At 34.3% G+C, this 64,832-nt stretch overlaps 1 protein-coding gene across 1 annotated transcript; it reads right to left on the bottom strand.

The window, feature by feature from the left end:
* Positions 1 to 8,324: 8,324 nt before the first annotated feature.
* On the bottom strand, positions 8,325 to 9,554 carry LOC145054389 (glyoxylase I 4-like). Its single transcript, XM_079002558.1, has 3 exons — positions 9,284 to 9,554; positions 9,069 to 9,174; positions 8,325 to 8,815 (listed from the first exon to the last, which is right to left on the bottom strand). The coding sequence occupies exons 1-3, from the start codon at positions 9,430 to 9,432 to the stop codon at positions 8,552 to 8,554; spliced, it is 519 nt and encodes a 172-aa protein (XP_078858684.1). The 5' UTR covers positions 9,433 to 9,554; the 3' UTR covers positions 8,325 to 8,551.
* Positions 9,555 to 64,832: the final 55,278 nt, after the last annotated feature.

Genomic DNA, 64,832 nt, shown 5'->3' with positions numbered 1-64,832 from the left:
ACTACTAAACCTTTAAATCTTTCAGAATTTTATAAATATAAAAAGCAATATATATAGCTTAATCTAAAAAGGTAATTCAAATAGAATTGACAAATTTTCGAGATCAAAATACTTTTTGAGATTGACTTTATGTATATTCTAAGTGAGTTGTCAACTAACATATTTAATAAAAACGTAAACAATATATTACAAAGAATGCATCCAAAAATCTAAATACAATCAACCATGTTAAATTATTATCTAAAATATAATTCCAAAAGAACCCTGACAAGATGATTCTTATATGATTTTGTTAGAATATAACACTCTGTACAGATTATTATAATAAAAGTATACAATTGTTGTAGAATATTCTTAAAGAATAAAACATGTTTCTTCACTAAGAACACCATTTTGACATCTTGTGAATACAAATCAAATCATGATTGAACAACAAATGCAACTAAAAAGTAAAAACCGATAATCATGGAACCAAAAAGTAAATCCAATTCGAGTAGACCTTAACCTAAAAAAATACCTCATTTCTGAAAGATTGAACAATTTGAGCAGCATCAAAAGGTAGCTTGCTACCATTGTAATAATATAAGTCTTTGACGTTATGCCTTGTGCTGTTTTAGGACGTATGTACTTGAATCATATAAAATGAAATGAGTAAAACCTGGAAGAATGTAAAACCATAATCATTGCAATTATGAAGTAAAATAATATGAAAATAGTCGATTAATATAAGATATAATACTGACACAGGGCTCACATCAGCAGGACCAATTGAGGTCTGAAACATGAGATTGAAAGGATAAGGATCTGAGAGAGGGTTCTTAGTGTCAGGTGCAACTGTGCAACAATGTCATATTTTATCATCCAAAACAGCAAGAACGTGTTTGAGTTCATCAACCTTCTATGCTAAAATAGGTAACGATGGAGAGCCAATGGAGGGAAGGATGTTCGCTGGAGGAAGAGGCGATGTTCAATGCAGACGAAAAAGAGGGTGATATATAGGGTTTTAAACTGATTTCCATTATTTAAAGGAGACATTAAATGATTTATTATTTTTTACCATAATTAGATATACTAAGTTTACCATTATACCATTTTTTAATTTATTTAATGATTTATTATTTCCTGAATTCTCATTGGTGAATACAAGCACACAATAGTTGCTAGAAACATTTGAACCTAGCTATCTCTCTCTCTTTCTCTCTCTCTCTCTGTATATATATATATATATATATATATATATATATATATATATATATATATATCAAATGAAAACATCTAAAAGGTTGAGAACGCAAGAACAGTTATAGACCAACCAATTTATAAGGTTAACTTACTAATTGTCACAACTAGCATTTTAGCTAGGAAATTTTATTCTTGTGTAACCGTTCATCTATTGTAAAACATGTACTCTAAGTAAATTTCACTCAATGCTCATTTAGATTCATCAATTATGTTCAACAAAGAGTCTAAAACCCTAAGAATCCCAGTATGAGTCCATATTGGACTAGAATTTCCTTATTAGGCCTAATGGACCAATAAGCACCCAATTCAACTTTATTGAACTTAGAAGCCATAATTGGATCCTAATTGGACCCAATTCATAAATTTAAAACATTTTGGACCATTTGGGTCTAGAATGATTCATTCTAACCCTAATGGGCCTTATTGGGCCATAATTAATCCAATTAACCTTAGTGAGCCATAAGCCCATTCTTTTATTCTATTTAGGCCATGAATGCTTCCAAGGGATCAATGGGCCAAAAAAAATTATGTTTAGGATCCAAAGGTCCTAACTAAAGTTAATGGGCCCAAACTACTCCACCCCCTTTCTTCTTGGCCTAAAATCTCGGCCCATAGACAAAAAAAAAAAAAGTGAAATGGGGGGGTTGACTTTGGAAGTGTCACCTCCATATTGTTCAATATGTAACAATGTTAGATCCCCCACTTCCATGATAGTCACCTCATTACTCTCTCCTCTCTCTTCTTCTTCTATTCTCGGCCAAGAGCCAAAACACACACACACACACTGAAAAATTCTCTCCAAACTTCTCTAAAATCATCATCCTCCTTCCACCAAGATTTTCGAGATTTTGCATGTGTTCGAAGAAGATTCTTCACTAATCTCATCAATCTTTGGAAAGATCTTGTACACTTAAGTTTTATTACTTCATTATTTAGCTAAATCACTCCATATCAACATCTATTTTGTGATTTTACTTCCTAGAACTCTTTAAGTTCGAAATCTACTCAAGAAGTTTGCTAAGACCAAAAATCTCTCAATTTCTTCTTCAAAACCGAGAACAACAAGCAAAGGTGAGTTCTCACCCCCTTGTTTTCGGTTTTCATATGATTTTTGGGGGAGAATGCAAGTAAAATGTGTAGATCTATGTGTTATATGCATGTTTTGTGTAAATTCTTAGTTTATTTGGTAAACATGTGTTATATCTTAGCATTTCTCGAAATTTTAAGTATTATTTAACAAAGATCTATGAACTATGTCATTATATACATCACATTAACAAGCCACAAGGGATTACATGTTTGAGAAACAAAAGATTGCAACAAAAACCTTGTTAAAGGCCAAAAATTGTCAAGAAAACAAAAGATAAGGACAAAAAGTGACATTTATGTTTTTATAGGGATCAAACAGGTCCTACATGTATAAAAAGGTCTTTTTATGTTAAGCATACTTTAAAAAGGGCCAAAAATGCAAATTTGGGCTTAATGGGCCAAAACTTTTGGGCCGCACGGTTTGGGCCCAAACTTGCAAAAAAATGAAGTTTTTGGGATTAGAAATGTTATTTGAGTAAAATTTGGGTCATAAATGTAAATAAACCAAATTTAGTGGTGAAAATAACATTTTATTTTCAAATTGGACCAAAAATGTAAATTTTTATAAACAAAGGGATGAAAATGCAATTTTCTGCAAAACTAGGTCTTAAATGTCAAAATATAAAATTTTGGATTAAATTTGTGAATTTCTAAAACATTTGGGACAAAAATTGCAAATTTTATAAATTATGGACTAAAATGTCATTTGTATAAAAACTTTGGACCTTAATTGAAAATTTATAAGATTATTGGCCAAAAATGTCATTTTACAAAAAGAAAGCTTCTTATCATCAATCAAGTAAACCTCGAGCTAAAACAAACAACGAAATAAAACAAATGATCAAAATACGTCGATAACTATTTATTGGACCTAATATTCACGTTACTTGGCCATTGGGCCCTAAGGGCCCATTTAAGTGTATATTGAGCCCAATATTTTCCATGACGTGTTTATTGGGCCTTGAGACCCACTTACATGTTAATTTGGGCCTAAGTTATGAATTACATGTTTATTGGGCTTTTATGGCCCATTTACATGCCTATTGGGCCTAAATTACCCTCTTACATGTTATTGGGCCTTTGTGGTCTAATTACATGCTAATAGGGCTTGGAATGGAAATTTCACGTACTAGTAGACTGTAACTATACCTTTGCGTAATCATTAAACTTCGTATACTTATATATGTACCTTTCGAATACAAAAACATACCACATATACGTAAACATTAAACATAGTACAAAAGGGGTTGAGAATCTAGTGAGACATGTCGGTTGGCACCTCTAAGTGTACAATCGTAACCTGTAATTATAATCATAGTTTCCTGGTAGGAAAGCGGGAGTTTGTGTATAGATCTATATGGGGTGACCCCCTACGCCTTAGCTGTTCGCTAGAGCTACACTAGGCCAGTCTATGGTGACAAAATCTTGAGCAATACCGGCATTTGGAAAAATGCCAAGAAAGGCAACCTAGTCATTATCATGCATGGTTATAACGGCTCATATAGGGATTCAATACCAAAAATTTAACCTTTCGAAGATAAACTCTGCGACTGTGTCAATGCAAAACGACTTATTTAACGAAACAAGAATCTAGGCGTTGTTATAAAACAGAAAATATCAGATTTTATGGGGAAATTATTCATATACATTTATCATTTATTCACAATACAATGAATCTAAACTACATTCATATAAGTTATAACAATTGAATTCATACATGCATTTATACTTGATTTTTACATCATTTTCAGACATTTTACAGAAAATATCGGATTTTCTGGGTTTTTATGAAAGATACAAAGACTTTTACTCAAACATATTTATGAACTCACCAACATTATATATGTTGACCGTTTTCAAAATAACTTGTATTCTCAAGTAATCGTCAAGCTGGAAGATTTCCAAGTGTGTATGGTTTTGTTTTATGTAACAACATTTATCGTACTTTTAACAATATGAACTTATGTATTTTAACAATGTACTTGATGTGAACAATGATTGTTGTATTATGTAATGTTGGTGACGAATGTGTTATGTTTCATGTATATTCATTGTGATGATTATTCAATTGTTAATCACACGAGCCCACGGACGTTTCCGCCGTCTAGTTCGAGGGTGACACTAGTTTAATATTTAAATTAAATTGCAACTCTTAAATCTAGGGATAACGATTTTAGTTACTTAAAAAATTAATAATATTTTTAGTTTATAAAACAAAAAATATTTTTTTATCACTTTTCACCAAAATTAATAACCTACGTTTTTTTTTTCTTTTCAAAAAGAAGTGAATACAACTTCAAACACAAATAAATACAGTTGTATTTACAAATAAAACTTTTGTTCAAAAACTAATATAGCAAATAGATTCGTGCTCCATCACAAATGATTAAACTTTTATTCACAATCACAAATGAATATATATTTCTGTTCACAAATAGTATGCATCAAACATGAATCCAGTGTTTTTTTCATCAATTTAAAATAAAAAATTTCTAAAATTTTATCATTTTTTCACAAACGAATAAATGTAATCATAAATGAATATTCATTAAATCACTATTTTTTGACGAATGCAGGGTTGCTTGATCGGTGAAGAAGACGTATGAATTAGGGTTCTCTTCAAAAAGACATGAGCGTAGGTATAGAGACGTGAGAGATGATGGTGGCTGATTTTAAGGATCAAGCTGATAAAATTACCTAAATATCTTTTTGGTATATTTTAAAATACCGAAAACATTTAAATTAAATGAAAGTTTTAAGTAACTAAAATCATTATCCCTGCATTTTAGGACTTGCAATTTAATTTAAATATTAAATTAGTAACTTAATATTATAAATTGGTTGGTTCAGAACTGTTCTCGCGTTTTCAACATTTTTGGTGTTCACGTTTGATCATACTCATATATATATATATATATATATATATATATATATATATATATATATATATATATATATATATATAGAGAGAGAGAGAGAGAGAGAGAAAGAATTGATTTCAATATAAAATGACAAGGGTTTTAGGAAAGTAGGCTTTGATACAATTAGTTATAATATGATAAACACGATACACAAAATAAACACAACAAGAACACAAGTATAGATAAAACTCTTTGTGGGAAAAAAAATCCACAAGTAAAAGAAACTTGTAGTAATATAGTTGACGAAGGTGAAGGCTTTTACATTGTATAAAATCGACAATATGGAGAGAGTAGGATAAAATGAAATAAATAAATAAAACCATCACTTAAAAATGCTTTATTTGTAGCCATAATACAAAGAATTATAAAAAGTTATAAAATTCCTAAATAAATAAAATAATGTCATATACCCCCGATTCACTCTCCCTCATACAACACACACCAAATGTCTAAAACAACATTGTTACAAAAAAATCATCTAAAATATAATTTGACACATAAAACAACAATATTTTCAAGACTATTTTCATATCACGAAAAAACTCCATAACAATGAATTTAAATATGTCTAACAATATCAAGAAGCTGAAAAAGGACTTATCTAGACTTGACGATTCGATACACAACAAGAGTTTTTGTGTATGAGTTTTAAAAAATCATGTTTTGTATCTATTTGTGTTGATACGAATTTTAAATTCGTACTTTGTATCTTATACATGTCAAACATAAATTTATTCGTTTTAACACGTATAATACACATTAAATTTGTGTGACATGTGGCACATATAAACATGTATACACACCTATAGATCTTTTATATTTAAGTGTTAAATTTTATATTTACTGAAAGTCTAGGGACCAATTTAAAACTATTTAGAAATTAAAAATATTGTTTCGTGATTTACATGTGTTAATCCATGTTTCATATCTTACATGTGTAAATCTTTACTTTCATGTAACATAGTTATCAACGTGTAATATTTGGTCACATGTTACACAATCTTTGGCTTAGCGGTAAGGAGTGACTCTCTCAGTTGGGAGATCATAAGTTTGTGTCTCGTTAGAGACACAAGTAGTAATTTAGGAGTAGTTTAGTTTGTCGTCCTAACCAAAACATGACACATGGATTAATTACATGTTGTGTTCGTGTTTGATACCCAAAACACGTTTTATAATTCTTGTTATATTCGTGTTTTACAAATTCGTGTCATGTGAAGTCGTGTCTGACATGTATATACTACACGAGGACACAAATACCTAGGTCTAGACTCATCTCAACAAGCTTTACATCCCAACAAGTAAAATAAACTAAAAGTACATTAGTTCAAGTCAGTGTAAGATTCAATTTAGAAGTTTATGCATTGTTTTAAAAACCAGTTTTTAAGTTGAACCGGTATGGTGACCTGTTCCCGGTTTAATCGGTTCGACCGTCGGTTCAACCGGTTCTATCATTTTTATATTTTTTCCTATTTTCTACACACATATAGATATCTACAAGTTTAAACATTAAAAATATACATAAATACAAGTTGAAGATCAATCCAAATACATTAAAAACACATAACTGTAAGTTCCACATAAATCCACATACATTATAAATAAAATAAAATATAATACATAAAAAAAGTAGTTTTAGATGAATACAAACGCATCAAAAAACTTTATGACATTTATCATGTGTTTTTATTTAAAGAAATCTAAATATATGGAAAAAAAAACTGATAATTTGTTATAAAAAATTCATTTCTATGTGTTTTTATTTAATTTAACCAGTTCAACCGGATTTTTGTAAAAAACGGCTAGTTCATTCCGGATCAGAAATTGACATAAAATCGGATCTAGTTGAACCGTTATTTTCTCCGGTTAACCGGCTTGACCGGCCGGTTCAAACCGGTTTTTAAAACATTGAGTTTATGGGGTGTTTCATTGTGTATCTTTTACAAAATTATTACAATTTTAAATTGCAGATAATTAAATTTTATAAGTTAGGCCTAATCCATTTGGCTAACATGATTTCTAACAAGATATTTTTAATAATGAGGTTTTAGGTTCAATCGTAGGCATATACTAACTCATCATTTTTATAAGATAAATTAAATTAAATTTTACAAGTTTGAGTAAATGAATGTGACAGTAAATACACAATCGTTTATAGTTAAATCATATCTTTAGCTTATCTCCTTGAAAAAAAATACTATCCAAACGTTTTTATAACCTAATTTGTGGACTAAAAAAAAACTAACATGATTGATTATTTCTACTATGAATAGATTTAATTGCTTGAATTATGTGCGGTTATTTTTATGTTATTAATGAATTAATAACTATGTGTGTGAACCGTGTATCACACGAGTTTATTAAAAATAAAAGTCTAATATAAATTTATAAGTATTACATATTTTTTAAAATACTATTTTTATATAAATATAAAAATATAATGAATAAAATAAGCAATTCAGTATATACTAATAAAAAAAATAATATCATATTTTAAATAACTTTATATATATATATATATATATATATATATATATATATATATATATATATATATATATATATATATATATATATATATATATATATATATATATATATATATATATATATATATAACCCCTCACAAAAGAAACGGAGGCAAAAATTTTATTCTAAAATTTAATAAAATTGTTTACTTCATATATATATCATATATATAATTTTATAGAAAAATGTGGATTTTAAATTTAAAAAAATAAAAAACAAAAAAAAACAAATGAAAAAGGAAAAATTCTAAAAATATCATAAAAATAAAATATGTCAAAATCAATAAGAACATGATATTTTGTAAAAATGATTTTAATTTATTAGGTTAGATGTTTAAAACATTAATTTTTTTTCCATATTTTACATATAAATAGATCACATTATATAAAAATATCGTTCTACACTTCTAGTTCAATTTATCAGTTAATAAATTTTTATTAACAAACAAAATAATTAAACTTATTCAACACCTGATTATATAATTATCACAAATTTCAAAGCACATATAATTATATAAACACATTTTTCCAAAAATAATAATAATAATAATAATAATAATAATAATAATAATAATAATAATAATAATGATACAAACACAATATTTTACATAGCCCGTTTGTTATAGTTGATTATGATTATTTTATTTCAAATTATCACTTTCAGAAACAAACCCTTATTCCGAGCAAGCAACCCAACTGAAAACACCACCGGAGGCTGGAGCAAGAAGCTCCGATCACAACTTGACAGCCACAACCACCAAATTTTGAATTCTCCTATCTTTTCACAGCAGAACAAACCGTCGTATTTGTTACTGCTGCTTGTAGCGGCAGAGCACAAATCCGGGAGCTCCATAGACCCATCTCTCCGGTGATGGGAATCACCGGAAGAATATCGCAGTTGCAGATCTCAATCATGAACCCATCAGGATCATGGAAAAATAACTGATCGACATGGATTCCATATTCTTCCACCCTCTGTCTCCTGTACTCTATCCCCATTTCTTTCAGTTTCTTCTCCACAGCTCCCATGTTCTCACACTGTACACACATTTTCACACATCGTATGTTTATCATCCTTTGTAAAATTACCATGTTTACAACTCACAAATGACAAAAAAAAAACCTTCAAATTTGAACTTCTGAATTTTGATTAAACATCCAAAAAGTCGGAAAAAAATTGTATGCTGATTCTTGGGGTTTTCAATTATCTTTACTTGATATATAGCAGAGTATGACGAACTTGGAGAACAGAGATGAATTATGAAAGAAAACTGGGGAAAGTTTTGCCCACCTGGAAGGAAATATGGTGATCTTTTGGATTTATTTCAGTTTTCTTGAGAATTTTATCTGGGTTTGCTGATTGAATCAAATGTATCCCAATTCCATAGTTATAAAGCCTAGATAACATCGAGCAACAAAAAACAGAGCATTACTAATGGAAAAACAAAAGCAACAAAAACAGAGTGACCTCGTTTTCAACATGGTCTACTGAATTGATTGGATTACCATGCACCATCAAAATCAAAATCTTGAGGTCTCTTAATTGGGACAAATCCAAGAATTTTGGTGTAGAAGTCAACTGATTCTTGTAGTGATCGGCATAGGAAGGAGACGTGATTCAGAGACGTGAGATTTAGAGGATTTCCGGCTTTCATTTTATCAAGTATTTTTCAGAGGAAAAGTACGAAATTACAGTGAGTTTTGATCAAATATGATCCTCAATTAAGTTTTATATGAAGAAATTGATGTAGAAGAACAGAAAGGTTGATTCTAATTGGGTTTTAAGGGGATGTGAATGAAAAAAGGGGATGAGTCGCGCATTGGTGGGAAGAAATTGAATATTATATTTTATTGGATTCTAGAAACTAGAAGTATAAGATCACAACATGTTTTTTATGTTATTTTCTAGATGAAAAACTACAAAATACCCAATGATTTGCACTTTTTTTTATTAAGGTCCAGTTTTTATATTAATGTCCAAAAAAACTGAGAATAAAATTGAAAATGAGATTGTAGAGAACTTTATTTTTATCACTTGTGTAAAAGCAATTGTTCTATATAAAACTAAGTAAAAAAAACAAAGTAGAAAATAAGATTGTAAAGAACTTTATTTTACCACAAACAATTGAACTTTATAGTACATAATATTCAATATGGATTGACATCTATTGTGTGGACGTGTGGATAATGCTATTCTGTGAGAATTACAAAGAAAAAATATGTTGTTTAATAATATGAATACGTTCAATCTTATATAATTATTTTAATTATTAAGCATTTTTACTAATTAAATCGTCTATAAGGTTATTATACATTTTTTTAAATTATTCTCATTTTGTCAGAATTTTATCAGGATATTTATTGAGTCGTACTCTGTAAGAATTAAAATAAATAAAAAACGATGAATGAGAACAAAAATGAATTAAAATTGGTGAGAATCCATTAAAATAACAATAGTTCTGTGAGATTGAACGTATTCATATTACTAAACAACATATTCTCTTAGTAATTTTCATAAAATAGCATTATCCACACGTCCACACAATAGTTGTCCATCCACATTATAACCTAATATATATATATATAATATACTCCCTCCGTCCCAATATTATTGTCCACAGATAAAATCACACAGACTAAGAAAAATATTAATTACCACTAACTTTATATAATAAAATGACAGTTTTGTCCTTACTTTGTATTTAATATTTCATTAAATGTTTAGTTGGTTAAGTAATAATGAGTGGGTATTTTGGTAAAAATGTTATTTATTTTTAGAAATGGACTATAATTTTGGGACAAACCAAAAAGGAAAGATGGACTATAATTTTGGGACGGAGGGAGTATCATACATACTTATAAAGCTAGCATTTTTCCTTGAACCTCATGCATTTGAAACCCCCATAAAAATTTGCAAACACCTCATGCATTTGAAACCTCTTATTTTAATGAATACCACTCAAAAGTCTCTTAATAATGATTAACAATTCAAAGGTTTTATAACTTATATAATATATTTAATAAACACTTAATGGATACTCTACTATAAAAATGTCAATCTTTTTTAGTAGACACACAAATACAAATCACATACAAAATTCACAAAGAAAACAAGTTTAAAGTTTTTCGTGTTGGTTTGAGGGCTTTGAACAATTTGTCGAGCCATGTTATTATGTTGATGTTCTTAATTTGTAAGTTTGTTATATACTAATTCTTTTTTGTATTTTCTTGATTCAAGTATTCTTTTAAGAATATCATTGTATGTTGTGGCTAAAATTTTAATGTAAAGTAAATTAGATTCATGTTATCGATCATATGTTATGGAAGGTGATATATATATATATATATATATATATATATATATATATATATATATAATATTTAATTAACTATTTAACTATTGTATACATGTTTGTATATTCATGTTGCTTCAAACAATAATTAATTAAAAATCATGGATATGTCATATTATCCATATTATCCATGTAAGCCTTTTTTAAAATGCAAATTGTCTATCTTATCACTTTATATTTTAGTATATATTTCACATTTTAATTATAATAATAATTGTTTTTTAAAAGTTTCTTTCGCTTCTTAATAATAACAAGTGGTTTTAAAATTAATAAGCAATAATTATATATAATAAAATCAAATTACATGGATATGTCATATTATCCATGCAAGTCTCTTTTGAAATGCAAATTGTCTATCTTATCACTTTATTATTTAGTGTATGTTTTACATTTTAATAATAATATTCAGTGTTTCTTAAAAGTCTTTTTTAACTTATTATTAATAATAAGTTGTTTAAAATTAATAAATAACAATTTTAAATGATAATAACATCAAATTATAAATTACATTTAGCTATAAATAAATTGTATTTTAAATGAACATTATTATTGAAATTAGAAAATGATCGCATAAATAAAAATATAATTAATCAATAATAATAATTGTTAAAAATAATACTAAATAGATAACTATATTAATGAAGAATATGGGTCGATGTCAATGAATATTATTGTTCAAAATAATAGAGATTATATATATATATATATATATATATATATATATATATATATATATATATATTAGTGTAAAAATATTATCTCAAAGTTAATGTCAATAAAATAACCATTTTAAATATATATTTTTCAATATTCTAACAGTATATTTTTAACCTTCGGTGCACAACGCACGGGAATTCGTCTAGTATACTTATAAAAGAGACATTTTTACTTGCACCACATGTATTTTAAACATCTATAACTTTTTAATTTTTTTCTAATAATTATTGTAAATCGGTAAATAATGTTAAATTAATGTAAAACCTAAATTCTAATCATAAATTAACTAAACTATAATATTAAAATATCATATTTTACTTCTATTTATAAAATTATGACTTTAACTTTTTAAAATATTATAGTTAACTTATTAGTTTAAATATGTTGTCGTATGTGAGCAATTGCCATTTTTAAAGTAACAAAATTTGTTTAATTTATGATTTTATGCAAAATAGTTAAATAATTAATTTCAATATAATGTTGAACAGTTAACTTAAATCAAAATTTCAGTTAAACTTAAAAAATAATCCAGTCTCTTATTTTAAATAGTAAAAGTTATAAATTATAGTGTTAAACCTAAATTGTAATCCTAAATTAACAAAAAAAACGATGAAACTATTTTTTTATAATATTTAAGAATTTTCAAATAAGTAGCTTAAAAATAACTTACAATAAGAATAGTTAAAATAATATTATATAAAAAAATTATAATGTTATATTTATAAAAAAAAATTGTTGTTTTAAATAACTAGAATCAAAGAAACTAATAATATTCATCAAATAAATATTAAAAATGTTAAATTTCTGAAACCAAATTAAAATAATTAAGAGTTTCCAAATACGGTATTTTTAATAATTTACAACAACAATAGCTAAGAGTAACATTATATACAAAAAATATATTATTACCTTTAAAAACAAAAATAATGTTTGATATTTTAAATAATTGCAACGACAGAAATTAAAATTTTAAGCAAATAAACTTTTTAAAATTAATTAATCATAACAAAGACTATAAATATCATTAAATCATATATTATATTTAATTTATTCATGAGTAACCTAGTGTAGAGACTATTGAGATAATTAGAATTATATAATTTTAAAACATGTCTAAATTATCATATAATTCAAAACAAACAATGTTTATATCAATGTATTATAATATTTATTATATAATAACTAACAACAATGTCATTGATATGTTTAAAAAACATATATTTTGTAAAAATTTCAAATATAGTGTTATATTCTGCACAACACGCAGGTATTCGACTAGTTTATACTAGACAAAGAAGATGAAATTGAGTAACTATCCCCTTAAAACTCATAATAATGCTCATTATAGTGGTGCATAATTATCCCCTTAAAACTCATAATAATGTTTGATGAAATGTGAGATATGTTATGAATGTTCATTATAGTGGTGCATAACTACCCCATAAAACTCATAATAATATTTGTTATAATGCTCATTAATTATGGAGTGATGGAGGAATATGGTGTAACGTTCGCGTTTATCGCTAGGCATAGTTATGAATTTATATGTATGTCATTCAACGATTAAAATCTTCTATAAATAAATAAAAATTAAATTACTTAAATTATATATATATATATATATATATATATATATATATATATATATGTGTGTGTGTGTGTGTGTGTGTTTATGTGAATTTTATAAATATTAGGTGTATATGATATTTGTGTAAGTAATATCCCAAAAATCATAGTAAAAATTGTCATTTTTAAAACCATTTTAATAATCCACAAATCATTCGAAACATTGTTTCAAAATCCATAATCGTTAATCGGAGTGTCTCAAAATCATTTATCAATAAATATCTAATAACGATGTGCTCAATCATGCCTTCGCCTTGCTCCGATCATCTGATATACGTGAAACCATGAAATCAAACTGTAAGCCAAAGCTTAGTGAGTTTCCCCAAAGTACCACACACAACAAAACAAAGGCGAGGGAGAGGGAGATCGATATAGAGCACCTTCGGAAGAGGAAGGCGGAGACTGAGCAGGGTACTGGGGTTTCAGGGAAGAAAACCAAGGGATTCGACTCTAAGTCGATGGGCCATCAGGGCCGGAGCCGCTGCGGGAAGTGCGACAAGCCACATGAGGGGGCATGTAGACTAGGGACATCAGGCTGCTATAAGTGCGGCAAGACGGGTCACATAGGAAAGGATTGTACAACCCTTACCCCATCATTCCGACATCAGATTTGCTGTGTTTTCACTGCAACCAGCGAGGCCATAAAAATGCCAACTGCCCGAGATTGACAGCAGCAGCAGCGCCAATGGCGGCGCTAGCTCCAGCGACCCTACGGATCACTGATGGCCGGCAGGGCAAGACATGGATGATGGGTTTTGAGCATTCTAACACTCCTAAGTGTACATGCAACCCTAAATACCTTGGATCTATGTTTTCTCTATTATACATACAAAAATGAACTTTCCTAGGTATTCATCCTAACTAGCATAATAACATTGATTCATATGAATATATCAAGTTAGAATTACATACCTCTTTGATGTAGAATGTCTTCATGAAGCTTGAGTGCCTAGTGCCCCATGTGTGACACCTCAAATGGTTCACACAACACCAAATACACATGGAATGACTTGAGAGAAAATCACACTTCATGAAAATCGGCTAGCCCTTTCTCTCACACATAGTGCCCAATTTTGTTAACAATAAGATGCTTATATGGTTAGTGACAATTAGGGTAAACCCTAATTGTCATGGCTTTCCATTTCCTTGGATCCATGGGTTCAAATACACCATGGAGCATCCATGGAGCATCTTATGGGTTTTAGACCAACTTGACAATCCATGGAGCATTAGCCCACTATATAAGTATGGATGATTTACATAATCAACCCATATATTTAATTAGTCTTCTTTTGATCACTTAATTAATCCTAGATTAATTCTTGATCGATACTAATTAAATAATCTTATTAATATATTAGAACTTGTAATATATTAACGAACCTTAAGTGTTATTTCTCTCATTATAGTCTATCCAAATGCATGATGTCATGCAACCCAAATGGACCATGTCGGGTCGGCTCAAGTCTTACCAATTATAGTTATGGACTTGGGCATTAATCCAACAGTCTCCCACTTGGATAAGTCTAAAACTATTATTGTGTATGACTTCAGGAACCGATCAGCAATCGTAGCTCTCAAAAGCTTATGTCGAACTCTGAACTTTGTCAATGACTTGTCCATTAGATAAAGGATCATATATTCCTCTATTCTAGATATCATATGGACCGAGACATGGATTATAATCATTCTCTCTGTCCATTTGTTGTTTCCCGATTTCCGATTTTTGACGACTGACTAATTGAACAAATCAAATCAGTCATGGCCCGGCCGAGCACTTACATTTGTCATCACCAAATCATCGAGGGGCCCACAGCTATCGCTTTTATCCCGAATATAAAAGGAATGGATAAACTTCGACTCATATGGCTTGTTCTACTACTTTTTGAATCATACACAAAGGCACGTTTTATAACATCGAGTTACCAATGCGTTTCGTGCAATCAATGTATAACCAACTCATAGTAAAAACTCATATCTCTAGGTTTGAAGAATATAAGATATTATCGTCTCATGATCACTCGTGATAAAATCCATGAAGTGATTCCAATGAGCGTGGTTTGGATCCAATACTCAGAACTTATGAGCACTCATGAGTGTTGTAGCACCACCTTGTCCAACATCTTAGACCTCTACAAGCCCAACCCATGACAGTCTTGATTCATATTTACTTCCAACATATGACCGACTGTGGATGGTTTGAATAACTTAGTCAATCAGGAAGAACGACCTAGTTATTCTGGAAGTCAAAACATGTAAAATTAAACACAAGAAAAACTGAATCCAATATGGTCTCAGAACTTATGAATATAAATAAAACACCTTTTATTTATCACCATATGATTACACATTATTCATTGCATACTGTTTCAGCTATCAACTTTATTCTTGAATTTAAAACACTAGTTGTCCCATGCTCCAAGCATGTACACTATGTTTTCTAAACACTAGTCATGCCATACACCAAGTATGTATACTATGTTTGTCTATGATCTTTACTTTGTGAAAGAGATCAATTGAACATAACTTCAATGATTCTCATTCCACAGTCCCAAATCCTTACTGCAAATGCAAGAATTCCATATTCATGTCATTAACTGAAATTTGTTAGATTCTAAACTTATATGCATTGATCCTCTTGTAATGATTATGCACAAAGTCACAAAGACTTGACAACAAACATTACACAGTATTCCAGTGGAGATCAAATCCATGGAAACATCCTTCTTGCATTAAGTTTTTCTAATCTTACACAGGTTGAATAATTTCTAACTTTGAAACATTTCCATATTTCATTTTGACTATCACTTCTGAACAAGAGTTGCCTCCTTACAGATTATGTCAAAATGGTCCTTCCAGCATTAACACTATACTTCCAACTGTCCTTGAGCAACCAATCTTTGGTAAACCTTATATTGTCCTCAACAATTGTTTAATCCTTTTAGTCATATCCAGTTCTAGACCTTTTCCCTTCTTAATGCCCCATGCATTTGGAAAATTTTAGAAAGGATGAATATAGCACATGTAATCGATCCTATATCTGAAGCATATGGGACACGATTCATGATGTCTCACATAAAGACTAAACCAGTCTTTTGCTATAATATTTCCATTTCAATTTGCCAAGTTCTCATAATTCAGATTATGAAAAGGGATGCCCTAATCATAATCGAATTTTAGAACGCAAATAATAGATCCATATATAGAATATCCTTATGTTGAGCCATTCCAACATGAAATTCATATATATATATATATATATATATATATATATATATATATATATATATACTTGACTAAATACGATTAAAACCTCAATCTAAGCTTTTAGATTTGAGATGAAGTATAATTTCATCTCCCTTAATTATAGCAAAACAACTTTTTCCCAATTGAAACCTTTTGTTTTCTATAATTAACATTGCTAACTTGCATTATCATAGTTATCATGCTCCCACTAACATGATGATTATTAACATAATACTTATGCTCCCACTAGCTTTGACATGTACTCAGAAATCATCTGAACTTCTAGAAATCAATACTTTATTGACTTTCTTACCAAAGTTCAGATTTCTGATACTAGATTGCTTTGATAAAACTTTATCAATATCATACACCTTATCTTAGATAGCTCACAGGTGTGTCTAAACAATTTTAAGAACTATGAAAAAGGATGTCGTAATCATAGTCTCGATTGTTTAGACCTTTGCCACTTCTCACAAGTCCATGTTAGTGTGTCGGTTAACCACACACGCTCCACTAACGACTTTGAGAATGCAAATATCACAATTGCCATCTAGCTAAAACCTACTTAGTGAAAGTGTTTCCTCACCATCATTTTCATGAATCGGATAGAAACCTTATGACACTTAGATTTAACAGTGTATGTGCTCTTATCCATGTGAATTGTCAAAACCATAGTCACAAGACAAGGATAATGACAAATCCAAACTCATATGGACTAAACTCAATCTTAATTTCTTGGCATCTGGCAGCTCAAGGGTCTGTCATTGCTTCCAAGTTGTTATGCAACCAATTGAGAACTCTAAGAACTCATATGCAAAGCCAAATTTAACTGGAATGGACACAAAATATGTCAACACAATAGGTTATAAACCTTAAGTCGTGTGTTAGTGAAGAACTTCTGGTTTTATTCTTGATTAGTTCTTGAGACTTTCAAGACCTTTAAGACTCCCACTGTCCTCTTGACATATAAGACTTTCTTTTCAGATATTCAAGAGATAGTGTGGATTCTAATCAAGACAAACACTTCACACAATTGGCCTTAGTTGGTCTTTGTTTTATCCAAAACATCACAACTTACCAATTTCAAATGTACAAGAGTAGAAAACTTTTACTCTTACATTTGACAAGTGTTTTAAACCTTCTTTAAGAAATGTCACACGGGTTACAATCTTAGAGTATAACTCTAAGAATTGTTTTGGAATGTAATATGACTCATCTTCTTGATTTAACCACTTCAACAATTCATGACTCCTCTTCTTAGCCATAAGAATGCACTAAGATGTCCTTAGAAGACCAATTGTGATATGGTTTCTTAATCATCAAGATGATCACAAAACTGATACTAAAGTACTCTCCCATCTTTTTAGATTTGAGAAACTTTTATCCTTCTGCCTAATTTGATTCTTCTTATTCGCTCTGCCATTGGATCTTTTCCAATGTTTCAGAACTTATACTTAAGCTTGTAAGTATAACCATATTTACTAAACTTTAGTAGTCTTATCAATCTTTTGTGGTGGACTTAATCAGTGCACAAGAATGTGTACTCGATCCCTTAGTCCTTTACTTGACTCACACATGCATGTGAACAAGTAATTAATCTTAATTTTTCCAATGTTTGAAAGTTCTCATTCATCATGCTATACAACTTCCATGATTCCAAGTTTCTATCCAACTGAAACTTGGGTGATGAGAATCTTTCCTTGTTTGGTAAATTAAGATACTACCACAAATGAAAGAATCAAATTCATATTTCCACTCTTGCTCTTAATGGAATCTTATAAGCAACAAAAATTTTCACAAATGCCATTGTAAGGATATTTTTAAAATAAATAAAGTCAATTTTTTTCCTTTTATTTTAAAAGCTTTGCGGAAAAACTATCCTTATAGTGCAAAAGCACATGAAAACTTTGTTGTTATCTGTTCCTAAGCAATATATCATAACTCCTAAGAAGTAGCTCAAGAACCCGATCTTCAAACTATACAATAGAAATCCATCTACGCGTTCAGATTCAACATATTCTTTCTTTAAGTTTCTTTACTTTTTCTTTGATTCTTAAAACATAAACATGTGACCCAGTCACATCATGTATCAAGAATCTCATAATAGAAACTTAACAGAGTTAGATATTGGACTTTACCTGAAGTAGAGTCAAACTTATTAACTTTAACATCCTTAGGTAAATTTGGCAGCTTCGCAACCAATGCCACTTTCTTTTGCAATGGACCCTTGATAATGGGACTATCTCAGACTTAGCCTCTCTCTTTACCATTTGGTCAACCAAGTTGACTATGGCCGATCCCTTTCCATTGGGAAGAGAGAGATTTTTCTGGATTTCCAGCGTCTTCATTTTCAATGTCCATAAAGTTTTAGGAAGTTGATCTTAGCAAATAGATAATATCATTAAGGGTCTTGTCATAGTCTGTTTCATATGAGTCCCAAAGGAACTCACTATGTGACTTAGAAAGTAGTTGAGCCACCAACTTTCTCAAGACTTTGACACCCAACTCTCTCGGCTTGTCAATATGTGACTACATCTCCAAGATGTGCACATAGACCTTTGCTTGCCAATAGGGCTTGAGTGACCTTATACTTTTCAAGAACTTGTGGGTTAGGGAGAATAATTTAAGGAGGTGAAAGAAGTATGATTTCCATGAGACATCATCTTCATTTTAGGAAAACTTGTTTCAAGAGATTTGGGAAGATCATCTTTTGGGAGATATTCAAGATAATTGATTTAAAGTCCTTAATATAACACCCAATATGAAATATTAAGGCTAGGACCCAACACAATACTTTTATAACTTGGAAGAGGGATGTCGTAATCCAAGCTATTAAATATTTGAAGGTAGGTGAATGACGATTCACCAATTTCCACCAAGATAAATGAAATGTATTATTAGGTTTTAATTGGTTTTGAAACTCCTAGATTCTTTTGAGACTCATTGAACTTTTCAATGGCATGTTTCAAAATCGAGTGTGCTCTTTAGGTTTTGTGACTGGGATGTCGAGGATCACAAAACAAGGTGTGAATAATCATGAAAATATACTTGGTACCCTTCATATTTACCCCATAATCGATGTGCCAGTTAATCACACACACTCCATCGATACTATCATAAACATTAAGTTACCCTTTATCTACCTTGTTAAGTCCAGGTTAGTGTTTCGGTCAACCACAAACACTCCACTAACGGCTTAAACAAAGTGCAAAGTGTAATTTCATGGATTAACACCTTATTCACATTTTCCTAAGTAACTAAGATTGGGTATTTATAAAAGGTTTAGTTACTTAGTATTTATCATTAATACTTTTAATGAAGGGGGAATTCTATTCCTTGTCCTACCCGTTCGGCTAACGACCCTCCACCAGTCAAGGAAGCGGTGGGTGAAAGTGGACACCCATTAAACTGTCATTTTATAGGCAGTAAACTTATACCCCCCTTATAGACGGGCTTCGTAAATGAGGCCTACTAACGGTAAGACTGACTTTACTCTTATACATATATATATATATATATATATATATATAAATATTATTAACTTATAATATTATAAAGTATAAGGGTTGAATTTTAACTTTTAAAATTCTAAGGGCTAACTTGGAATTAAAGTATTCATAAGTGAAAACTTTTCAAATTCCAAAACTTGAGGGCAAGTTTTGAAAGTCTTCAAAACTAATTAATTCCATAACTTATGAGTTTAAAGTAGTTTTAATTAAAAAAAAACTCTTCAAGTTCCAAAACTTGAGGACAAGTTATGGAAGACTTTAAATTATTAAAGAATGTAACTTTTCTTTATTTTGAAACTTATGGAATTAATTAAGGTTACACATTTTATTACTTAATGAAGTGACTCTTGAACCTCCATAACTTGAGGACAATACTCTTCATTTTTTGTAGCCATTGCCAACTTTTATGAGTTTTATGAAACTTAAATGTGACTTTTCATATAACTTGAGGACAAGTTACAAAAACACATTTTAGAATCAACTCTTAGATTAAAATGGATTGAAAACACATAATCAATTAACTTTTCTATTAATCTAAGCAACTCATAAGAACAAGATAATTCAAATCAAATTTTTTCATGTAATTAGTCTAAACCTTAAACTAATACAAAACATGAATCTATTGACAATTATCTTTGAAATTGGATTAGCATGAACATTACCACATCAAAAACAAGTTTATAAGTCCAAAAACATCTAGGGTAATGTTCCTAGTCCAATTCCAGCCAAAACAATCGAATATATGTTGTCTGGGGGTCCAACTCGGCGAGTTGGATGCTTTTTGCCTTGGACTCGGCGAGTCTGCAGAGCAGACAGCATCAAAATTCGATTTTTAAGCCAATTTTGCAAGTATAACAAGAAAACAAGCCTAGGCTCTGATACCACTGATGGGTTTTGAGCATTCTAACACTCCTAAGTGTACATGCAACCCTAAATACCTTGAATCTATGTTTTCTCTATTATACATGCAAAAATGAACTTTCCAAGGTATTCATCCTAACTAGCATAATAACATTGATTCATATGAATATATCAAGTTAGAATTACATACCTCTTTGATGTAGAATGTCTTCATGAAGCTTGAGTGCCTAGTGCCCCAAGTGTGACACCTCAAATGGTTCACATAACACCAAATACACATGGAATGACTTGAGAGAAAATCACACTTCATGAAAATCGGCTAGCCCTTTCTCTCACACATAATGCCTGATTTTGTCAACAATAAGATGCTTATATAGTTAGTGACAATTAGGGTAAACCCTAATTGTCATGGTTTTCCATTTCCTTGGATCCATGGGTTCAAATACACCATGGAGCATCTTATGGGTTTTAGCCCAACTTGACAATCCATGGAGCATTAGCCCACTATATAAGTAAGGATGATTTACACAATCAACCCATATATTTAACTAGTCTTATTTTGATCACTTAATTAATCCTAGATTAATTTTTGCTCAATACTAATTAAATAATCTTATTAATATATTAAAACTTATAATATATTAACAAACCTTAAGTGTTATTTCTCTCATTATAGTCTATCCAAATGCATGATGCCATGCAACCCAAATGGACCATGTCGGGTCGGCTCAAGTCTTACGAATTATAGTTATGGACTTAGACATTAATCCAACAAGGGACTCCAGTGGTGAGGAGCTGAGCCTTCCATTTGACTGCTGAGGAGGCACACGCCGCACCCAATGTGGTGACGAGTATCATTTCTTCTCCCTAACTTTTATTATATGTTGTTTATGCTATTTATGTGCTATTGTATGTGTTTTGTTTAGCATCGTTCCATGTGAATGGTATTCCAGTTTAGGTGTTGTTCGATTCACGTGCTACCCGATCATTTGTCTCTCTTGCACTTAGCAAGAAGTTCCATGAGTCTTCAGGCATGTTGGATTGCCTACTAGAGGTTGAGATTGCTGACGACCGATCAGTTCGAGCATCAGAGGTTTTCAGAGATTGTGTTTGGAGGCTATTCGAGGAGCGCTACCTGGAAGACTTGGTTCCCATACCATTACGTGGGAACAAGGTTTTCATCGGTATGGACTGTTTGAGCCCTAATGGGGTTGTGATTGATTGCGCACAGCAGTTGGTACGTGCCAGGACCCCAAGTGGGGAAGAGTTAGTGATTCAGGGCGAGAGGCCACAATGCAAACCAACTTTATGCTCAGCAGCGAGGGCGAGACGTTACCTTCAGCAAGGTTGCGTCAGATATGTCGCCTAAGTCATGGATACCCGAGAGGAGGGAAATGCGACTGTGAGCGATGTGCCAGTGGTGTAAGAGTACCCGAATGTATTTCCAAAGGATTTGCCTGGGATACCTCCGGAGCAGAAGGTGGAGTTTAAGATCGACCTGGTCCCTGGTGCGGCCCCGATAGCCAAGGCACCTGTCACACCCCCAAACCAGAACAACGGAAACGTTCGGGGGTGGAGGACATCATGTCAAGTATCACAACACATGCATTATAGTAATCAAAGTACAAACAGCCACTGCATTAATAAGTATAAGTTTTACATAAGTGTTTAAACATTACATATTCAAACATCAAAATAGATATGGTAAAAGACAAAAGACGCAGCACGGTACTAGGTTGTCTTCTCAAAAGCTTCGGGAGTGTACTTGTCTACTGGATTCCTGAGAACACAACTTATTTTGAAAAAGTAGACCAACATTTAAGATGGTGAGTTCATAAGTATCTTAGTTATATAAAGTATTCTCTAAGTTCTTGGAAAAGTTCGCCGGTTTCTCCAGAAAATCCTATATTTTATGATGTGATAAAATGATATCACAATAGTTCATTCTGTAATCACTTAGTTTATACTAGTTATATATAACCTAATATCGAACTGACAGTTAAATGTGTGAATCTGCCTTAAGCCCACAACCAAACAAGGAACAGGAAGTAAGGCGGAAGTCACACATTCCACTGCCAGTCGGATATTAATTATATATTACTCTGGTGCATAAACTAAAGAATTATAGAATTTACCATTTAAGGTCCTTTATGTTAGACTAGTTTTAAGAAAATGATTGATGACGTTCCATAAAATCCTATATTTTCTGCTTTATAACTGATAAGTAGTTTTAATTCCATAAAATCGTTCCATTTAAGTATTATTGTACTTATAATAAGGTTTAACATAATTTTAAATATCCATAAAATTATGGGAAGAATGTTTTCCGTTTTGATGGTGAAAAGTGGTTTTAAACCCCCATAAAACCGTTATGTAAAGTAGTTTTAAATCCCCATAAAACTGTTATGTAAAGTAGTTTTAAATCCCCATAAAACTGTTCCATTTTGTTTGTGGAAAGTGATTAATACAGTAGTATTTCTTAAAAATAAACTACTGAAGAATAACTACCCAAATATTAACCTGGTTAATTAGGGTTTAAAATGTGATAAAGTTGTAACCATGCTGGACTAGAATGAACACGACGACCTACTGGTGTCGAAATTGAATATGTGACATTTGTCACCCCATGGCTGGTCTGGCGGACTGTAGCTAGCAGTTGGGATGTGGGATTGTCGGTCCCGTATAGATCTATACACACAATGCCCGCTCTCTCTCCAGGAGACTCTGGTTACAAGAATGTAACATAACAATTATTGTTATGTCCTGAATACGTACCATCACATTTTAGTTTGAGTAAAGATCGAATTATACCCTTTTCTTGACAAAGTAATTTAGACCTCGTATACTTATCTAGAAAATAGATTTCTCGTTTGTCTCATAAATTATACCTATTATAATTTATACGTTCTATCTTATTAGCATGATCTTCTCATGAGTGTACCCCTTTGCTCAGCATGATACAAAGGTAATGATACCGATTGAAGTAACCTTTTATATCCATATATGTATAATATACATAATTAAGAAGGAAACGAACTTCGGACAAATAACGCCACCTTAGGTCCACATCCAGACAAGGAAAAAGGAAATAAGGGAATTCATTAGTTCTAAGCCCTTTAAGTCTTATTTATATATCTATACATATATAAACATGATTTTGACAATTATAAGTTTAAATAGTTATAAAAACATTTAAAAGAGTTTAACGGTATTCTAAAAAGAGTTTATGTGACTTTTAAAAGAATTAACATGACTTTAAGTCATTATGGAAGTATTTGGTAATCCTTAAAAGCATATGAAAATCCTTTATGTGATTGATATCACATGTTTTTACTAACACAATTAGTGTGACATCCCCAAAATCACGGCGAGAAAAGACCGGTTTCATTTATGCTTTTAAAATAATTTCAGAGTAAATCCTTTAGATTTAAAAGAGTTGCGGAATTTGTTCCCAAAAAAAAATATGATAAAATAAAGTTTATCAAAGCATTTCATCAAGAGATGCATTTTCATTATATAACAATATTCGGGATGTCATGTTTCGATAAACAGACCAAAAGCATAAACAACAAAAGATAGACCATACAACAGTTATATATAACAACTGGTCTAATATCAAAAGATCTTGATAAGTTATCCAACTTATGCTCTCGCACCGCTACCTGTAATACAACAAAACTGAGTGGGTCAGGCTTCGGAGCCTGGTGAGCATATAGGGTTTTCAACCCACAGTAAATAGTTATATTTAATTTCACCAACCAACAATAACCTGATTACCCATTCCCGTTATCCTCATTTTGCGTCCCTAAAACAACATCTATCTCAAGGGACCTAATCTAGGATTTTCATCGGGACGGACATTACTGCAAAGGGGTTTCCTCAACAGTAGATGTCCTAAAGGCAACCATGAGGGGGATAGAGTACACCGGTGAACACATCGTTCACAAAACCTACAGGTTATGAACCTGCTAGCGTTCCACAGGACTGTCTAGAAAGAGTCTGTGGTCGTTATCCATATCCGCTGAATAACTAGATCAACAACAACAACATCGAGACCTCTCATTTGTTTATCACACATCAACTATCTACCCATGTTCTACCCAACATATTAGTAGATTAAAATATATTTTTTTATACATAGTTTAAAACCTGTATAGCATTCTCATTCAATACATATTCCAAACAACATATGAGACACATACACATAACACGTATTTCATAGAGAATAAATCATATCTATGAGATAGAAGAAAGTGAATATACATTCACACATATAACAACAAAATATACACATAACACGTATTTTATATAAAATACTTCATAATTATGCATTAGAAGAAAGTAACTACACACTCACTTGATCAGAAGATGATCGGACAGCACTACGACTTGTAGAAGTAGTATTCTTCGGTAGATTTGGAAGATCTTTACAAAAATCGGGCTTCTCGCGGGCAGAGCTTCAGATCGGGAATTGCACTTCTTGGGATCTTCGGGGCTTTGGGACTTGTTTCGGGGCTCGGGAATGATATCGGGGCTTCGGGGTATAAGTTGCACGCAAAACGAGGTAAAAACGCGAGAGAAAGAAAGAAATGAGCAATAGAACTCGGCTGCACTCGACTTCCTTTTATAGGGGGCTGGAAACCCGAATTACGTTGGGCGTAAATTAAGTTACGCTGGGCGTAATGTGGATAAGGTCGCTGACTCCCCCCCTTTGGATAATATCAGGTATTTATAATTAAATTTAATATTTTAATTATTTAATAAACTTCAAAATTCATATCTTCCTCATACGAACTCCGTTTTCGACGTTCTTTATATCCACACGTAGGTGAGACTACGCTCTACAACTTTCATTTAGACTCCGTCGGCTAATTTTGAATTTATTTTTATTATTTATTTTTGGTAGGCCGGGACACGAAAACTCTGTTATAATTTCATAACTTCTTCATCCGACGTCCGTTTTCGCCTGTCTTTTTATCGTTTCACTACAATTAACGAGATCTTCGATTCTTGTTTAGATTGTTTCGGCTAAAAACCGCTCGATCCCAAATCGAGTATTCGGGCTGCATACCGCTAAGTCGAAACTTCGAAAAATCATAACTTCCTCATACGAAGTCAGATTTGGGCGTTCTTTTTAAGTACGCTCTCGGTTTAACGAACTCTACAACATTTGTTTAGATCACTAGGGCTAAATATCGCTCTAACGTAAATTCACTTTTTACGTCATTCAGCGTCGTGTCGGTTTTGCCGCGAAACTTCGACAGATCATAACTTCTTCGTTATAACTCAGATTTCGACATTCTTTATATATTCGGAAACCTCATTTCAACTAATACAACATTATACATAGATATCGAGCTTATCTAACATTTCATTTTGACGCTTATTTTTATTCTTAATTCAAATAAGATACACACTTAAGCACAAAACACAAAATACTCAAATAATACACTTCTATTATTTCAAAATAAGTTACAAAGGTTAATCTAGACTATTACATCAACATTAATGACAAGCCCAGAAACACAGGCGTTACAATTAGATTGTGTTCAACTTGTATTCCCCTCCTAAAAAACATTTAAAATCATTTAAAAGGTAGATTATAGGGGTATGAACTCACTTGATAAAGTGGTGATTCGGGCAACGTTTCGTTTCTATAATTGATTTTTCTTGATGAAACCGCGAGTTTTTGATGAAAAAACGGGCTCTACGCGGGCAGAGTTTCGACAGGAAAAGATTATTTTCTCGAGGACTTCGGGGCTATGGGCTTTCTTCAGGACGTGGATATGATACCGGGGTGTCGGGGTAGTGTAGAGGGGCTTATAATTAAGTTTAGAATGAAAGAGAGTTGAGTTCTGTAACACAAATCGGGAGACCTCACATCTTATTTATAGGGGTGGGCTGGTCCTCAATATGTTGGGCGTTCCTGTGAGGAGCGCTGAGCGTTCGGTTATATGGGGCGTTCCCTTCGTACGCGGGGCGTAAATGGCACGCGTCAGGTTCTCGAATATGTGGCTCGGACATGTCGTGGTGCGATAAAACCTGTCAATTGTGCGAAGAAGAGGGTGAAGTGGCCGTATGTTGACCTTGTCTCCGAGTACGCTGGGCGTACTCCTTCGGACCAGCCTCGTAGTTTGTGCCTTGAACTTCTAAAATTCATAACTTCTACATACGAGCTCCGTTTTCGACGATCTTTATATCCACGCGTAGGTGAAATCAAGCTCTACAACTTTCATTTGGACCCTGTCGGCAAATTTTGATTAATTTTTAAAGTTATATTTTTAGCAGTCCGGGACAGGAAAAGTCCGTTAAAACTTCATAACTTCTTCATCTAACATCCGTTTTGTCTGTCTTTTTACCGTTGAACTAAAAATGACAAGATCTTCGATTTTTGTTTAGCTTATTTCAGCTAAAAATTACTCGATCTGTATTTTGAGTTTTGGGCTGTGTACTGCTATGCCGATTCTTAGAAAAATCATAACTTCCTCATACGAAGTCAAATTTAGATGTTCTTTTTTTGTAAACTCTTGGTTTAACGTATTCTACGACTTTCATTTTGATTGTTAAGGCTAAAAAGCATTTGATTGTAAACTCACTTTTTACGTCACACAACATTGTACCGATTCTGTCGCGGATCTTCGATTGGTCATAACTTCTTCGTTATAACTCGGATTTCGGCGTTCTTTATATGTACGGAAACCTTGTAACATATAATACAACTTAGATAAGGTTATTTATTCTACATAATTCTTGATCAAAAATTCATATTTGACGTGAAATAATGGGTTGTCACAGCACCGTATCGGTTGGCTCCTCCCGAGATGTAGGAGTTGTCTACACAACTGCAGGAGCTGTTAGACAAAAGATTAATCAGACCGAGCAGTTCACCCTGGGGAGCCCCGATTATGTTCGTGAAGAAGAAGGACGGGTAGCATCGGATGTGTATAGATTATCGGGAGCTGAAGAAGGTAACGGTGAAAAACCGTTACCAACTCTCGAGGATTGATGATCTTTTCGACCAGCTACATGCGGCATCTTGGTTTTCCAAGATTGATTTACGTTCAGACTACCATCAGATGAGGGTCAGAGATGAGGATGTATAGAAGACTGCATTCCGGAGTTGCTATGGCCACTATGACTTCGTGGTGATGCCCTTCAAGCTCACCAATGCTTCTGCCGCGTTCATGGACCTCATGAACCATGTATGCAGACCGATGCTAGATCGGTATGTGATAGTCTTCATCGATGACATCCTGGTTTACTCTAAGTTGCAGGAGCAGCACGAGGAGTACTTGCGAGGGGTGCTAGATACCTTAAGGAGGGAGAGCTTGTATGCCAAGTTCTCCAAGTGTGAGTTCTGGTAGCGCGAGGTGCAGATTCTTGGGCACCTTGTAAACCAGAACAATATTTTGGCTGACTCGGCCAAAGTGGAGGTCGTGATGTGATGGGAGGTTCCGAAGTCTCCATCTGAGATTCAAAGTTTCCCGGGATTGGTGGGCTATTACCGGAGATTCATTCAGGATTTCTCCAAGATAGTCATACCCCTGACCCGGCTGACGAAGAAAGTCGTTGTCTTTCGTTGGGGGCCTAAGCAGCAGGCAGCGTTTGAGACATTAAGACAGAGACTATGTGAGGCGCCGATCCTCGCCCTACCAGAGGGTGTGGAGGATTTTGTAGTGTACTGAGATGCGTCCATTTTGGGTCTAGGCACATTATTGATGCAGAGAGGGCATGTCATCGCCTATGCCTCGAGGCAGCTGAAGCCTCACGAGGCGAACTACCCGACGCATGATTTGGAGTTGGGGGCGGTCGTCTTTGCCCTCAAGATTTGGCGACATTACCTCTACGGGGTCCGTTGTACCACGTACACAGATCACAAGAGTCTGAGGTACCTCATGGATCAGCCAAATCTCAACATGAGGCAACGTTGGTGGCTAGACATGGTGAAAGATTACGATTGTGAGATCCTCTACCACCCGGGGAAGGCCAATGTTGTGGTCGATGCTCTTAGCCGCAAGGTATCCCCAATCAGAGATGTTTGCTTGCGGATGACATTGGAGCAGATCTGAGAGGCCCAACGTGAGGCTATGAAGAAGGAACATCGGAAGAGAGAGCGTATTGTAGGACATGTTTCCTCCTTCGACTATGATAGTCATGGGTTGTTGACACTACATCGTAGGGTGTGTGGTTCCCTATCATGGAGGTGTGCGCCAGGTTATGATGGAGGAGGCACACAAATCCAGGTTTTCTATTCATCCCGAGGCGACGAAGATGTACAGAGATCTTCGCACTGATTACTGGTGACCCTGCATAAGGCGGGATGTAGCATGGTATGTAGAGCGGTGCTTGACCTGTAGGGAGGTCAAGGCTGAGCACCAGAGGCCACACAACAAGATGCAGCCGCTAGATATTCCCATGTGGAAATGGGAAGATATTACCATGAATTTCATCACCAAACTTCACAGGACCGCACAGGGAGTGGATTCCATATGGGTCATCGTGGATCAGTTAACCAAGAGTGCCCATTTCATACCGAGACAGAAGAGGATTTCGGCCGAGAAGTTGGTCGACATTTATATTCAAGTGTAACGACCCAAATTTCACGCCCAAATATTTCGTTTTTAAAATCAATACTTTGGAAAACACTTGTAAATAAAACATTGTCTAATCAAGCCATTTCATAACATACATCGTGTCTGAAAACCAAAGTATGAAAACAACCCAATATCAGAGTACAAATCCCAGAACAAGCTCGTAAAGCGGAAAACAGTGTGTGTGTATGATGTGCCGCTACCGCGCCGGCTCCTTCCCCTTCAAAGAAGAGGTACCTGAAACCAAAACTAAAAACTGTAAGCACGAAGCTTAGTGAGTTCCCCCATCGTACCACATAACATACATATATTGTCAGACATATTTGGGTGCCCGACCTACCCCTTCGGTCCTCTCGACCGAATATTGGCTAGCATATCTGGGTGCTGGCCTCCCTTTCGGTCCTCTCGACCGGATGCTGGCTAGCATATATGGGTGCTGGTCTCCCCTTCGGTCCTCTCGACCGGATAGTGGGGACTATTTCACCCCCTACTACTACTACCACATAACACATATCACATACTCTATCTAGCATGGCTGGGCATAACTACCCCTTCGGCCCTATCGACCGGTACTCTGGGGACTATCTCCCCTACTGTCACTAGCACATAGCATCATATCATACTAGCACATAAACATATCAGGTAGTAGCGAACCCAGATGAATATCACATAGAAAATCATCTAATCATACAACTCCTACTGATGGGTCGGCATTGTGGCCGTAGACCCACCGCTACTGGAAGGTAACTCACCTCGAAGTAGCTACTGATCTGTGCGGGAACTATCTATCTGTTGTTGCTGCTCCGAAAATCCTCCAGCTATAATTCCCACAAAAGAGTCCATCAAACACTGCTAACTGTCCTTAGGGTAAAATGACTACTTTACCCCCGACCAAGTCAAAGTCAAAGTCAACTACCCGTTGACCTGACTCGCCGAGTTGGCTTGCCAACTCGCCGAGTCCCTATCCTTCCATTTGATCTTACACTCGTCTCTACTCGTCGAGTTATGCGATGACTCGACGAGTTTTCCTTCTAAATGGACATCGAATGAATCTTCATCCGACTCGCCGAGTTGTATGAACAACTCGTCGTGCTCATCTTCAACTGATAAACATGTCCTGTCCTTGACTCGCCGAGTTGTATGAACTACTCGTCGAGTTCATCTTCCTCCACAAGAAGATTGCCTTGGACTTGCCGAGTTTACTCATGCACTCGCCGAGTCCAATCTTGACCAATTCCATACAGTCGATTTAAATGAGATCTAACACACCAAAACCATAGTTCTGACCTCGTAATGTTCACTTTATACGTAAAGTTCCAAACTTGATGCACATGCATGGGTTTTTTAGCTCAAAAACCCATATAAAGTGTCCTACAATGTGCATGGGGTTCTCATGGCCCTAAAGTTGGCACCTTTATGCCATGATACCCCTCTTAAGGTCCAGATCTGAAGTCAAAACCCACTCAACACTTCCAAATCCGAAATATGACTTAGAAATCCAAAGAGATCCCAAGTTAAAGATGAATAAACACATGGATGAGTCAAGACAGGGGCATTATACCTTGAAGCTGCTAAAAATGAAATAAAATCCCTGGATCTGCTGGTCCCAACTCAAGTTCCAAGCTCCTTCCTTCCTTCCAAGCTTAACAACCACACAAGAAAACCAAAAATGGCCTCAACAAAGCACAAACGGATAGGGTTTCAATGAGAAGTGTTTTGGGGAGCATAAGGGACAATATGGTCGTCATAACATTGCTTAAATAGGGTGAAAACCCTCGGATTAGGGTTTTTGTCCGAACAGTACCTACTCGCCGAGTCCAGGACCCAAATTGCCGAGTCCATCACTTAAGTCTCGCGTCTTATCCCGCTTTTACTCGGCGAGTTGGTCCTTCAACACGCTGATTCCAAGGCCAAAAATGTGAATATTTAAAGAGTTAATTACAAAGAATACGTACCAAGAACCAGATTCTAGAAGAAATTCCACGACGAGTTGGGTACTCGTCTGCACTTTAGCACCGCTTTTCACCCGCAGATGGATGGTCAGAGCGAGCAGACCATGTAGACTTTGGAGGATATGTTGTGGGCATGTATCTTAGACTTTGGTGGTAGTTGGGATACCTATATTCCATTAGTTGAGTTCTCCTACAACAACAGCTATCTTGCGAGTATCGATCGTCCTCCCTTCGAGATGTTATACGGGAGGAAGTGCATGTTGGATTAGATGTCTAAGCCCATAAATATTATTGGTATGTACTTGACCCGAGAGTAGCATGGTCCATTTGGGTTGCATGTCATCAGGACAATTTGTTAGGATGGACTTTTGAGAGAAGATGTTATATATGATTTATTAATATATTATAAGTTATAATATATTAATATGAAATCATATGAGTTAATTAGTAATGATCAAAAATTAATTTAGAATTAATTTGGTTATCAAAAGAGACTAATTAAATATATGGGGACTAATTATGTTAATTAGTTATATCTATATGTGTTGGGCTTATGATCCATGTTGGACCAAGTTTATGTATGGATACATAAAGAGTTGGGCCACATGAACCATGGATCATAAAACTCATGGGTATGGATTTGGGTTATACCCATGACTCTTGAGATACCATACATATAAATACATGCATCATGACCTAAAAACGCCACTTGTGGTTACACATGAAGTTCTTGGAGTTCATGGGTGTTTTTGGGTGCATGGAGATTCTCTCTCAAGGTTATTCCAAGTGTTCATGGTGTCGTGTGAACCATTTGAGGTGTCACACTTGGGGCACTAGGCACTCAAGCTTCATGAAGACAAGTTACAAAAAAAGGTATGTATTCTATCTATTTTATTACCCAAGTATATGGTATATGTATGCTAGTGTGACATCCCCAATATCTCGGCCAGAAAAGACCGATTTTCATTTATGCTTTTAAAATAATTTCAGAGTAAATCCTTTTTATTTGAAAGAGTTGCGGAATTTGTTCCCAAAAACAAAACATGATAAAACAATGTTTACCAAAACATTTCATAAAAGAAATGTATTTTCATTATATAATCAAAACTCGGGGTGTCATGTTCCGATACAGACCAATAAGCATAAATGATAACATTACAAGTCATTCAACAAATATATACATATACAGACTTGTAAACAAAACAACTGATGGTTCATCCATCTCATGCCCTCGCGCCACTTCCTGTAATACAAATAAAACTGAGTGGGCCAGGCTTGGGAGCCTGGTGAGCATATAGGGTTTTCAACCCACAATAAATAATCATATTTAATTTTCACCAACCAACAATAACCCAATTACCCATTCTCGTTATTCTCACTTTATGTCCCTAAAACAACTAACATAAGGGACCTAGTCTAAGAATATTTCATCGGGGCGACAACACATGCTTCGGGGGTACCTCAGCAATATAAGTCAAATAAGGCAACCATAAGGGGGATGGAGTACAACGAATGAACACCCAAGTTCATTAACACCTACAAGTGGCGAACCTGCTAATGTTTCCACAAGACTGTCTACAATAGCCCGTGGTCGTCATCTAAACTCCGCTAGATGACTAAATCAAACAACAACGAGGCCTCTCATCTGTTTATTACACACCAACTATCTACCCATGTTCTACCCAACATATTAGTAGATAAAAATATACATTTTTATACATAGATAAAAAAAAAAAAACCTGTATCGCATGCTTTAATCAACACATATTTCACATAACAGATGAGGCACACACACACATAACACATATCTCATAGAGAATAAATCATATCTATGAGTTAGAAGAAAGTGAATACACATTCACACATATAAACAACAATATAGTTAATACACTCAAACCTTACTTGTATTATTATCGTGTTTATGAAAGGTAGTATACACTCACACATATAAACAACTTTATATTATACACATATCACGTATTTTATAGAAAATACTTAATATTTATGTGTTAGAAGAAGGTAACTACACACTCACTTGATCAGAAGATGACCGGACAGCACTACGACTTGCAGAAGTAGTAATCCTCAGCAGATCTAGAAGATCTTCACAAAAATCGAACTTTTCGCGGGCAGAGCTTCGGCTCGGGAACCGCACTTCTCGGGATCTTCGGGATTTCGGGACTTGCCTCGGGGCTCGAGAATAATACCGGGGCTTCGGGGTATTTCTGGCACGCAAAACGATGCAAAACGGGAGAGAGAAGAGAGAAAATGAACAAAAGAATCGGCTGCCTTCGGATCCTATTTATAGGAGGCTGGAGCCTCGGAGTACGCGGGGCGTACGCCAGTACGCGGGGCGTACTGGTCCGAAAAACGTCACTGCTTACGTATCCGAAGCCACTTGCTGCGAGTGTCGACATCTTCGGTGTACGCGGGGGGTACACGAGTACGCGGGGCGTACTTCGGATCGGATTGCTGACTCCTCTTCGGATAATGCCGGATTTAAAGATTTAATTTAAATATAAAATATTTAATAAACTTCGGAAATTCATATCTTCTTCATACGAACTCCGTTTTCAACGTTCTTTATATCCACGCGAAGGTGAGACTACGCTCTACAACTTTCGTTTAGACTCCGTTGGCTAATTTTGACTTTATTTTTATTATTTATTTTTAATAGGCCGCGACCGAAAAACTTCGTTATAAATTCATAACTTCTTCGTTTGACGTCCGTTCTCGCCTAACTTTTTATCGCTTTGATACCAACAACGAGACCTTCGATCCTCGTTTAGATTGTTTCGACTAAAAACCGATCGATCTCAAATCGAGTATTTCGGGCTGCACACCGCTAAGTCGAAACTTCAATAAATCATAACTTCCTCATACGAAGTCAGATTTGGGCGTTCTATATATATTCGGAAACCTCGTTTCAACTACTACAACATTATTCAAAGATATTAAGTTTATTTTACACTTAAATTTTGACGCTTATTTTTATTCTTAATTAATCAAACCACATAATTAAGCAATTAAGCACAAAACACATAATACTCAAATAATACAATCTTATTATTTCAAAACGGGTTACAAAGGTTAACCTAGACTATTACATTGTTAAAAAAAATGGCAAGCCCGGAAACACAGGAGTTATAGCTAGTATAGGGTAATATCTTGGAAACTTCATATTTGCATGTATAATAGAGAAAACATAGATCCAAGGTATTTAGGGTTGTATGTGCACCATAGGATGTTGTAGTATACTAAAACCCAACAATGTAGGACCCCGATTTGCTAGGGTAAGGTTAGGGAGAGAGTCATGGGGAGTACCGATGTGGTACTTAAGATGACATAGAGGATCCAGCAGGTCCGAAGCAGGCTTCAAACTGCTCAGAGTCGGCAGAAATTTTATGCCGAAAAAGTGTCGTTCGGACCTGGATTTCCAGGCTGGGGATATGGTCCTCCTGAAGGTGTCACCTTGGAAATGTGTCATCTGGTTCAGGAAGCGGGGCAAGTTGGACCCCAGGTACATCAGTCCTTTTAGGGTTGTTGCCCGGGTGGGCAAGATGGCGTATAGCTTGTTTCTACCAGCCGAGCTTAGTCAGATTCATAGCACCTTTCACGTCTCCCAGCTGCGGAAATGCTTGGTAGACGACTCTGTAGTGGTACCTCTCGAGGATATTCAGGTGGACGACAGTATGAACTACATTGAGCGACTAGTAGCTATCCTCGACCGAAAGTCGAAGGATCTGAGGAACAAGAAATTTGAGTTGGTGAAGGTGCAATGGCAGCACCGTAAGGGCTCGGAATGGACTTGGGAACCGGAGGAAGAGATGAGGGAGCACTACCCCGAGCTTTTCCCAGATGCAGCATCAAACTTCGAGGACGAAGTCTAAAATAAGCGGGGGAGAGTTGTAACACCCGATTCCCAGTATGTATTCTGAATTTAAAAGTTATATGTTTTTACAATGGGACTCGGTGAGTTGGAGGCCCAACTCGTTGAGTAAACTAGAATTTGGGGGCGGTTTTAAAGTGACCTATTCGACGAGTTGGGTGCCCGAATCGACAAGTAGGACTGACTGGTTGAAACCCTAATATTTAGGGTTTGCACCCTATTTAAACACCTTATCTTGTCCCAACCCAGCCTTCATCGTCCATCCCAGTCCAGAAAAGCCCTAACTCGAAACGCTAATCATTTATTGAGTGTTTTTGAGCTTTTTGGTGCCATTTGTGTGTATTTGAAGTTTAAGAAGGAGAAGGAAGCTTGAGAGACCAAGAGGAAGCAAGAAGATCCAGAGGTTTTGGAAGATTTCAAGCTCATTTGAAGTATAAAGATGAAACCTTGACCATTTATCTCTTAGATCTCTAGTTAGGGTTCATTTCTACCTTTTCTAAGCCTTAGAAGGGCCATATTCGAGATTTTGTGATTATAAAGGGGTATGACTTTAGATCTGGAACCATTACGGGTTCCTATGGCATAAATGTGCCAACTTTATTTGCCATAAGATCCCCATTCATCTTGTAGACTCCATTTTAGGGCCATTTGAGCCAAATACCCAATGCATGAACGTCAAGTTTGTAACTTTACGTGTATTATGGACCCTAGGAGGCCAGATCTATGTTTTGGATGTGTTAAACCCGACTGAATCAACTGTATGGACATGAAATTTGGGGGACTCGGCGAGTTGTTCTTGGGACTCGACGAGTCGGGGTATGGTTCCTCAACCCTTTTTTGCTTGGATCGAACTGGTTGAGTCTAGAAGAGGACTCAACGAGATTGATGTGAAACTAGGCCTGGAAATCATGGAACTCGGCGAGTTCAAGAATAGAACTCGAAAAGTTCAAGGTAAGTCCCAACTGCATGAAGACGTACTCGACGGGTTCATAAGGAACTCGGAGAGTCTTTGGCTAAATATGCCTTCTTGCATGAGGAAGGACTCGACGAGTTCAAGGATGAACTCGACGAGTTAGTTGTTGAAGGTCTCGACTTTGCATGAAGTAGAACTCAATGAGTGCGTGCAAGACTCGGCGACTAGGATCGAGGTCTTAGTGTTTTGAGGATTTGGGGACTCGGCGAGTTTGTGGGTCAACTCGGAGAGTCGAGTCAACCAGACGTTGACTTTGACCTAGAGTTGATTTTGATCAAGGTGTTGACCTTGACTTTGGCTTTGAACTGAGTAACCCTTGTAGGGGTTGAGCGTATGTAATGGTTAATTAAGGAAGGTTGTTACGTGTAGGAATTGAGAGGAGTTGATCCCAACAGCAAGGACAGTTCAGACACTTCACGACATTGATGTGAGTTACCTTCTAGTAGAAGTGGGTCTAAGGCCACAATGCCGACCCACTGGTAGGAGTTTTTGTTAGATAATCGTCTTTGTGATAATTGTCTAGGTTTGCTACTGTCTGATATGTTTTACATGCTAGTATAATATGTCCTTATATGATAGTATTAGTAAGGGGAATAGTCCCCGGTTATTGGTCGATAAGGCCGAAGGGGTAGTTTAGTACCCAACCATGCTAGACAGTATGATTATGTTTGATATCATGTGGTAGTAGTAGGGGTGAAATAGTCCCCATAACCGGTTGAGATAAACCGGAGGGGTAGGTCGGACACCCCAGTATGTTTGAAAGGGGTAGGTTAGGCACCCCGGTATGCCTAACAGGGTAGGTCGGGCACCCAAATATGCCTGACACTATGTTTATTGTATGGTATGTGGTATGATGGGGGAACTCACTAAGCTTTGTGATTACAGTTTTTAGTTTTGTTTCATGTACCTCTTCAGCAAAGGGGAAGGAACCGGCACGGTAGTAGCGCATCGCACACATTTGATTTCCGCATTTTGACATCCATGGGATTGTACTATGACATTATTACTATTTTATGTTATGGTTTTTGAGACATGTGATTGAGGTTTTATGGAATGATACGAATCGTTGATGTTTTTCAGTAAACTGTTTTATAAGTTACTTAATTAAAAACAAAATTTTTGGTCTTGAAAATTGGGATGTTACACCTAAAATGAAATGAATTTATGGAATCAGGGGCTAAAGGGTAAATGTTGGATTAAAGTTGAAGAAGATCTGGTGAGGAGGTACTGATCTTGTAAAAACGCTCAAATGTTTGAATGAAGGCACGTGATTTAGACCCGAAACTCATCCCTCTCGTGTAGCTGGTATCAACTCTAAACCTAATGTAATGCAGCAGCCGCCACCACCATGTGAAACCTCTTCAGCCGCCACCACCCAGCCGAGATCGACCGCCACAACTGTTTCCGGTGACACCCACTACCACGAAGCCGGAAGCCCCGGAGCCAAACCTTGCACGTTGTCATCGCCGGTGACTGCAAGGATCGACGAGTCCGTGGTCACCGCTGCTTCTCCCTTCCCTCGGTGACGTGCTCCTTCGATTTTCTACCATTTCCCGAGTCTCGTCGTCATTGCCGCCATGCGGCTGTTCTAAATTTCTAGTGATTTCCAGTCACCGCCTGCCACCATGAGGGTGGTCGTGTTGCGTACGTGTTCAATGGGAATTCACACGGGTATGTGTGTTGTTGTTGCTATTCGAAGGTATGGGTGGGCGTCCCATTGGCCGGAGAACGTAGAAAACCACCATGGCGGCTGTCATCTTGCTACCACCACCAGCCACCACCTTGGGTGGCTACAAGTATATATATATATATATATATATATATATATATATATATATATATATATGATTGTGTGAATGTGTTGTGTGTTTCGGGTTGATTTGATGAAGTTTGGGTTAAAATTATAAGCCACCGCCATTGGAAATGGTGTTTGTCGCCGTGAGCCGCCACCGACCACCACTGCCCAAGGTTGCAGTGGGTGGTGCCCGTCCTAGTGGAACGCTTATGGACCTAAAAACTTAATCTTGGACTTGGTTGGATTGTTTTTGGGTTTAAAACCCTAATTAGGGTTTAGAAAACCCTAATTTTGGAAGATGTTAATTTTGGATTGCCGGGACCCGCGTTTGGACCAATGGATTGATGTATTTATGCCCAATTACACTATATGATTGGCCTAGTAGGTTGTTGGACTTAAGGGATTAAGTCCTTAATGGGTTAAGTGTTTCTAATTAACCCTAATCGTCATTTCATGTGAAAACCCTAATTGTGTTGGGTTTTGAGTTGGGCCTAGATGTTTGGACTATTATTGGAACATCCAAGAACATGTATATGGAGTAGAATATTGAATTGGGCTTAGGATAAGGCCCACTGGAAAGGCTTGGGCCCAATTTAGAAAATCGGGCCATAGATGGGCCATAACTGGGCCTTGATGATTATGAGGTATTGGACAATTGGATTGCCAAGTGTTTGGACCAGAATAAATGGTTGGGCCTTAAGGTAAGACCATGTAGAAGTTTGGGCTCAATTTGGAAAATTGGGCCAGAGTTGGGCCTTGGTTGATTATTTGAATTTTGGGCCTTTAGAGTATGAGTTGGGCCTTGGTCTTTGACTAAGCTAGGTTAGGGGTAAAATGGTATTTTTACCCCGAGTATGGATTTATGGTTATACATTGGAACCCGATTGTTAATTGGGTGTTATTTTGATGTTGACAGTTCGGGAATCTGTCAGCCAACAGCCATGGATTTATTCGCGAGACTTCAACAGTGCGAGGTGAGTTTCCTTCAGTAGGAATGGGTCTACGACACCAAGGTCGGCCTGTATATGTGATACGTTAGTAGCTGAGTGTGGGCGGGGCCCAAATTTCATAGTAGCGAAGTGTAGGCGAGGCCCGAATCTCGTAGTATTATTTGAGTATGGATATGTGACTGCTTGATAGAAATATATATACTTGTTGTCCGTGTGATACCTGTATGCATGTTACTAGCGGAGTGTGGGTGGGGCCCGAATCTTTTAGACAACAGAGTGTGGTAGGGGACCGTATCTCCTAATTGCATGTTACGTGTATGGTATGTGGTAGTTTGGGGAGACTCACTAAGCTTCGTACTTACAGTTTTCAGTTTTGGTTTCTGGCACTTTTGGTAGCAAGGGAAAGAGCTCAGGATGATTGCATTGCACACACCATTTGTTCATCATGGGATGTTTATACTCTGATATATTTGACAGATGTTATGATATTTTTGAGATACACGACTTATGATTTTTATATGTTGATGATAATCATGGTTTTATTAATGATTTAAAATGAAATTTTTAGACTGTATTTTTGGGATGTTTCAGCTAAAGAAGAATACTTAAGTTCAGATAGTCTTTGTCATTCATATTTTGTTCACGGTGGCTTTGAAGAAAGTTTATATGCGCTTGATGTTCTAAATGGTCTTAAACTGTCAGGTTTGCCAATTCATAAGTCAATATTAAAATTCGGTGTGCTAGTTTCGGTACTAAGGAATATTAATCAGAAAAGCGAATTTTGTTATGGAATTGGGTAAGTGTGTTATAAAAGCAGAGATAATATATGAAAGTAATTTAGGAAACCGTATGTTTATTCCAAGAATATCTTTGACACATTCGGATAAAATGATTCATTTAACATTTCAATGAAGACAAACCCACTATTCCCAGTAGTAAGTCGTCGACATATCGCGCATAACAAATCCTAATTAAGTAATGGCTTTTTAGTTTCCATTGACAATTTGTTTTGCAATGACAATAAACAATAATCAATGGCAGTCACTATTAAATGTGAGGTTGTTTTTTAAATAACCAATATTCACTCATGGTCAGTTGTATATTGTATTATCGAGAGTTATAGCAAAGATGGATTTAAAATATTAATTTTAGACAAATATGATAAACTTAGCAATACAACATCTAATATTGTATTCAAATAAGTCTTTGAATATTTGTGATTCATAACAATTATTTATAATTTGTCAATAATTTTTTATTATTACGCATTCAATTATCTACTTATTCATCATTTCGTTTATATTTATTTCGAAAGTTTACTTTAAAAAAAGCTTAATATTTACACCTTAATTTTCAATACCATTTTTAAAATATGTCAATATTTTTGTATTAGTATATATTAAATTACGTTCTCTATTAATTTTATCATTTATATTTATATAAAAGTATTATTTAAAAAAATATGTAATGGTTATAATTTTATATTATTTTTTTTTAATAAACTCGTGTAATATACGGGTCTCACACCTAATCTATTTTAATAAATCAATTTATGTTGTTTTTTAATTTTTGTAAATTAAAGTGTCACATATCACTTTCTCATGTATGTTGATACATGTTATTTTGTGTTATTTTTGAAATAAATAATATTAATATGTCAAGTTATATTGTTTTTTAATTTTTATAAATTAAAGTGCCACAGAATATAAATATTTATATGTAAAAAATCTTAATTATAATTAACGTAATAATAAATGGCAAATGTTTCTCAACTCCTAAAACGTAAGGCCAAAATTACTACATTTGCCAATTATATTAATACATTATTGAGGAAAGTTCCGGCATATTTAAAAGTTTAAATGAGTTATATGTTAAATATTCACTACTATATGAATTAATCAAAATATTATAACGATAGTATATAGAACTTCATCAATCTCATGACTTAAATAAGAATAATGATATAAGCCATATCCTTCATCATGATTCCATACATGTCAATTTACCAATTACATCTTATAATTTATATGTTTCAATTAAATGTTAATTTTACTAAAATGAATAGAGCAATTTATTAAAAATATATAAAACAAGTTTCCATTTTTAATATATGCGTAATGACAGTTACAATGAAAGGATTTTGATTCATTATGTACTAGTTATGAGACTCATGTATTATATGAGTTAATTTAAAAAAAAGTTAAATATAAAGTTCAAAATATTTGAGAACTTTGAATTTATAATAAATTAAAAAAATAATGAATTATTATATTGAAAATATTTTTTATCTTTTAAATTTAAATAAATAAAAATTTTAATGAGCTTTAATTTTGGGAATTTGAAATTAAAAGGTAAGTTTATTAATAAAATTGATATCCATGTGTTACTATATTTATTGCAATTATTATATTAAAATATTGTGTGAAATTTAATAAAATAAAAAAAAACTCATAAAATGAATGTGGAAAAAGAATTAATTCAAAATCCTTCTCCCTAATAAATAAAGATATTTTTGTCACATGTCATATTCTCATTTATTTTGTCACATTTAATCTTATGGTTATTTTAAATTAATTTTTATTTCACAAGTCATTTTATTGTTTTTTCATTTTATTAAATTCTAGATAGTATTTAAATGCAATAATAAATACATATCAATCTCATTAATGAACTTTCCTTTTAATTTCAAAATTACTAAATTAAAGATTCATTAATTTTCTCTATTTATTTATCTAAATTATTTGTTTAAATTTAAAAGAGAAAACAAAACACTTTAATATTTTATAATTCAATATTTTCTCACTTTTCTTATAAATTCAAACTTCTCAAATGTTTAGAATTTTGTATTTAGTTTTTTCTTTTAAATAAACTCATATAATACATGGGTCTTAGTAACTACAAAATAACATTTGACAAAATAAATGAGAGTGTGACAAGTGGTAAAAAAAAAATTCATTTATTAGAAAGGATTTGCATAAACGGCAAAATAACCATGCCAAAAAAAAGTACATCTAACATAAATATGACTACTTGCAAGAAATGAACTTAATTTTTTGTTGGGCTAATGTCATAAAAACCCTCAAGTTTTCAAGGTTTTGTTGGGCTTGCAAAGTTATTCATTCATGACTTTGTAAATGTTTGACTTTTGTAAAACCCACTTGCATGTGGTACATTGGCCTTTAGATCCATTTGTTAGAGAGTGAGAGAGAGAGACATGTAAACACCTCTATAAATAGTGGGTTCATACCACATGTAGAGGTGTGCTTGAGAGATGTAAAAGTGAGTGTGTAAGTGTGTGTTAATTATGTAGTCTAGATCTAGATCCTTTTTGTGTAACACCATATACATTCAATATATCTCTTAAACACCCAAATCACCATGTTCAATTGTGCAAGCTTTAATTCCGCATGCCAAACCATGTTCTTTGACACTACAATTGGTATCAGAGCTTGGTTTTCACGATCAACGTGACTTTTGAAGAACGATTCTCGGTTTGGCAATCTTTGTCACAATTTGATCAATTTTGGCGAGTCTCTCTCTATGATCTCTCTTAATTTCGTTGAAATCGTGCGTAACGTTTTTTATTTTTGATCGTTTTGATTCATTGGATCTAATTCGTTTCAAACCTCATTGTCGATCCAATCAATTTTTGTTTAGATCAAGTCCAAACCAAAAATAAAATCAAAATTTGTTTACTATTCATTGTTCAAATGTCCAAGCCCAATCAAAATGTCGAAGTATACTGTTCGTATCTTGATTTAGCCCAAAAAGTGGATCTTACTGTTCATGATTTTTATTTGAGCCCAAATCTTAAATCGGATGAGATAATATTGAGTCCATAAACAAATCTGATTGATCCGATGCCTGTATCAATCTGACTTGTACACAAGCTTTACAAGTTGTACCATTGGATGTCCTGTTCTTCATCGTTCCTTCATAAATTCATCGGATTAACATCAATTTCTTTCATTCTATCGATTTAAATGAGTCACTGTAATTCAGTCGAAATTTATTCACTGATTGAGTAATTTTGTCATATGCTTAAAGCGGTTGTAAGACTCAATGTTCTTGACTACCGATTTCTTTCAAGTCGTTCTTTTTGCGCTTCAAATGGTTGAACAATTCGTCTGATCGTAAATCGTATTTTGTTTCCAAGTTCTTGATTCTTATTTTCTTCTCATGATTCTTAACGATCGATGAATATTGATTGATGAGATGTACTTGTGAATCGATGTATGATTTCTTCTATTGCAAGCCGATGATGATCAAGTGTATCAGTTGTGTATGGTGGATTTTGATAAAATTGTTCAAAATCTTTGCAATTTTTGTGAAGAAGAGTTCGTTAATCATAGTTTTGATCTGAAATCGAGCAATAGAATCATGAATTTGGTGTTTGTTGATCTTTGACTCCGAAAAGTCAAAACTGTGAAAAAGTCAAAATCGATGTTCATTGTCGATGATTTCTATGTATGGAGACTGTTTGGATTTGATGTTCGATGAGTTGGAGTCGATCGATCGAAGCTTTTTGTGTGATGATCAATAATTTTGATTTTGGGAAGAAATCGTTGATGTACGAAAGCTTTCAGTGTGCTCGATGATTGATAAAGAACAGATGTAGAAATTTGATTTTTGATTTCGAAAAGTGTTAGAGTCGATAACTGGATTCTTTTGGTTTCGTCAATCGAACGTGTTTGGGGAGCTGAGTTGGTTATTCGATTGATGATAATTTGGTTTGGGTATGATAATGAACTGGAATGAAGATTCGCATAGTTTGGATGAATGTCAAGAATGAACAGTTGAAGCCATTCGCATCTGATAAATTGATGATGATGAAATCGTTTTTTTTTGTTCATTTGCTGGGTTCGCATTTCTGTGATTGGAGTCGATGATTCGCTATTGAATAGATGGTTGAGGAATGATTCGTGAAGAAAAATGCGAAGTAAAGATGAATCTGTGATAGTTTTGGAATGAACTTGGAAGTAAGACAAGATGATTCGTATTTTGTTATAAAATGGTGAATTCGCATTTGTGATCAAAGACAGTTCGCATTTGGTTACAGAGAACAAAATTTTGATTCGCATTTTGGAATCAAATTCGCATTTGTGTAACTGCACTGTGCAAGGAGTGTTTAATTCGCATTTGGAATTTTGTTTTGGAATCAAAATGCGAATTTATCTCATTATGATTCGCATTTTGGTGATTGAAAATGCGAAGTAAAGAATGTGCGAAGTCTGTGATTTGGGAAAGCTCTTACAGTAAAATGCGAATTAGGGAAGAAACACAAGAGTTTCGCATTTGGTCCCTGCTCTTTTCAAGAAATAACAAAAGCTGACCAACTTCGCAAATTTGAAGATCATGCAGAAATTGTCAAAACGAATACCTGTAGTTTCGCATTTTTGACAGTTTATACCCAACTTCGCAAATGGGGTCATAATGCTGAAATTGCAGAATTTTCAAATCTGGTCCCTACAGTTTGTGCGAATTTACGCTTTATGCCCAGTTTCGCAAATGGGCTAGAGTTTCGCATATTTGGCTGTTTTTGGCGCAACGGGTCACTGCAGAATTTTGAAATTGACGATTTCTACCCATTTTTGAGAAATTTTGTCAAAGGCGATCCGTGAACGAAGCTAAAAATTCAATATTTTTTGGATTTTTCGGATTGAAGCACAATGTTTATGCCACATGTTAAGGGGGAGTTTTGGCATGAAAAATTCCGAATAGAGCACGTTCTTTTTCCATGAAGTTTTATAATCAAATTTCGATTATAAAAAGGGGGAGAAGTTTAATATGGAAATTGAACTTGAATTTTTCATATTACACGGATTTGAAGACCGAAGTGATCTTGAATTTTTAAAGTCACGAGATGATGCAATTGGAAGTTCGGAAGTGATGTATTCGAAATGGGTTTGGAATTATTGAAGATTTTTGGGGTGTGTTTTTATGCGCGACTTTTGGGTGATTATTTGGAATTAATCATTCGTTGCTGCTTGGATTGTATGGTCTCACATCCTAGAGCCCAAATTGAAGAGTCATGGAAGAATTGAAGATTGAAGTTCGTTTCGACATGTGTCACCTTTGAGGCTCGAACCGCGTAGTGCTTGATTTTGGAAGATTTGAAGTGGGCCATTCATTCCTAACTTTAAGGGGGAGAATGTTGGGGTTGCAAAGTTATTCATTCATGACTTTGTAAATGTTTGACTTTTGTAAAACCCACTTGCATGTGGTACATTGGCCTTTAGATCCATTTGTTAGAGAGTGAGAGAGAGAGACATGTAAACACCTCTATAAATAGTGGGTTCATACCACATGTAGAGGTGTGCTTGAGAGATGTAAAAGTGAGTGTGTAAGTGTGTGTTAATTATGTAGTCTAGATCTAGATCCTTTTTGTGTAACACCATATACATTCAATATATCTCTTAAACACCCAAATCACCATGTTCAATTGTGCAAGCTTTAATTCCGCATGCCAAACCATGTTCTTTGACACTACAGGTTTTGTCGGTTTTGCCCAAAGTTGAATTTTATGTCCAGTTTTACCCTAACATTTTCCAAAAAATGTTCGATTTTACCCTTTTACCGGTGATAACAGGTTATCATTATATTAACTTCGCAAAAAACCCTTAAGTTTACAGTTTTTTTACGTTTTTACCCTTAAGTTTATAATTTTTTTTATACTTTTACCATATGTATTTTTTTTCATATTGTATATATTCAAGCAGAAAAATCATATGAATATGTATATTATGAAAAAAACATACTTAAGGTAAAAGTGTAAAAAAAAAAATATGAACTTAAGGGTAACAACGCAAAAAAATGGTAAACCTAAGGGTTTTTTTTTGCGAATTTAATATAATGGTAACCTGGAAAATCTGTTATTACCGGTAAAAGGGTAAAACCGAATATTTTTTCGAAAATGTTTGGGTAAAAATGGATATAAATTTCAATTTTGGTTAAAACCGACAAAACCCTAAAAATTTGATGGTTTTTATCACATTAACCTTTTTTTATTCAATTTTTTTACTTTATTTTCTTTATTTTGTAATAATATCCATTTCATTTATATTTATTTCAAAATTCTACTTTAAAAAATATTTAATATTTACATCTTCATATTTATGGGATGTTTGGCAAATGAGCATACTAGATATTCCAAACCGCTTTAAACTAAAAAATATTTGGATAAAAACAGTTTATAACAATAAAAAACCATTAATAAACCATTTTTTCATAAGTTATTTCACTCTAACTTATTACTTTACAAGCTAATAAGTTACAACCAATAATTTTTTTTTTTTTTCTAAACACCTACTTAACTTTTTGTTAATTAACTCATATGAACGAATAATATATATGTGCCACATCTAATAATTATTATTTTTATATATGGAACACCAAAAACCTATGGAAACATCAAATACAACAAATTAGAGTAAATTACATGAATGATTCTTATGGTTTGGGGCAATTTATGTGTTTGGTCTTTAACTTATTTTTTTAACTCGGAAGGTCCCTATTGTTTGTTTTTGTTACACGCTTAGTCCCTACTGTTTGTTTTTTTTTTATGCGTTTGGTCCTTGTCTTACCTAAAAAGATTATTATTTAAATAAGAAAAAAATGATGAGGTAGTTAAGGTAAGGTAAGAGGGTGGGGTTGGAGGTGTGTTTATTTAAATAAATTAAAAAATTAAGGGCAAAATAGTCTTTTTAGGTAAGACATGGACCAAACGTGTAACAAAAACAAACAGTAAGGACCTTCGAAGTTAAAAAAATAAGTTAGAGACCAAAAAACACAAATTACCCTAAACCATAGCGACCATTTGTGTAATTACTCAAATTAATATAATATTTCTATACTTATTTTTTAAGAGATAAACATGAAAATTTACTAAAACTTTTAAATCTTTTAAAAGACTTTATGGTATCGAAGATTACACATATAAAGCATTGGAGTTATAATTTCTCATTTTAATTGATGAACGAATAAAAAAGGACACCTGATACGCATTGCATTAAAATTAGTCAAATTTATCTTACAAACGGTTCATTTCATTCTGTTGGATAAAAAAAATAATTTTTTATTTTAATTAAATGAATCCAGTTAATGTTGGAACAAAATCCTTTGTCTAAGTCATGCATCATTAAAAGATTTTTCAATTCATATTTGTCTTTTCTTTAAGTAAATTACATATAATGGATCGATTTTTATCAGTCATATATTATTATAAATTACTTTATCGATTTTTTTGAGTTCATTTTGAATTTTTAAATTTTTATAAAAAATAAATGTTAGAGTTAACTATGATTTTTAGCCATTTATTAATATTTATTTTCCCTTTTGATGTTCCTTAGAAGCGTTTAAATTGTACATTACAAGTATTTAACAACCTATATCACAAGAAATTAATATCATCATGCCCTCCATAGCAATCAATCCAAACAAACGTATATTGTTTTAAAACAACTTTTTAGAATGCTTTCATCAATATATATATATATATATATATATATATATATATATATATATATATATATATATATATATATATAGGGTTAGGTTATTTTGTTCTTAGTAACTATTGTGTGCCAAAATGTACAGATCTGAACCATTGGATGGAATATAATCAAAGGTCATGATCTGAGGGTATAAGATAGTAGAATAGGATAATATGTATCATATAATCACACAAATTTGAGCATAAGGGTATTTTAGTCAATTAACCTATATTAAAAAAAGGAAATTTTCGGATTTTTAGGGATAATTAATTCCTTTATTTTTAAAAATCTTAATATTTTAAATTAATTTAAAATTAAAAATCCGATTTTATTCTGTGAGAATGATAGAATTTTAACCATAAACTAATAAATATATTTTTTGATTTTATTTTGTCAGAATGACAGAATGTCAACTATAAACTAGTAAATACATTCTGAAAGAATACACAAAATCGATTCTTGAACTAATAATATACCAAATAATTATATTGTATGATTATGATTCATTGAATAATAACAAACATTCTAAAAGAATAATAAATATAATTCTTAAAAAATAACAATATTTTTAAACAATAAGTGTGGTCATTCTTTAATTCATTCTTCAAGCCTTTCCCATTAGGTCTTCAAGCCATTTCTATTGCCAAGTAATTTGTAGTGATACACTTGTGGTTGCATTCTGATATGAAAAAAAAAAAATAAAGAATAAAATTCGAGTTCATTCTTAGAGAACAATCATTGTAAAAGAATAAAATTAAATCTTCCTTGCCTTTTTTGGTTATCTAGGTCTGATCAATTTGTAGGATTACATATAAAGAATATTTTCCTTCTTCATTCTGAAAGAATAGTAGCCTTCTTCAAACTAAAGCCCTCTTTATTCTAAAAGAATATTGCCCTCATTCTGAAAGAATTTTCAGGTTAACATTCATTTGGTAAAGCAAACAAGTTATATTACTATAGGTGAAAATAAAAAATTATAAAGTTTGAAACCATTTAAAGCTAAAGTTTGTAAACCTTGAAGTATTACTCAATTAATTAAAATATTAAAAAAAGAGCATGGAAGGGATTTGCTGCCATATCAGCCAAGCCAATGATGATATTCACATGCAAACAAACAATAAATCATCACAAATGAAGGAATGTGAATGGAATGGAATGGAAATATGGAATGGAGTCAGTCATTACCTTGAGAGGGTGCAATAACATTCTTAAAGAATTTATATTATCAAGAATATACCCAACGAACAAAACATTGAGGGAATGAAAATCAAACGTAGATGGAAAACAATATCCATTCAAAACATACTTACATTATGGACCATTTTCTCCAAAATCATGGAACTGGTATATGATCCTACGTGCTCATCCCTAATAAGAATATTAGCCAAATATAATCTAACATATAGAATCTTTGTGAGCTCCCAGAATTTTCACTAATTTACTACCAAATTTATCAATCGAGTAATAATCAAGACTGAAGAGACCGTACCTTGTGTTTCGGTGCAACATTTCTGATTTGTGAGGGAATCAAGACTGAAGAGACGTGTATACTATACTTGCACGCATTCACAAATTGGTTTGGTGTCAGGCGCCATGGATATGCAGCAAACTTTGTGGCGATCACAATGTTATCACGAACTTGTGTCTGTCCTGAACATCCAGTCAACCAACAACTTAGCAAATATATATGCATCAACAATGTTACACTGAAATAACAAGAAATCGTAGACTCCCAAAAATAATTAATTACATGTCAATTTTTACCAAATTAAAGCACATTATACAGAGTTTTACCTTCAAATTCGCCTATGAACCTTCAAAGAAGCTTCTCGCTCTGCCCATTTAGTGTACCAGTACCATAAGAATCAGCGGTTTCAAAGAGGTTAATACCATTATCGACAGCTAGGTTAAAAATTTGTTGAAGCTTAGTGTCCATGGATTCTTGGTACCCCTAAAGTAACTGATTGCCCCATGCCGAGGTTCCAAACCCCGTGGGGGATACACTCATTGGCCTAAATTCACCTATTAAAACTGAATCAAATACAACCATCGGAGTTAAGGTTATGAACGGAAATTGAGTTACCTTCTGCCATGGCCAGAGAAAGCGGGGTATTTTGAGAATCTTGATAGGCGAAGCAATCGGAGAAGTAAATAACGCAGAGGGTGTTCTCGTTGACATTGATAAGGCCATCGGAGTTAAGGTCCGCAAACGACTAAAAGAAACAGAGCTATTTCTAATAAAATAAAAAAATAGAGATGGATAAAAAAATGACAGTTGTGGATAAAAGAAACATGCTTACATTCGGGACCATTTTCTTCCTTATTACCGATGTTCCCTGTAGAACTCGGGAGAGTTCCATCGATTGAAACCAGAGAAAGATGCTTATGAGAGAAGATTGAAGATGGAATGTGAAATATGGGAAGGTGCAAGTCGAGAGATTTGAGGTGGTCGACGCCTAAATAGTCAAAGAAAAAGAAATCAAAACTTAATTTCCTTAATTGCTATATTCAATTAAATGATTTCCTTAATTAAAAGTACAAAAAGCCCAAAATACCCTTTAATGATTTATTTAATTATTTATTATTTCTTGAATTCTCATTGGTGCATTAAGGTATACAATAGTTACTAGAAACATTTGAACCTAACTCTCTCTCTCTCTCTCTCTCTCTCTATATATATATATATATATATATATATATATATATATATATATATATATATATATATATAAGGTACACAATAGTTACTAGAAACATTTGAACCTAGCTCTCTCTCTCTCTCTCTCTCTATATATATATATATATATATATATATATATATATAGAGAGAGAGAGAGAGAGAGAGAGAGAGAGTTAGGTTCAAATGTTTCTAGCAAATATTGTGTGCATAAATTGACCAATCAGAATTAAAAAAAAATCATTAATTAAATAATAAAAGGTAGTTTAGTCATTATGTATGTACAATTAATTATACTCCAAAATAATAATCCTTAAAATAATTGGTCAATATCCCTTTAATAGCATTTAATCAAGATAATTAGTTTATAAACCCTAAAAAACGATTGTTCATTTCATCATCCTCACCATAAAAACGTTGGGTTCCACCCAAGCCATAAATCCTTCATCCTAGGGTTTTGTGTTCTTCCTTTTCGATCCTGGTAAACACCTGCACCAATTTATAATCGATCCATGGTATGAAATTTTTTATTTCTTTTCCTGAAATTGATAGGAATCATGAGCAAGTAGACATGCTGAGAGAGAAGAGATATCAAGTCTTTAAAATCCATCGATTTCTTTTAATGTCGTTGAAATCAACCAAGGGTTTTGTGTTCGTGATTAAGGTTAGTAACAGTCACCAATTAAGCTCCATTCTTTTATCTACTCATCCATTTTGGAATCCAAATAAGAATCAGGAAGTATTTTATCTTTTTAGCATCAATTGCACTCAATTTTTCTATCTACTACTTGTGATTTTGGAAGTGAACGAGAATCAATAATCAATTTTTTCTGTTATCAATGCGTTTGAATGTTGCTTGTACTGTTGCGTTTTTTCAATGTTGATAATAAAACATGCCATCTAAGTGTTTGATATAATGTCAAAAAGAGAAGGTTTTTGTGTAAATGCTTATACTGTTGCATTTTTTCAATGTTCTAAATTTGGCTTGTTTGATGATGATGCCTAACAAGTGTTTGTTGAAATGCCTAAAAGAGAATCTAAAGAATTTAACCTTGTGGTATGCATTCTGCCATAATTACTAGCAACACATGTTTTATGTAATTGTTTAGAAAGGTAATTAGTTTCTATGTGTGTTATTTTGGTTCAATTTGTGATTTTGAATTCCAATTTCTATGGTCCCTCGTTATTGTATATTTGGAATATAAAATTATATTAGCAGTAAATACGATACTTTTGAATGTATTCTATGTATTCTGTCAGAATGTATTATGCCAGAATGTATTCTATGTATTCTGTCGTATTCTATGTATTCTACCAGAATATATAAAGTGATAGTTAATTGCAAGTTACATGTTTTTAACCATTATTAGTTTTGTTGTATTTGTGATAGGAATGACTGAAATAATACGTTGAAGACCTAATAGGAATAACTTGAAGAATGAATAAATTTTGATCATACTCACAATTTAAGAATGTTGTTATTTTTTAAGAATTTTATTCATTTTTGTTGATATTCTTTTAGAATATGTATAATTATATTAAAATGTATAAGACTTTTAATCTGTAAGAATATGTATAAATTTGTATTTAATTCGAATGTATAAGAATATATATTAGAATGTTGTTATTTTTCAACCTCGGATTCAAGAATTTTGTTATTCTTCAATAATATTCTAATAGAATAAAATTCTGAAAAAACATCATTCTAACAAAAAAATATTTTGACAGAATAAAACCGGTTATGTTTTACAAATTACGTTAAAATTAAAACTGAATTAATTAAAAAAATTCAGATTTTTAAAATTAGGAGAATTAATTATCCCTAAAAATCTGACATTTTTTTTTATAAACGTAGTTAATTATCCAAAATACCCTTTTGCTAAATCGGTGTGATTATATGGTACATGTTATCCCATTGTAATATCATACACTCACGAATCATGTCCATTGATTAATTTCATCCATTGGTCCAGATCTATGCATTCTGGCACACAATAGTTAGTAAAAACAAAATAACCTAAGTTTCTCTCTCTCTCTCTCTCTCTCTCTCTCTCTCTCTCTTTGTATATATATATATATATATATATATATATATAAGTTTGAATAAAAATAAAAAACACAAAAATAATAAATAGAAAAAAAATAATTTTAAAAATTTTAAAAATAACATGTCTCAAATTCAATAATATTTGGCAAACATAATATTGATTTATTGTTAAAAGGGGTTTTTATCCATAATAGGGTTATAGACAAAACTGTAGCACTTCGTTTGAAATAGAGTAATTATATAATAAACCCTGAACCCCAAGATGTAAATTTATATTTTATAGTAGCCCTAAAAATCAATAATATTCAACGAGGTGTTGGTTTCGGGGAGCCAAATGACATGATTTGGATTTTCGGGGGTTAAAGTGTAATTTTGAAATTTATTTTATAAAGATTTTCAGAAATCAGGGTATTTGGTAATTATTGGACTTAAATTGAAAGGATTTTTGAATGTTGGGGGTTAAATGGTAACTTCTGGGACTTGGATTGTAATGAATTATTAAAGATGAGGGTTATTTGGTAAATAATAGATTTAAGTTGAAAAGAATTTGGAGGGAGGGGCTAGAAGTGTAATTTTGGTATAAGTTTTAAAATTGACGGGCATAAACCCGTCTCCCCCTTCATATACATGTAACGTGTAAACCCTAACCCTAGCTCTAACTTCAGCCGTCACCTTACGAATCTCCAGCCACCACCTTGTTTCTCCATCGTCCAGCTGCCACCTTGTTTCTCCATCATCCAGCCGCCACCACTCGACCCCCTTACTGTTCCGATCAACCAAGACCACGGAGGACCATTGTTGACGACGAACATTGTTGTCGCTGCTGTACTACTGACGACGAAGCTGGGAACCACTAAGTCAAGGACCGTCGTTGTTGCTTCAGCTGTTGTTGAGGAGTTGCAAACCGACGTAAGTCAGTCAGGAAGACCGAAGGTTCGGGATTGCAAATGGCGTTGTTGTCCGCCATGGTTCCCGCTCCTTCCCTTCCCCTGTTCCTCCTATTGCTACGCATCAGTCACGATCATCGTCGCCGCTTCAACGACAGCTTCATCCCGTAGTCACCCTCCGACCGTTGCATGCCACCAGGTGGGTGGTGGTGCTCGTTTTATTTTTAGCATATGTTGACGTGGGTTGCTACTACGATCGAGTTGTGTATATGCGTGTGTTTGCTTGGCCGGACTTCACGAGAAAAGTCACTACCACCACCGTGAGGTGATGGATGTCACTCTCAACCACCGCCTGCCGCCACAAGCGTGGTGGAGTATGTGTGTGTGTGTGTTTATTTTGGAGATTTTGTTGTTTGTATGTTGTTATTTTGGCCTGAAAAACCCGTCACCACCACCATGAGATGGTGGCTGCCACCTTACGCCGCAATTCAGCCGCCACCTTGGATGGCGGTGTGCTCTTGTGTGTGATCGGATTGCTTTTAAGGATGTTTTAATTTGTTTTGATTTAGAATCGTAACCACCACCACCACGAGGTGGTGGCCGCCGTCGTGAGCCGCCATTGACTACCACTACCCAAGGTGGTAGTGGGTGGTGCCCGACCTATTTAACCCTAATTAACCTAAAAACCTAACCATTTGACTAATTGGCACACGATTGGGTTGGAAACCCTAATTAGGGTTTAGAAAACCCTAATTTTGGGAATGTGAGTTTGGATTTGTCGGGACGCGCATTTGGATCATTGGATTTGGAATTTTGAATTACACCCGACCACATTGTATGTTTGTACTAGTGGAGTGGTGGACTTAATGGCTTGAGTCCTTAATGGGTTAAGTAGGAACACTTAACCCTAATCGTCATTTTATGTGAAAAATGCTAATTGGGTTTGGGTTCTTGTTGGGCCATTTCTTGGACTGGGTTGCGGTGGGCCTTCGTGTGCCAAATGCAAACAAGTTTGTGGACTAAGGAAATTATTGGGCTTTAGGATAAGGCCCATTGGAAAGGCTTGGGCCCAATTTAGAAAATTGGGCCATGGGTGGACCATAATTAGGCCTTGATGATTATGAGATATTAGACCATCGGAATGCCAAATGTTTGGATTAGGATAAATGGTTGGGCCATAAGTTAAGTCCATGTAGAGGTTTGGGCCCAATTCGGAAAATTGGTCCAAATGTTGGGCCTTGGTTGCTTATTGGGCTTTTGGGATTTCAGAGTGTGTGTTTAGACTTTGGCTTGGTTAAGGGTAAAATAGTCTTTTTACCCCAAGCATTGACTTATGGTTATGTATTGGAACCCAATTATTAATTAGGTGTTGTTTTGATGTTGACAGTTCGGGAATCTGTCAACCGGCAGCTAGAGTTTTATCTGTGGAACTTCGGCAGTGTGAGGTGAGTCTCCTCACAATACCAACAGGTCTAAGGCACCAAGGTTGGCCCATTTTATTATATGTGGTACACTAGTTGATGTAGTGTTATGTGGCATGATTGTTGGTTATATGGTAGGAGGTATGCTAGTTGTATATATGGTGTACTTGTATGAAAGACCATGGGGGAGCCCATGACACTTGGATGTAAGTGTTGGATTAGTGTCTAAGTCCATGACTATATTTGGTATGTACTTGACCCGATTGGCATGGTCCATTTGGGTTGCATGGCATCATGCATTTGGATAGACTAAAATGAGATAAATAACACTTAAGGTTTATTAATATATTATAAGTTCTAATATATTAATAAGATTATTTACTTAGTATTGATCAAGAATTAATTTGGAATTAATTAAGTGATCAAAAGGAAACTAATTAAATATATGGGTTGATTGTGTAAATCATCCATACTTGTATAGTGGACTAATGCTCCATGGATTATCAAGTTGGGCTAGAACCCATAGGATGCTCCATGGATGCTCCATAGTGTTTTTGTACCCATGGATCATGGAAATGAAAGGCCATGACAATTAGGGTTTACATGGTGTAACCCTAATTGTGACACGCTATATAAGCATCTTATTCTTCCCAAAAATGGGGACTGTGAAGGAATGGTGAGGGCTAGCCGATTTCATGAAGTGACTCATTTCTCTCAAGTTATTATAAGTGTAGTTGGTGTTGTGTGAACCATTTGAGGTGTCACAGTTGGGGCACTAGGCTCTTAAGCTCCATGGAATCAAGCTACATCAAAAGGTATGTCTTCTAACTTATATTGTTCCATATGAATCAATGTTTTGTATGCTAGTTAGGATAATACCTTAGAATATTCATATTTGCATGTATAATAGAGAAAACATAGATCCAAGGTATTTAGGGTTGCATGTACACTTAGGAGTGTTAGAATGCTAAAAAATCCAACAGTGGTATCAGAGCCTAGGCTTGTTTTCTTGTTATACTTGCAAAATGGGCTGAAAAATCAAAGTTTGTTGTTGTCTGCTCAGCAGACTCGCCGAGTCCATGAAGGGACTTGACGAGTCCAAGGCTAAACTCATCCAATTCGCTGAGTTAGTTCACGCAATCGACGAGTTGGACCCCCAGACAACATATCTTCGACTGTTTTGGCTGGAATTGGACTAGGAACATTACCTTAAGCTGTTTTTCAACTTATAAACTTGTTTTTGATGTGTTAATGTTCATGCTAATCCAATTTTAAAGATAATAGTCAATAGATTCATGTTTTGTATTAGTTTAATGGTTAGACTAATTACATGAAAATGTTTTATTGAATTATCTTGTTCTTATGAGTTGCTTAGATTAATAGAAAAGTTATGTGAAATTGTTGTTTTCAATCCAAATTAATCTAAGAGTTGGTTCTAAAATGTGTTTTTGTAACTTGTCCTCAAGTTATATGTAAAGTCACATTTAAGATTCATAAAACTTATAAATATTTCCATAGGTTATGAATAAAGAAAACCCATATTCTTTTAATAGTTTAAAGTCTTCCATAACTTGTCCTCAAGTTATGGAACTTGAAGAATTTTTTTGAATTAAAACTACTTTAAGCACATAAGTTATGGAATTGAATAGTTTTGAATAGTTTCAAAACTTGCCCTCAAGTTTTGGAGTTTGTAAAGTTTCCCTTATGAATTCCAAGTTAAACCCTTAGAATTTTAAAAGTTAAAATTCAACCCTTATACTTTATAGTATTATAAGTTAATAATATATTGTATAAGAGCAAGCCAGTCTTACCGTTAGTAGGCCTCATTCACGAAGTCGGTCTATAAAGGGGTATAAGGTTACTGCCTATAAAATGGCAGTTTAATGGGTGTCCACTCTCACTCACCGCTTCCTTGACTGGTGAAGGGTCGTTAGCTGAACGGGTAGGACAAGGACTAGAATTCTCCCATCATTAAAAGTATTAATGATAAATACTATGTAACTAAACATTTATAAATTCCCAATCTTAGTTACTTAGGAAAATGTGAATTTGGTTCTAGCCCATGAAATTACACTTTGCACTTTGCTTAAGTCGGTTAGTGGAGCGCGTGTGGGTAACCGACACACTAACCTGGATTTAACAAGGTAGGCAAAGGGTAACTTAATGTTTATCATAGTATCAGTGGAGTGCGTGTGGTTAACCAACACATTGATTGAGGGGTAAATATTAAGGGTACCAAGTATATTTGCATGGTTATTCATACCTTGTTTTGTGATCCTCAGCATCCCAGTCACAAAATTCGAGAGAGCACAATCGAGATTGAAACATGTCATTGAACAGTTCAATGAATCTCAAAAGATCTAGGAGTTTCAAATCCAAGTAAAACTTAATTAATTTATTTCATTTTCATGGTGGAAATTGGTGAATCGTATTTCGCCTATCTTTAAATATTTTATAGCTTGGATTACGACATCCCTCTTCCAATTTATAAAAGTATTGTGTTGGGTCCTTGCCTTAATATTTCATATTAGGTGTTATATTAAGGACTTTAGATCAACTATCTTGAATATCTCCCAAAAGATGTCTACTTCAGACATCTATGATCTTCCCAAATCTCTTGGAACTTCACTTCCTCCACCTCCTCCAATTATTCTCCCTAACCCACAAGTTCAAGGTCACTCAAACCCTATTGGCAAGCAAGGTCTATGTGTGATCGCATCTTGGAGATGAAGTCACATATTGACAAGCCGAGAGAGTTGGGTGTCAAAGTCTTAAGAAAGTTGGATGTTCAATCCCTTTCTAATTCACATAGTGAGCTCCTTTGGAACTACTATGAAACAGACTATGACATGACCCTTAATGATCTTATCTATTTGCTTGGTGCTGCTGAATCAACAATGATTTGAGGACTAGTAAAGCAAATTTGATTAGGAGATCAACTTCCCAATGGACGTTGACAATGGTAACATTGGATATCTAGAAAAGACTTTCTCTTCAGAAGGAAAAGGATCTGCCACAGTCAACTCGGTTGACCAAATGGCAAAAAAAAGGCTAAGTCTGCGATAGTCCCATGTACCATTCCCAAAGAGTCCATATGTTTCTCTTGTCAAAGAAAGGGGTATTGATTGCGAAGCTTCCTATTTACCTGAAATATCATAAGGTTGATCAAGTCAAGAAGTTTGACTCTACTTCAGGTAAAGTCCACTATCTAACTCTATTAAGTTTCTATTCTGAAATTCTTATTACATGATGTGACTGGGTCACATGTTTATGTTTTAAGAATCAAAGAAAAGTGAAGAAACTTAAAGGAAGTATATGTTGATTCTGATCGCAAAGATGGATTTCGATCGCATGGTTCGGTGATCAGAATTTTGAGCTGTTGCTTAGGAGTTATGATATATTGGTTAGGAATAGATAACAAGTTTTCATATACTTTTGCACTGTAAGGATAAGTTTTTCCGCAAAATTTTAAAATAAAAGGAAAATTTTTGATTTTATTTATTCTAAGTATCCTTACAATGACATTTGTGAAAAATTGTTGCTTATATGATTCCATTGATAGCAATATTGGAAAATGGATTTGTTTCTTTCATTTGTGGTAATGTTTAATTTACCAAATAAGGAAAGATTCTCGTCACCCAAGTTTTAATTGGACTGAAACTTGGAATCATGCAAGTTGTATAGTATGATGAATGTGAATTTTCATCTTTGGAAAATTAAGACTAATTCCTTATTCACATGTATATGTGAGTGAAGTGAAGGACTAAGGGATCGAGTACACATTCTTGTGCACTGGTCAAGTCCACCACAAAATATTGATAAGACTATTCGTCGTGATTTACTAAAGTTTAGTAAATATGGTTATACTTACAAGTTTTAGTATAATTCTGAAACATTGGAAAAGTTTCATTGTATGGCAGAACGAATGAGAAGAATCGAATTAGGCAAAAAGATAAAAGTTTCTCAAACCTGAAAAGATGGGAGAGTACTTTAGTATCATGTTTTTGTGATCATCTCAATGATTAAGAAACCATATCACAATTGGTTCTCTAAGCACATCTTAGTGCATTCTTATGGCTAAGAGGAAGAGTCATGAATTGTTGAAATGGTTAAATCAAGAAGACGAGTCATACTTCGTTCCAAAACAATTCTTAGAGTTATACTCCAAGATTGTAATTTGAGTGATATATCTTAAAGAAAGGTTTATAACACTTGTAAAATGTAAGAGTAAAAGTGTCTTACTCTTGTACATTTGAAATTGGTAAGTTGTGATGTTTTGGATAAAACAAAAACCAACTAAGGCCAATTGTGTGAACTATTTGTCTTGATAAAGAATCCACACTATCTCTTGAATATCTGGAAACTGAGTCTTATATGTCAAGAGGACAGTGGGAGTCTAAAAGATCCTGAAAGAATTTCAAGATCTAATCAAGAATAAAACCTGTAGTTTCTCACTAGCCCACGACTTGAGGTTTATAATCTATCGTGTTGACATTTTTTCCTATTTTTGTGCCCATTCCAGTTAAAGTTGGTTTTGAATATGAGTTCTGAGAGTTCTCAATTAGTTGCATAACAACTTGGAAGCAATGGCAGGCCCTTGTGCTGCTAGGTGGCAAGAAGTTAAGACTGCACAAGTTCAATCCATATGAGTTTGGATTTGTCACTAACCTTGTCTTGTGATTATGGTTCTGAAGAATTCACATGGATAGGAACACATACACCATAAAATCTAAGTGTCATAAGGTTTCTCTCCAATTCATGAAAATGATGGTGAGGAAACGCTTTCACTAAGTAGATTTTAGGTAAATAACAATTGTGATATTTGCATTCTCAAAGTCGTTAGTGAAGCGTGTGTGGTTAACCGGCACACTAACATGGACTTGTGAGGAATGGAAAATGTCTAAACAATTGAGACTATGATTACGACATCCCTTTTCATAGTTCTGAAATTGTTTAGACACACTTGTGTGCTATCTAAGGAAAGGTGTATGATTTTGATTAAGTTTTTATCAAAGCATCTCATATCATAAATCTGAACTTTGGTAAGAAAGTCAATAAAGTATTGATTTCTAGAAGTCCAGTTGATTTCTGAGTACATGTCAAAGGTAGTGGGAGCATAAATATTATGCTAATAGTCATCATGTTAGTGGGAGCATGATAATTATGATAAAGGTTGCAAGTTAGCAATGTTAATTATAGAAAAAAAAAGGTTTCAATTGGTAAAAAGTTGTTTTGATATAATTAAGGGAGAGGAAATTATACTTCCTCTCAAATCTATAAGCTTAGACCGTGAGATTTTAATCAAATTTAGTCAAGTATATATATATGAATATTATGTTGGAATGACTCAACATAAGGAAATTCTATATATGGGTACATTATTTGCATTCTAAAATTCGATTATGATTACAACATACCTTTTCATAATCTGAATTATGAGAAATTGGCAAATAGAAATATTGTAGCAAAAGGACTTGTCTAGTATCATGCCTTTATGTGAGACATCATGAATTGTGTCCCATATGCTTCGGATATTGGATCGATTGCATGTGCTATAAGCCTATAATATTCATCCTTTCTAAAATTTTCCAAATGCCTAGGGCATTAAGAAGGGAAAAGGTCTAGAATTGGATATGACTAAAATGATTAGCAATTGTCGAGGACAATCTAAGGTTTACCAAAGATTGGTTGCTCAGGGACAGTTGGAAGTATAATGTTAATTTTGGAAGGACCATATTGACGTATTCTGAAAAAAGGCAACTCTTGTACAGGAGTGATAGTTAAAGTGAGAATATGGAAATGTTCCTATAGGTGGAAGTTATTCATTAAATCTATATAAGATTAGGAAACTTAATGCAAGAAAGATGTTCAAAGCAATGTACTTTGAATTTGAGACTTTGTTTCCATGGAATGATCTCCATTGGAATACTCTGTAATGTCTTTTGACAAGTCTTTGTGACTTTGTGCATAATCATTACAAGAGGATCAATGCATATAAGTTTAGAATCTAACAGATTTAGGTAAATGACATGAATTTGGAATTCTTGCATTTGCGGTAAGGATTTGGGACTGTGAAATGATACTCATTGGAATTATGTTTAGTCGATCTATTTCACATACTAAAGATCATAGAAAAACATAGTGTGCATACTTGGTGTATGACATGACTAGTGTTTAGAAAACATAGTGTACATGCTTGGAGCATGGGACAACTATTGTTGTAATTCAAGTATAAAGTTCTAGTTTGAAAAAATATGCAATGAATGATGGGTAATCAATATGGTGATAAATAAAAGGTGTTTTATTTATATTCATAAGTTCTGAGACCATATTGGATTCGATTATTCTTGTGTTTCACTTTGCATGTTTTGACTTCCAGAATAACTAGGTCGTTCTTTCCTGAATGACTAAGTTATTCAAACTATCCACAGTCGGTCATATGTTGGAAGTAGATATGAATCAATACTGTCATGAAGCTGGATTGTAGATGTCTAAGGTAGGGGACATAGCAAGTGGTGCTACAAAATTCATGAGTACTCATAAGTTTTGAGTATTGGATTCAACCCACGCTCATTGGAATCACTTCATGGATTTTATCACGAGTGATCATGAGACGATAATATCTTATAATCTTCAAACCTAGAGACATGAGTTGTTACTATGAGTTGGTTATACATTTATTGTACGAAAACGCATTGGTAACTCGATGTTATAAAATGTGCCTTTGTGTATGTTTCAACAAGTAGTAGAACAAGCCATATGAGTCGAAGTTTATCCATCCCTTTTACCTTTGGGATAAAAGCGATATCTGTGGGCCCCTCGATGATTTAGTGATGACACCCCGAAGTACTTGGCCAAGCCTGGACTGATTTGATTTGTTCAATTAGTCAGTCGTCATAAATCGGAAATCAGGAAACAACAAATGGACAGAGAGAATGATTTTAATCCATGTCTGAGTCCATATAATAACTAGAATGGAGGAATACATGATCCCTTATCTGATGGACGTGTCATTGATTTGTTCAGAGTTTGACGGCAACAACTTTTAAGAGCTACGATTGCTAGTCGGGTTTTGAAGTCATACACAATAATAGTTTTAGACTTATCCAAGTGGGAGACTGGTGGATTAGTGTCTAAGTCCATCACTATATTTGGTATGTACTTGACCCGATTGGCATGGTCCATTTGGGTTGCATGGCATCATGCATTTGGATAGACTAAAATGAGAGAAATAACACTTAAGGTTTATTAATATATTATAAGTTCTAATATATTAATAAGATTATTTAATTAGTATTGATCAAGAATTAATTTGGAATTAATTAAGTGATCAAAAGGAAACTAATTAAATATATGGGTTGATTGTGTAAATCATCCATACTTGTATAGTGGACTAATGCTCCATGGATTATCAAGTTGGGCTAGAACCCATAGGATGCTCCATGGTGTTTTTGTACCCATGGATCATGGAAATGAAAGGCCATGACAATTAGGGTTTACATGGTGTAACCCTAATTGTGACACGCTATATAAGCATCTTATTCTTCCCAAAAATGGGGACTATGAAGGAATGGTGAGGGCTAGCCGATTTCATGAAGTGTCTCATTTCTCTCAAGTTATTGTAAGTGTATTTGGTGTTGTGTGAACCATTTGAGGTGTCACAGTTGGGGCACTAGGCTCTTAAGCTCCATGGAATCAAGCTACATCAAAAGGTATGTCTTCTAACTTATATTGTTCCATATGAATGAATGTTTTGTATTCTAGTTAGGATAATACCTTGGGATATTCATATTTGCATGTATAATAGAGAAAACATAGATCCAAGGTATTTAGGGTTGCATGTACACTTAAGAGTGTTAGAATGCTCAAAAACCCCAACAGTAAGACCATGTGGGGAGCCCATGGTTTTCCTATTAAAGACCATGGGGGAGCCCATGGCACTTGGAGGTAAGAGCATGTGGGGAGCCCATGGCTTTCCTATTAAATACCATGGGGGAGCCCATGACACTTAGGTATAAGACCATGTGGGGAGCCCATGGCATCCTGGAATAAGGCCCTGTGTAACATCCCAAAAGTCATAAAAAAAAATTTCATGTTTAAATCAATAAGTAAAACTATGTTTATCAAATTGTTTCATCAAACATAACCAATATCTCAAAACATCATAATCAGAGTATCAAAATATCAGCATCCCAGACTAGAACATTATGGTGTGTGTGCCATGCAGTCATCTCGAGCTCCTCCTTCCGCTACCGAAAGTACCTAAAACCAAAACTAAAAATCTTAAGAACGAAGCTTAGTGAGTCCCCAATACTACCACATACTATACACATAACCACATATTGGGCCCCCGTCCGCTGCATCGGGACTAGTCCCAGCATTGGACTCGCTCCGGCATCGGGCCCCGCCCGACATCAGGCCTCGCCTGGCATCGAGCCCCGCTCGGTATACATATATGTTTCTCTTAGGCCCTACCTGTCTCCGGGCCCCGCCCATTATACATGTACAATCACATAAACAAACCAGCACATAAAGTAAACATATATTCCTGCATTCCTGTTCTAGGCCTCACCTGTCTTGGGCCCCGCCACTGTCCTGCTACTGAAGAGTCATGGAACCCCATCCATGCTCCTGCTAATGGTGAGATACGCCCCCCGCGCACACTCATTTCTCTCTTATCTCGGGCCCTACCCTTGCTATGCTAATAATGAGATACAGAACCCTGCCTGTACTCAGCTAGTGGTGAGATACGAGACCTTGCCCACACTCACCTCCCTACCAGGCACATACATGTATCACAAAGATGACAAGTATAATCTACTATGCAACATATAACATTCCTCGGGCTTACCTCGACATCGGACCCTAGTCTGGAACATACTACTAACACATGCAAGAATCACAAAGACCTCTAGCATACTAACATACCCCGGGCCTCGCCCGACATCGGATCGTAATCCGGAACATATATCATAAAAATTCCTAGGGATAACCCCCGGATCTTCCTACTATACTCAAACATAATGGGCCGACATTGTGGTTGTAGACCCATGCACACAATGAAGAGACTCACCTCGCACTGCCGAAGTCGTGCTGATACTCTTCTTGCTGCTAGCTGGCAATTCCTCGAATTGCTGCTCCTACGGCTCCCCGAGCTACCAATACCATAATTAGACTTAGGCCAAAATACCCTCAATAGTCAAACTAGGTCAACCTTGGTCCAAGTCAAACTCAACAGTCAATGATCAAATTCAACGCTTCGAGTTGACTCAACTCACCGAGTTGCTTCATCAACTCGTCGAGTTCTAAAAACTTAGAACTCTGAAATCCTGAACCAACTTGTCGAGTCAACCCCTGACTCGCCGAGTTCTCTGGTTACTCAGACTTGGGATTAACCGAGTCAACTCGTCGAGTTCCTTAGAACTCAGAACCATGCAAAACCTTGGTCAACTCGCTGAGTTCCCATCAACTCGTCGAGCACATGCAAAATCCATAATCGAGAAAACCCTATCCACTCGTCGAGTCACCGTATCGATTCGCTAAGTTCAGGTAGTAACCAAACACGGGAAAACCCTCTTCAACTCGCCGAGTTGGCTATCCAACTCGCCGAGTTCGTTCAGACCACTTCTCATTCAGACGATTCTAATCCAAACAATTGCCCCCAAAGGTAGATCCAACCTCCTAGAGAATGCTTTCCATGTAAAGTTGCAACATTTACGTGTAAACAATTCCCAAAAGCCAAAACTAAACTACAAGGAAGGGTTTTGCTATAGAGGAGGGATTCAAGCCTCAAAAGCTTGAGATTTTAATACATTAGGGACCTTGGAGAGTCCAGATCTGAAGTTGCAACTTCAGATCGTGTTCCATGTAAGCACTAGACCACAAATGTGCTAGGAATACCATAAAGCTCAAGATAGAGGTGGCAAATTGGGCCATCATGTCGTGTTTTTGTCTAACACGACATGACACGACAAGGTTTTATGTAACACGAACACGACACGACACGATCTCGGTTTTTTTTAACTAACACGAAAACGAACCAATTAAAAAACGACAAACACGACACGAC

The sequence above is a fragment of the Lactuca serriola genome, chromosome 5 (assembly GCF_051521515.1).
Source record: "Lactuca serriola cultivar US96UC23 chromosome 5, Lser_US96UC23_V15, whole genome shotgun sequence".
Taxonomy (NCBI): domain Eukaryota; kingdom Viridiplantae; phylum Streptophyta; class Magnoliopsida; order Asterales; family Asteraceae; genus Lactuca; species Lactuca serriola.
This window is presented reverse-complemented; position numbering and strand designations above follow the sequence as displayed.

Excerpts from the sequence above, each read along its gene's own strand:
- LOC145054389 (XM_079002558.1), bottom strand. The coding sequence starts at position 9,432 with ATGAAAGCCGGAAATCCTCTAAATCTCACGTCTCTGAATCACGTCTCC. Across the intron at positions 9,175-9,283 it reads TTTGATTTTGATGGTGCATG|GCTTTATAACTATGGAATTG; the intron begins GTAATCCAATCA and ends GATGTTATCTAG. Across the intron at positions 8,816-9,068 it reads ATCACCATATTTCCTTCCAG|TGTGAGAACATGGGAGCTGT; the intron begins GTGGGCAAAACT and ends ATGTGTGTACAG.